The sequence below is a fragment of the Coregonus lavaretus genome (genome assembly GCF_964263955.1).
Source record: "Coregonus lavaretus genome assembly, contig: HAP1_SCAFFOLD_316, whole genome shotgun sequence".
Lineage (NCBI taxonomy): Eukaryota > Metazoa > Chordata > Actinopteri > Salmoniformes > Salmonidae > Coregonus > Coregonus lavaretus.
The window spans coordinates 76,978-149,066 of NW_028156444.1; the positions used below are offsets into that span (position 1 = coordinate 76,978).

The 72,089-nt window shown below is 43.2% G+C and overlaps 1 pseudogene across 1 annotated transcript; it reads left to right on the plus strand.

Annotated features, from left to right (window-relative positions):
- The first annotated feature begins 10,424 nt into the window (after positions 1 to 10,424).
- On the plus strand, positions 10,425 to 27,172 carry LOC311126333 (ferritin, lower subunit-like; annotated as a pseudogene). Its single transcript has 5 exons — positions 10,425 to 10,509; positions 15,867 to 15,970; positions 21,239 to 21,385; positions 25,808 to 25,933; positions 26,224 to 27,172. The product of its transcript is annotated as a ferritin, lower subunit-like (transcript).
- The last annotated feature ends 44,917 nt before the right edge of the window (positions 27,173 to 72,089 follow it).

A 72,089-nucleotide genomic window follows, 5' to 3' on the forward strand; every position in this document is an offset into this window, starting at 1 on the left:
GGAGGGGACTGAGCACGCACCCCTGAGGGGCCCCCGTGTTGAGGATCAGTGTGGCAGATGTGTTGTTACCTACCCTTACCACCTGGGGGCGGCCCGTCAGGAAGTCCAGGATCCAGTTGCAGAGGGAGGTGTTTAGTCCCAGGATCCTTAGCTTAGTGATGAGCTTTGAGGGCACTATGGTGTTGAATGCTGAGCTGTAGTCAATGAATAGCATTCTCACGTAGGTGTTCCTCTTGTCCAGGTGGGAAAGGGCAGTGTGGAGTGCGATAGAGATTGCATCATCTGTGGATCTGTTGGGGCGGTATGCAAATTGGAGTGGGTCTAGGGTTTCTGGGATTATGCTGTTGATGTGAGCCATGACCAGTCTTTCAAAGCACTTCATGGCTACAGACGTCAGTGCCACGGGTCGGTAGTCATTTAGGCAGGTTATCTTAGAGTTCTTGGGCACGGGGACTATGGTGGTCTGCTTGAAACATGTTGGTATTACAGACTCAGTCAGGGACATGTTGAAAATGTCAGTGAAGACACTTGCCAGTTGGTCAGCACATGCTCGGAGTACACGTCCTGGTAATCCGTCTGGCCCTGCGGCCTTGTGAATGTTGACCTGCTTAAAAGTCTTACTCACATCGGCTACGGAGAGCGTGATCACATAGTCGTCCGGAACAGCTGGTGCTCTCATGCATGCTTCAGTGTTGCTTGCCTCGAAGCGAGCATAGAAGTGGTTTAGCTCGTCTGGTAGGCTTGTGTCACTGGGCAGCTCGCGGCTGTGCTTCCCTTTGTAGTCTGTAATAGTTTTCAAGCCCTGCCACATCCGACGAGCGTCAGAGCCAGTGTAGTATGATTCAATCTTAGACCTGTATTGACTCTTTGCCTGTTTGATGGTTCGTCGGAGGTCATAGCGGGATTTCTTATAAGCGTCCGGGTTAGAGTCCCGTTCCTTGAAAGCGGCAGCTCTACCCTTTAGCTCAGTGCGGATGTTTCCTGTAATCCATGGCTTCTGGTTGGGGTATGTACGTACGGTCACTGTGGGGACGACATCATCGATGCACTTATTGATGAAGCCAGTGACTGATGTGGTGTACTCCTCAATGCTGTCTGAAGAATCCCTGAACATGTTCCAGTCTGTGCTAGCAAAACAGTCCTGTAGCTTAGCATCTGCGTCATCTGACCACTTTTTTATTAGCCGAGTCACTGGTGCTTCCTGCTTCAGTTTTTGCTTATAAGCAGGAATCAGGAGGATAGAGTTATGGTCAGATTTGCCAAATGGAGGGCGAGGGAGAGCTTTGTATGCGTCTCTGTGTGTGGAGTAAAGGTGGTCTCTCGTTTTAATATGGTGAAACTATTCCTTTTTAAAATATATTTTCAAAATGAACATTGAACATATAATAGTCAAACCATAGTGTAAAAGCAGGTGAGCTGGTTCAACTCTTTTTGGCAATGTTCTGGTGTTTTGTGGTGGATTTTTTGCCCCTCAATCAGACCCCTACAAACCAGAGGAGATGGAAGTGAAAGATGGCAGCTCTCTATTAACTCAGGCATTTCCTGCCATGCCCCCTTGGCCACATCTTTATCACCCATATAGTGACTTCCTGTTTCACAGACTGGGACAACACAACAACTTTCATGACTACGGGTTTCATTATGTCAATGGTTCCACACTGGTTCTAATTGTCTTTTTACACAATGTCATTGAAAATGTGCCTGTTTCTGCAGTAGGCCTATTGTTGTTTCCAGAGAACCGAATGTCTTGAGATCAATAATAGATTGCAAAAGTAGACCAAAATGTTTAAGCTTGTTGAAAATTGGTCTTCTTGTTCTATCTCTAGGCTATATTTTGGTCATCATCCTTTCTATATCACTGTTGACATAGGCCTGTGAGCCCCATGCACCTTGATGGCAACGCCACCTGTTGCTAAGCGAGCTCCGACGACCTCTTTCTTTCGCTCCCCTCCTCTGACAAAAAATCCACTTTCTGGCATTTAACAGTGGCCACATCCCGTCTGACTGCGCACTGCTCTCCATTGCGAAGTAGAGGTCTGTCACTTTCCTGGCTAGGGTGTACGCACGAAAATCACCTCCTGGTTTAACCTGTTGTAATAGGCTATCTATATTTTTACAGTGGAATTGTGCACTGCAATAGGCTAGTTTACGAAAAATATATAATTGTACTGCAACTTCTTCTGTAAGGTATTTTTTTAGGCTATCAGGTAAACCTTAGAAACAGAACTATAAAAAAAAAAAAGCGCATTGAGAAAAATAGGCTATTTTCGTGATCCCGATCATGTCTGGCGAAGAGGCACCGGTACAACAGCAGCAAGAACCCACAGAGGAGAAGACAGAGAACCCACCTACTGAGGAACCTCCATCGGAGGCAGCCCAAGAGGGTGAGCCATCCCCCGCGGAAGAGCCAGTAGACGAGCCTGCGGCGGCGACCCTGGACAAAGCGCCTGTGGCTCCCGAGGAGGAAGTTTTCACCTATCGTGCTTTGTTCCTAACGGGCTATGGAGGCTATGACAAAGTGAAGCTCCAGATGAAAAAGGGAAAGCCTGAAGAGCGCAGAGGTGCTGGTGCGGGTCAAGGCGTGTGGTCTGAACTTCGCCGAGTTGTTGGGGAGACAGGGGTTGTATGAGCTGCTGCCGTCGCCGCCCCCGTCACGCCCGGGATGGAATGCTCGGGCGTGATTGAAGCCTTAGGGGAAGAGGTGACGGATAGAAAAGTGAGTCTAAAAACATAACATCTTGTTTCTTTCAAGAAAAAAATTCTCAATTTTTCCGTAATAGTTGACGTGTACCTATGATGAAAATTACAGGCCTCTCTCATCTTTTTAAGTGGGAGAACTTGCACAATTGGTGGCTGACTAAATACTTTTTTTCCCCACTGTACATCCTGTTTGCAACAAGGCACTAAAGTAATACTGCAAAAAATGTGGCAAAGCAATTCACTTTTTGTCCTGAATACAAAGCGTTATATTTGGGGGAAATCCAATACAACAAATTACTGAGTACCACTCTTCATATTTTCAAGCATAGTGGTGGCTGCATCATGTTATGTGTATGCTTGTAATCGTTAAGGACTGGGGAGTTTTGCAGGATAAAAAAGAAAGGGAATGGAGCTAAGCACAGGCAAGATCCTAGACAAAAACCTGGTTCAGTCTGCTTTCCACCAGACACTGGGAGATTAATTCACCTTTCAGCAGGACAATAACCTACAACACAAAGCCAAATCTACACTGGAGTTTCTTACCAAGAAGACAGTGAATGTTCCTGAGTGGCCGAGTTACAGTTTTGACTTGAATCTGCTTGAAAACCTATGGCAAGGAACAGTGTTTCCTCCGACACATTGGTGCGGCTGGCTTCCGGGTTAAGTGGGCGGGTGTTAGGAGCGCGGTTTGGTGGGTCACGTTTCGGAGGACACATTACTCAACCGTCGCCTCTCCCGACCCCGTTGGGGAGTTGCAGCAATGAGACAAGATTGTAATTGGATCGCAATTGGATATCACGAAATTGGGGAGAAAAAGGGGTTAATTTTTTTTACAAATAAAATAAGAAATATGGCAAGACTTAAATGGTTGTCTAGCAATGATCAACAATCAATTTGACAGAGCTTGAAGATTTTTTAAAATAATAATGCGCAAATTTCGTACAATCGAGGTGTGCAAAGCTCTTAGAGCAGGGGTGTCAAACTCGTTTTAGCTCAGGGGCCACATGGAGGAAAATCTATTCCCGAGTGGGCCGGACCGGAAAAATCATGGTATATATAACTTAAAAACAACAACTTCAGATTGTTTTCTTTGTTTTAATACGATCAACATACAACATAAAGCTGGAGCCTGAGGACAGTGTGTCCAAAATAGTACAAGCACAACATCACTATTAATCATAAAACACGTCAAGTTTATTTGAAAATTCTAAAGAAAAAGAACACACAAACACACAATGCCTCAGTGATTAACAGAACTGTTTCACAGATCACAGAACTATATCAGGGTGTCATTTCTCAGGCAGAAATGTAGATAAAAATAATGAAATCCTGTTCCCCAAACAAGTGCAAGAACCACAGAGTCAAGAATAGGTTAAATATACAAATAAAATAAAATCAATTAAAAACAATAGCACATCAACATAAAAACATATAAACATAAATCTGAAAGCGTTGCTCAAACTCCCGTAACAGTCCCGTTATTTTATCTTTGAACCGCTTCATGTCTGCCACATGTTGGGTCGCGCACACATTTTTCAGACAGGGGAAGTGAGCTGCATCACCACCGGCAAGTTGCGTCTCCCACAATGACAGCTTCAACTTGAAAGAACGTATGCTGTCATAATACTGCGTGACAACTTTGTTGCGCCCTTGCAGCTGTTTGTTCAAGTTATTCAGGTGCTCTGTAACATCCACCATAAATGCAAGGTCCTGCATCCATTCTGCGGAATGAAATTCTAACACTGGTTTGCCCTTTTCTTCCATGAACTGTTCAATTTCTTCTCGTAAATCAAAGAAACGCCTCAGCACAGCACCTCGGCTTAACCATCTTACCTCAGTGTGGTATGGCAGGCCATAGATGTGGTCTTGATGTGGTCTTTGTCTCTGAGAAGGCTGTCAAACTGACGGTGATTCAGGCTTCTGGATCGGATGAAATTAACAGTTTGGATGACCACCTTCATGACGTTATCCATCTTTAATGACTTGCAACACAAAGCCTCCTGGTGCAAAATACAGTGAAAAGTCAAAAAATCCCGTCCTCCATTTGCAGATTGCACTTTCTCTCTGAACTTTGTCACAACGCCTGCTTTTTTCCCGATCATTGAGGGCGCACCATCTGTAGCCAGGCTGACAGCGCGGGACCAGTCACCTCCAACCCTGTCCAGCGCGCCGACGAGTGCGGTAAAAATATCAGCTGCTGTCGTTGTATCTGTCATCGGCACCAACTCCACGAACTCCTCGGTGACGGTCAATGTGTCATCAACTCCGCGGATGAAAATGGCCAGTTGTGCAACATCTGTAATGTCCTTGCTTTCATCAATTGCAACCGAAAACGCAATAAATGACTTTACTTTTTGCTTCAACTGGCTGTCCAAATCCACTGAAAGATCGGAAATCCTGTCTGAAACTGTGTTTCTTGTCAGGCTGATATTTGCAAAAGCCTGCCGCTTTTCAGGGCACACAATCTCCGCTGCCTTCATCATGCATGTTTTTACAAATTCACCCTCACTAAATGGTTTTGAAGCCACTGCGATTTCATTAGCAATGAGGTAGCTAGCTTTCACTGCAGCATCACTGATGTCTCGGCTGTGAGTAAACACAGACTGCTGTTTCTTCAGACCCGCCAACAGTTCATTCACCTTCTCTCATCTCCGCTGTCCTTGAAAGTTGTCATATTTGTCGGCATGAAGACTCACATAGTGGCGACGAAGGTTATATTCTTTCAGCACTACAACATGCTCTGAACACACCAAACATACAGCTTTCCCATTCAATTCTGTGAATAAATAGGATGACCATTTTTCTTGGAACACTCTGCACTCTGCGTCCACTTTTCTCTTTTTTGACAGAGATATATGGGCAATGAGGGTGCCAAAGCACATAATGTTAAAAGTAGAAGCCGTAATAAATATCGCGGGCAAAACAAAGTAGCTCATTGGCTGCACGTGCTTGACCTACTTGCTCTGCCCCGGTATAAACAGTTTGCTTGCTTAACACAATTGCTATTGCGCCATCCAGTGGACGCAATTGGAACAGCAGTTTATTTTATTGAAAAATTGCAGCGCATTTTTATACTTTACAAAATTATTATTATTATTATAATTATTTTTATTTTTTATCATCTCGCAGGCCGGATTAAACCCGTTTGCGGGCCTGATGCGGCCCGCGGGCCGGACGTTTGACACCCCTGAAATATAGCAATGTGTCATAGGACACATTGTCATACCAAAAATATACAACATAATACAATATGTTTATTCAAAAAGTCAAGAGAGATGCAATTAAATTTGGCCCAAAAAGCATACTTTATTCATAACAAATATCACAATGAAGTTAATTAATCAAATTGATCATCAACAGTTACACAGAAGTTTCAAATTATATGCATGATCAGGGTTCAGGATATCAGCTCATGAAATACACCAAACAATCTCAGAACCATAGTACATGTGCAGGTTACACCAATTAATCACATCATTGCAGATTTATCTTCTTTTGACAATGTACAATGGTGAACACCTTATTTCAAGGTGTTCACCATTATACTCATTGAATCTGATCTACAGTGCCTTCAGAAAGTATTCAAACTGCTTTATTTTTTCCACGTTTTGTTGTGTTACAGCCTACATTTAAAAGTGATTAAATTGAGATTATGTGCCACTGATCTACACACAATACCCCATAATGTCAAAGTGGAATTTTGTTTGTATTTTATTTTATTTTTTATTAATACAAAATGAAAAGCTGAAATGTCTTGAACCAATAACTATTCAACCCCTTTTTTATGGCAAGCCTAAATAATTTGCTTAACAAATTGTATAAAAAGTTGCAATAATAGTGGTTAACATGATTTTTAAATGACTACACCATCTCTGTACCCTACACATATTGGACAGTAGAGAGAAAAACGTGCTACCCGTCTCTGCTAAAGTCCTCAATCGAATATTGAATTTCAAGCACAGATTCAACCACAAAGACCAGGGACGTTTTTCAATGCCTCGCAAAGAAGGGCACTGATTGGTAGATGGGTAAAAAATAAAAAAAGCAGAAACAGAATATACTGCACCTTTGAGCATGGTGAAGTTATTAATTAGGCTTTGGATGGTGTATTAATACACACAGTCACTACAAAGATATAGGTGTCCTTCCATCTCAGATGCAGGAGAGGAAGGAAACTGCTCAGGGATTTCACCATGAGGCCAATGTTGAACAGTTACATAGTTTAATTGTTGTGATATGAGAATACTGAGGATGGATCAACAATAATAATATAATAATAATATGCCATTTAGCAGACGCTTTTATCCAAAGCGACTTACAGTCGTGTGTGCATAAATTTTTGTGTATGGGTGGTCCCGGGGATCGAACCCACTACATTGGCGTTACAAGCGCCGTGCTCTACCAGCTGAGCTACAGAGGACCACAACATTGTAGTTACTCTACAATACTAACCTAAATGACACAGTGAAAAGAAGGAAGCCTGTACAGAATAAAATATTTCAAAACATGCATCCTGTTTGCAACAAGGCACTTAAGTAATTCTGCAAGAAATGTGGCAAAGAAATGAACTTTTGGTCCTGAATACAAAGTCTTATGTTTGGGACAAATCCAACACAACACATCACTGAGTACCACACTTCATATTTTCAAGCATGGTGGTGGCTGCATCATGTTATGGGTATGCTTGTCATCAGCTAGGGATATTTGGGGGGGATAAAAATAAACTGAATACAGCTATAAGCACAGGCAAAATCCTAGAGGAAAACCTGGTTCAGTCTGCTTTCCAACAGACACTGGGAGACAAATTCACCTTTCAGCAAGACAACAACCTAAAACACAAGGCCAAATCTACACTGGAGTTGCATAATGTTCCTGGATGGCCTAGTTACAGTTTTGACCTAAATCGGCTAGAAAATATATGGCAAGATTTGAAAATGTCTGTCTAGCAATATCAACAATCAACTTGACAGAGCTTGAAGAATTCTAAAAATAATATTTGGCAAATATTGTATAATCCAGGTGTTCAAAGCTCTTAGAGACTTACTCAAAAAGACGCCGCCAATGGTGCTTCTACAAGTATTGACTCAGGAGTGTGAATACTTACAGTACCAGTCAAAGGTTTGGACACACCTACTCATTCAAGGGATTTTCTTTATTTTTACTTTGTAGAATAATAGTGAAGACATCAAAACTATGAAATAACACATCATGTAGTAACCAAAGAAGTGTTAAACAAATCAAAATATATTTTATATTTGAGATTCTTCAAATAGTCACCCTTTGCCTTGATGACAGCTTTGCACACTCTTGGCATTCTCTCAACCAGCTTCACCTGGAATGCTTTTCCAACAGTCTTGTAGGAGTTCCCACATATGCTGAGCACTTGTTGGCTGCTTTTCCTTCACTCTGCCGTCCGACTCATCCCAAACCATCTCAATTGGGTTGAGGTCGGGGATTGTGGAGGCCAGGTCATCTGATGCAGCACTCCATCACTCTCCTTCTTGGTCAAATAGCCCTTACACAGCCTGGAGGTGTGTTGGGTCATTGTCCTGTAGAAAAACAAATGATAGTCCCACTAAACCCAAACCAGATGGGATGGTGTAGCTCTGCAGAATGCCGTGGTAGCCATGCTGGTTAAGTGTGCCTTGAATTCTAAATAAATCACAGACAGTGTCACCAGCAAAGCACCCCCACACCATAACGCCTCCTCCTCCATGCTTTACGGTGGGAACTACACATGCGGAGATCATCCGTTCACCCACACCGCATCTCACAAAGACACAGCGGTTTGAACCAAAAATCTCAAATTTGGACTCCAGACCAAAGGACACATTTCCACCGATCTAATGTCCATTGGTCGTGTTCCTTGGCCAAAGCAGGTCTCTTCTTCATATTGGTGTCCTTTAGTAGTGGTTTCTTTGCAGCAATTCGACCATGAAGACCTGATTCACACAGTCCCCTCTGAACAGTTGATGTTGAGATGTGTCTGTTACTTGAACTCTGTGAAGCATTTATTTGGCCTGCAATTTCTGAGGCTGATGACTCTAATGAACTTGTCCTCTGCAGCAGAGGTAACTCTGGGTCTTCCATTCCTGTGGCGGTCCTCATGAGAGCCAGTTTCATCATAGCGCTTGATGGTTTTTGCGACTGCATATTTACTGACCTTCATGTCTTAAAGTAATGATGGACTGTCGTTTCTCTTTGCTTATTTGAGCTGTTCTTGCCATAATATGGACTTGGTCTTTTACCAAATAGGGCTATCTTCTGTATACCCCCCTACCTTGTCACAACACAACTGATTGGCTCAAACGCATTAAGAAGGAAATAAATTCCACAAATTAACTTTTAAGAAGGCACACCTGTTAATTGAAAAGCATTCCAGGTGACTACCTCATGAAGCTGGTTGAGAGAATGCCAAGAGTGTGCAAAGCTGTCATCAAGTCAAAGGGTGGCTATTTGAAGAATCTCAAATATAAAATATATTTTGATTTGTTTAACACGTTTTTGGTTACTACATGATTCCATGTGTGTTATTTAATAGTTTTGATGTTTTTACTATTATTCTACAATGTAAAAAATAGTAAAAATAAAGAAAAACCCTTGAATGAGTAAGTATGTCAAAACTTTTGACTGGTAGATATTTCTGTATTTCATTTTCATGTTTCCATTTTTTCATTATGGGGTATTGTGTGTAGATGGGTGAATTTTTTTATTTATTTAATCCATTTTGAATTCAGGCTGTAACACAACAAAATGTTGAATAAGTCAAGGGGTATGAATACATTCTGAAGGCACTGTAGTGTCCAGGCACCTCACTTTAAGTTGTTTGAACACAGTAAAAGTCCAGCAACACTTCTTATGACCTAGCTTTTTGTTCAAACCCATCTGTTTTGTATTCTAGGGACTCAAGTGAGTAGACTGGACACAGGTTTTATATACACACAATGGATTGTTTTTCCTGTACAGTGCTATATTTGTACCATATAGTGTCCAGGCACCCATTTTTAAGCTGTTTGACCACGCCAGCAACACTCCATATTATTCAGAGCCCCATGAAATGACACAATATATAGATTCTACAGACCTTACCGAGTACACTCCAGCCCACTTTTACATTGGCACAAATAATAGTTTTTTCTCTATAAGCCAATATGTAATGGCAATACAGCAGTGGAGGCTGCTGAGGGTAGGACGGCTCATAATAATGGCTGGAACGGAGTGTTCTTTCCAGACAGAACACTCTGTTCCAGCCTATATTATGAGCAGTCCTCCCGCCAGCAGCCTCCACTGATATACAGTGATTTGCATTGGGGGCATTTATTTGACCTCGGAACATGTTTTAAAACCAAACATTTATGCAAATGTCACCTAAATATGAAAAAATATGAATAATTGTTCATGTTTAGACAATTATTTTTCATACATCATTAATAAATACAGGTTAATTACTTTTATTAGGAAAATGTATGACATAATGTGACCCAGAAGTACATCTTAAGTGTTGTTGACAAGTAACTGATAGCCCAGTAAGGCTGTTGGCATGAAGTAGGAATAAATAGTGGAGTATGGTAGTTATTATTATTATTATAGTTATTTTTTCTTTTTTTTAGTGTAGTGTTAGATGGTATGGTATTTAAAATAAAAAAAATTAAGCAAAGTATAAGGGAGTTATACTCCAGTCTAGTAGTTGGCGGTAATGCAACATTTATTGGATGCCAACCGCCGTAAAACCTAATCGAAGAGGAAAGCGCTGTTTCTCAGGTCAACTAACTAGCTGCTCTGGTAGTGATTAGAAACAAAAGGGAGAAAGTAAGTACAACATTCTGGTACTTCAGTATTTGATACGTCAATGCAATTAGCTGGAGGTTTACAAGCTAACGTTAGCTGTGAGACATTATTTAAGTTGTTTACTGTGGATAGCTAATATTGATTTGGGTAACACCAACAAGCTAGCTAGGTAGCTAACGACTATCTCTAACGTTCCTTATCAGAGAAGTACACCCGTGTTGGTGACCTAGCCAGTTAGAAAGCTAGTTTGTCTTGATCTGCATTCCTCGTTTTTGTCTGTTAGCGAGCTACCGTTACTGTACTGTAGGTCACTACACTCACTGTCGCGCATTACTTAGACTGCTTGGCAAGTCCCAACCTGCCAAACTTTGCAATGTATGGGCATGCCTTTATTTGTTAAGTCCAGGATTCGAGATATGTTAGACCAGGGGTACTTAAGTACTATTTTAGAAGGCCCGGTCACTCTTATCCTAGCTAAGTGGTAGCCCAAAGGCCGGCAGATATCGAGACGTTTAATCTAACCGTCCAAAGGGAATAGATGCAGCCGGCTATACACTCACATCCCCCGTGTACCGGTTTTCGTTCTCCATAGAGACTGCAAATGCGTCGACTTCCTCCTTAACTCGATTTAATGGCAAGAATGCGGGAAATATGCGTATTTTCTTTGCGAAACACGATTTTCCACCACCATGCTAAATCCTGATTTTGCGCCCCACATTCAGCCTGGGGTAAACAGGTTCCTGCAACCTGATTGGCTGAACGCAATAGCAACATCCGGGACTAGCATTCCTAGGCATAACCCATTATCCATGGTGGTGGAATGGTAGGCTTATTTCCCGCTTTTTTTCTGCCTTCTCGCCATTAACGAGGAAATCGTCGGATTTGCAGCCTGAATGGAGAATGCTTTTTCAATACGAACCGGTCCACGTTGATACATGTATAGCTAGCTGCATGCATTCTCTGTGGACGGTAAGATGAAACGACTCAATGTGGCCATCTGCCGGCCTTTGGGTTAGCTAGATGGCAAAGGTCCAGATGGATATTTTAATTTATCAGTGTAGTAAGAAACCCCCACCTCGCAACAATGCGACCCCAAACTGTTCACTATTAACACATCTTGTTGGCTGATTTTATTTTTATGCCGTTTCAAAACTAATTTCCTGCAGTTTCACATTTTGCCATGGGGCTGAGAGAACATTTAGCAACTTTAAAGCACATTTCCTGCCATGTCTTGTGTATTGATATACTTGAGTAACCCCCCCCCCCCCCCCCCAAAAAAAAACAAAAAACAACATCAATAGGCCCCTGGGTATTTGACTTGGCAATGAGAACCACACGATTTAGATAGCTGCTTAGCCTAACTTACCTACCTAGCTAATATTGGTTAGTGGATCAGCTGGACATTTCTGACCGGTTATAATCAGTTCTGTCTGTCAGTGAATGACATAACAAAATAAAAACTGCCCTGCACTACCACATTTGTTCCTTTTTTTTGTCTGGACCCGCGGTCCGTTCTGGGTCAGAATACAGACCGCGATCCACCTATCAGAGTATGTGAGCGAAGCTGGAGCGGAGTGTGCCCAATTTCACTGTAGCATGGAGCGAGATTCCCAAAGGCTGGAACGTCGGTCTTCTCACCCTTTCCAATTTCGCTCCAGTAGCGCTCACTTCATGGCTCAGGGCATGCTCGGCCCAGCATGCATTTGTAGTCTACTTGTGTGCTGCTATAGCCCCTTGCTTTAGCTACTGTCATGGAGTTCGCTAAATGTTTTCATAAAGAAACTGATAAAACACACAGGTGCAACATCAAGGTGACTTACAAAGATGAGGACCAAGAGAGGTAGTGCAGTGATCTAGTGTCCACAACTAAAAAATCATTGTGGAATGTGAAAAGACATGTATCCCAAAAGCATGATGGTGTACTTACTACATGCACATGCTAAAATAAAGGAATGAGGTGGGTAGATAACTAAGTGTGTCATTGTAGCAAATTATTTATAGACAAATCAGAGCTCTTAACGTTTCATTCATTTTTGTTCTATCTATACAATAGGCCATCATTGATTTTGGCCCAATTGGCCTGGCATATTCCCACGTTCAAGGAGCTTTCTGTTTTGATTGGGTTATTTAGCCTAAAAACCTTTTTAGGCTTACCTAAAAATAAAAAAACAACTCTACATCTCTGCCCAGCCTGGCAATAGTGGCCAAAGGGGTGTTTAGCATTCCCAGTGGCTCTGCAAGTGTGGCGAGGATATTCTCCGCTGCTCTCAAGGCACCATTGCATGAGCCTGAAGCCACAGACTGGCCAAACTCGTGTTTCTAAAAATGAATTCATAAGTCATTTTTAGTTTAATTTCTATTTAATTCTTAGTAAGTCACAGCCTATATGCACAATTTATAGACTATAATGATTTAATACAACAAAATGTTTAAATACTGAGCCCTTTATGTCCCTACCAGCCTAGTGTGTCGCACTCGCAAATGTATTTCTTTGTAGGCTATGGCCTTGAAATAATTGAAATAATATAGCCTAAATAATTCCTTCTTTTTTTCTCTGCCTCCCTGTGTGGCTCCTGACCTACTTAGTGTTTATATGCTATTTAATATGACATGTAGCCTATTTGAAATGATGAGCACTTCTTACATTCAACTTTTCATGTTTATTAAAATACTTTTCATTCAAATCATATGGTTTGGTTTCAATACTTAAAAACCAAATGGTAGGTCCAGGTAGTCACAATAATAGTTGGGTGTTGGTTCAATTGTGATTTTATTGAATGGAGCGAATTTTGAGCTTCATTTTTTTAAACCTGTGAGCGCGGAGCGGTTGGAAAGGACGTGGAGCACCCTTGCGCACTGCTCCATGAGCGATGAGCGGCATTTCTAACCTCTCAACTCTGCTCACAAACTCTGCCACCTATTGAGTATGGCTTGCGTTAGACAGCTGTGTCTGCCACCTTAGCTGAATAAAACCTTTTAATTTGATCTCCCCTTACCCCACGACACATGATATGCAGGGTTTCCATTAGCCGGTAATAGCAGTCTTTTGGCCACATTTTTTTGGGGAAAAGCCGATTTAAATAAATCGCCAGCCAATTGTCCGAAAAAAAGAAGAAGAAAAAAACAGTTGATGGAAATACATTTAGCTGGTCTATTGGTCAATTTGCATCATTTAGTGGAATTCAATTGGTGGATGTGTATTTTCATTAATCGTTATGTTTATCACACGAGCACAGCATATAGAGCGGACAGTCTGTCAGACAGCGCAAGAGCTGCTGCTACAACTTCTCAAACAGCTCATTAGTTGCTGCTGGAGTGAAACGTGCTGTTATAAGCCCAATCATTAGGTAACAATTCTAAATGCAATCACGTGTTAACCTCTATGGGATCGGTGTCATGTGTATGGGACAGTTGAGCTAACGTGCGCTAATGTGATTAGCATGACTGTTTTAAGTAACAGCTAACCTTCCAGGACATAGACATGTCTTATATGGGCAGAAAGTTTACATTCTTGTTAATCTAACTGCACTGTCCATTTTACAGTAGCTATTACAGTGAAAAAAGACCATGCTATTGTTTGAGGAGAGTGCACAACAACAAAAACGTATCACGGCAACTGGTTTGATACATTCACCTCTGAAGGTAAATAATGTATTTACATTCAGTAATCTTGCTCTGATTTGTCATCCTAAGGGTCCCAGAGATTATTATTATTATTATATGCCATTTAGCAGACGCTTTTATCCAAAGCGACTTACAGTCATGCGTGCATACATTTTTGTGTATGGGTGGTCCCGGGGATCGAACCCACTACCTTGGCGTTACAAGCGCCGTGCTCTACCAGCTGAGCTACAGAGACCACCATGTATGTCATTCCTGGGAGTGTGTAAACGTACATTTTCTATTACCATATCACTTTTCTATGTTCTCTATAGTTGTGTACATAAATGTATAATTTGACCAATTCGGCACATTTTGGCAGACTTGATACAAAATAGTCCAGTATTGCAATGCTTCACTGAATCAATCTGAAACTTTGCACACACACTGCTGCCATCTAGTGGCCAAAATCTAAATTCCGCCTAAACTGCAATATTATATTGTGGCCTTTCTCTTGCATTTCAAACATGACGGAACAAAAAAATAAATAGAAAACACTTTTTTATCTAATGTGTTATATTCTCCTACATTAGTTTCACATTTCCACAAACTTCAAAGTGTTTCCTTTCAAATGGTATCAAGAATATGGATATCCTTGCTTCAGGTCCTGAGCTACAGGCAGTTAGATTTGGGTATGTCATTTTAGGCAAATTGAAAAAAAACAATTAACAATTAAAAAGGGCTAGGCCTACTATTTATTTCTCAACTGGTAATTGAAGTGTGCTTCCCATTCAAGTGCATGTAATAGTCATATTAGCAACCCACGCTAGTTGTTGCATCTTTAGATCTCCCCTCTTTCAACATTTCTAACGGATATTTTCATCTCTGTCACATGAAACCGCTCGCAGTGCGGTGCGCTTTTGACAATGTGTTGGTGCGCTTTTGCCCGGTGTTTTCCCGCCAATTGTATTATGGAACAAACATTTGCACGTAGCCTACAGCCTGTGCTCATTGCTGCGCTTATAACGTGAAGAAATAAATTGATGAACATTTTAAGCTAATCGTTCTGATCTATTGCATCAGCCTTATTGCTTTTATCGTCCCACAACTGTCCCAGAGTCTGTTTGGAATAGGCCATTTCTTTCTCGCACAAAACGACAAGCTGACCAATAGAATGTCAACTTTTCTACTATAGGGGATATTAGATTGACATAGGCTAGTGATTTTGCTGTTCGTTACTCGTCTTGTTGGCTGAGGAAAAGTAAATGTGGCAGTTATTCTATCGTCAAAGTGCGCATCGGAATTCGGTAAGAAGGACACACACCGTTGCATCCTTGAGTTGCATGTTCTGTTAAGATGAATAACCATAATGTGATTTCTGTCATTCTGAGCACCGTGGGTGCGACCCTAATTGGGTTATGGGTCCAGTAAATTCCTCAAATGCCCATTAAATTAAAATGCTGCCGGAAACCCTGATATGATATATAAATACTAGGGCTGCCTAGTGTAATTGCAACATTTACAATGAGTAGGCTATACATACAGCTGCACGGACTCCGCTTCATGTAGACATGAGTTATATTAGCTATGATTTCATAACTCCAAAGACTACGCTTATTATTTAAAATCGATGCCTTTGTTTCATTGCAGAAAAGAAAGTTGCTAGTTACTAGTAATGGTGTGGGTGAACATATGGTTTATTAAATTAGTCAATATATATTTCATACCAGTGACCTATTTATCTTTTAGTTAATTTCATGTCTATTTTGCCATTTCAGAGATGCAGTCGCAGGTAAATCACAACTTCCACCCAGAGAGTGAGGTGAACATCAACAACCTGGTGAACATCAAGCTGACTGCATCCTACACATACCTCTTCCTGGTATGATCTATATAATATGTATATACAAAATATTAAGAACACCTGCTCTTTCCATGACAGACTGACCAGGTGAATCCAGGTGAAAGCGATTGTTAGAAATTGCGTAATTCAAATCTGGTATTGGAATAAGAATCAAGAGATCTTCAATCCAAGCTTAATTTATTATATGCAAAATGTATGTATGATAAGTATGAAGGTTCGTATACGGGCTCACTGAAAAACCACGCAGGGCCGACAGAGAACTGATCCATTGTTCTAAGCTCTTCTTCAAATACTCTGACAGAAAGCCTCCACCTCTTCTGTTGGCCAACCAGAGCAAAGGACTGAGTGTGGTCCAGACTCCATTTCAGCCAATCCGTTCCATTTGTTGCCAGGCATAGTTGCTATGATAATAACCTGCGTAGTCAGCACCGAAAATACACAAATCCACTGTAGCCATGTTCAAGGACAGTTTCACAGACAACAAAGAGAGAGTGTTCTTATCAGCCTGTTATGTGAAACAATCCATATCAGTACAGTGCTCCTCATTAATGCATTCCTTCCAAGCTATTCATCACATACAGATCCAATTAAAAAATAAAACCCAACAATTCCCCCTTTTGACGCCCTCTAGGGTGTCACTCATTAAAATACAATACAAACAAAAATAAACACTTTTATTAATAGACAATTTGATAATAAAAGTCCTTCCATCGACACCCAACTTCGCAAACGGTTGGCCACAAGTCACCCAGGCACTTCAAACCTTCACATAAGGAAAGACAAACATTCTCAATGGTTAACTTGATTAATAAAGCATAAAACACAGGATTAATAGAACACAAAACATAAGATTATTAAAACATAAAACACCAACAGGGAAGTACATTTTGGCCCCCTTTAGACACCCTCTAGAGTGTCACTCCACCAAGGCTGGTAGGTCATATCCTTCATTCCTTAGGTCGGAGTCCGGGATTGGGCCGTATCTCACCATCTGTTTGTAAACCACCTTCTCCATCTCCTTTTCTCACCAACCCTCAGACACAGGAAATAAGACAACATCCACAAAGAACAAGTATACCCATAGAAGCTATAACTTCACCCAGAATAGTTACAACAATAGTTTTCCATTTACCAAATATGTTATCAAACCAACTGTTTATGGAGCTATCAATACCAGAGTTCTCAGCCAGTTCGTTCGCCAGCATGGTGATGGTCACTCAAGCGCTTTGGTCACGGGCCCGTCCGGTGCTATATTGTTGGAGATGAAAGTACAGCACATATATCCAAACAGAACACAAACCCCGTCACGCTCAGCCAAAAGCATATCTAAAGCTATTCTATTCTGCCATGTCATTAAGCTAGTTGCCGCTGTCTGCTCAGCTAATCCCTTTATTGCATCACGAGTGTGGTTTATAAATCTTTTGCTGGTTATATTAAATATAATTTATCCAATCTACATTTTTATTAATTGTTGACCACCAGAAAATACTTGATTCAAACCCAGCTGCGATCTGATTGTGGATCCCATCAATATATATCCTTTCATCAAAGGATCCCGGGAGGAGGTCCTACTTTCTACGTGACAACTCACCAGTCTCTGACACGTTTGATTGTTTACATATGTAGTTGAGTTCACAATCAGTTATCACCACACATCCATCAGATGTCAGCACGGGTCTGGTTTTGGGTCCTAAAATCCTCTGGCTGCAACAAAGAGGAGAGATTAGTCATGGTCTCTTTTAGTTGTGACATTCTCTGTGTGGGAGCAGGAGCTAAGAGGCCCTACCCTGTATCCTGTCTTACTAGTCCTAGAAAAATAATTAGAATCCCCTGTGACTTCAAACTGAGGCAACCCAGGTCGGGATGACTTTGTTTATCGGGGGAAACAGATAGTGCAAGTTACCATAAGACTCGTTCACCACATTCCCAGGTGGCTTGCATGGAGGATAAACCTGACAGAGAGTCAAAGCCTGTCAATGGGAACGGAGTAGTTGTTAACCCTGGTTTGGCTGTCCTACAGGCATAACAGTCCTCTTTAGACCGTATACTGAATCCATTCCAACCACAGGTTAAAATCTATTTACTCCGTCTCCATCTGTACTACTTCCTTCAGGTCTATAGTTTGCACTGTCTCACTACCTCCCTCAGAGAGGTTTACTCTATAGGGTGCCCCAGCTGAAGAAGATATCTCACTTGTCAGGTCTGTAATCTGTTTTAGCATAATTCAGACTTTCAGACAGTACCTACCCTCATATGGGTCGCACTGCCATTTCTGATAATTCCCTACTTTCACAATACTCCACCTGTCCCTAAACTGTGTATGGAGATTGGTGATGTCCTTCCCTAAAGTCCCTAGTATTTCCCCTTTCCCTACGTCTAGCTGTCTCCTATGCCTTTTCAACTTGTGTTAGGTTAACTACCACTTCTGGCTGAAACAGGAGGGTCCGTGTGTGTTAGGAATATGGCCCCCACAATCAGACAGCTACCTACCGTCGGGAGACCTGTGAATCCCCACCCTCGCCCTGAGAACATGTCAGATGCCAGAGGCCAACCCATTGCTTTACCTTCTATCGAACTCACACAGGGATGGTCAGACAGGGTAAGGGAATCTTCGTTAAGGAGCCAACCCCCGAGCCCTTGTGGTGATCGGATCTTTCTCCTAACTCTGTGTTTGTTCGTCAGGTGTAGCTGGGTTTACCTTTTTGCAGTGAGTGACATGCACCCAAATGGATCTCTCAGCTATTCTGCTGGCAAAGGCAGTACTTGGTAGGGCCCTTCCCGCCAGGCCTGCTTCAGTCTCCTGGTTAGATAGAGTGGGTCACCTTCTCCTTTAGTTCACCTGTGGGGCACAAAACCTCTGACATACAGGTGTGGTTAATAAACTATCATACATGTTTGTTTTTTTAAAGTATTTTGTCCTCTCCTTCGTATATATTTAATATCTAATCCAACCATCCCCCTTTTTGACACATGATTTGGCCATGTGTCAATATTACCACCTACCTAAACAATCACTTTAGTTAATATTGGTAATTCATTATCCAATTCCCATTCCTCCACTCTCTCTTCTGTTATTTTATGGTTCAAATCAAATATATTATTACCAAATTATAATCTTCTTCACAATTTGCACAGTATTACAAATTACCCTCAACTTAGCTCTGGACAAGAGCGTCTGCCAAATCACCAAAAATGCAAATGTAAATATTCTCTACTTTCTCACCCATCTCATCCCTCGTCAGAAACCCACATGCACCTCTCAAATAATCACCCCGTGGTGTTCCCAGCCAACTCCAGTCTTTCCTCGCTCCAAAAGCCACAGTTTCGCTCTCTCCAGCCCCTCCCCTCGCAACTCTCTCTCCAGTGCTCGGGTGGGAGCAGGCTTCTTCGAGGAGCTGTTTTAGTGTTTCCAATATTCTGTGGTTATTTAAAGTATTTTAGTCTATTTATTTAAATCAAATCACTCCCACCTAATTAGTCAAAGCTGGTGCATGTTTATATTGAAACGATAAACCAAAATATTTCAGTCTAATTGTTTAACCAGTATTTTGCAGGGTCAAACGCCACAGTTCAATCATATCAGCTCACACGTTTCAGTTCAGTCACACTAGTCATTCATTACTTTAGCTTTATGTTCCTAATTGTTATTAACGGGTTATATGGTTTAAGCAACCACAAACCCAACAGTTATCCCCAAATTATACAGTTTGGACAGGCACAGACGTCTTTGATTCCCAATTAGTTTTCTATCAAGGTATACTGGTTTATCATTCACACTCTCATTCACACGACCACACTCTCACTGTCTAACCTTTTATCATGCTTCCTATGATTTTTAAGTCATAAACCGTACTGTCACACCACTTGTGTAGAATATCTTCTATGGGAGTCAGACCCCTCTAACCATAGTTCACTACTTATTTAAAACACCTCCTATGGGAGTCACACCCTCTAACCATAGGTCACACCATTTATTTAAAATACATCCTATGGGAGTCACACCCTCTAACCATAGGTCACACCATTTATTTAAAATACATCCTATGGGAGTCACACCCTCTAACCATAGGTCACACTGTTTATTTAAAATACATCCTATGGGAGTCACACCCTCTAACCATAGGTCACACTGTTAATTTAAAATACATCCTATGGGAGTCACACCCTCTAACCATAGGTCACACTGTTAATTTAAAATACATCCTATGGGAGTCACACCCTCTAACCATAGGTCACACTGTTAATTTAAAATACATCCTATGGGAGTCACACCCTCTAACCATAGGTCACACTTTATTCGCTTTAAAGTGCCACCTATGAACCTCTAGTCATAGTTTGTACTCCCATGGGTTTAACCATCACAATTATCAAACATTTGCATAGTATATTATGAAATCGAAGTAGTATACTGTAATTGTTATTTATAGTACAATAGGGTTCACTTACATCAAACAGGTGCTTCACAAAATTTATTTGGATAAAGCCAATGTGCAAAACTTCAGTTATATTACAATAGGTGTTTTGCTTACCTTTTATAGAAGCCCGGGCAATTTGTGAAACACAGTTCGATGACAGTGATGTCCAATAGGCTGGGTGAATTCCAGCGAAGTGAAGTTCCGCTACCAGATCACAGTCGGAGGTCACCAATTGTTAGAAATTGCGTAATTCAAATCTGGTATTGGAATAAGAATCAAGAGATCTTCAATCCAAGCTTAATTTATTATATGCAAAATGTATGTATGATAAGTATGAAGGTTCGTATACGGGCTCACTGAAAAACCACGCAGGGCCGACAGAGAACTGATCCATTGTTCTAAGCTCTTCTTCAAATACTCTGACAGAAAGCCTCCACCTCTTCTGTTGGCCAACCAGAGCAAAGGACTGAGTGTGGTCCAGACTCCATTTCAGCCAATCCGTTCCATTTGTTGCCAGGCATAGTTGCTATGATAATAACCTGCGGAGTCAGCACCGAAAATACACAAATCCACTGTAGCCATGTTCAAGGACAGTTTCACAGACAACAAAGAGAGAGTGTTCTTATCAGCCTGTTATGTGAAACAATCCATATCAGTACAGTGCTCCTCATTAATGCATTCCTTCCAAGCTATTCATCACATACAGATCCAATTAAAAAATTAAAACCCAACACGATGATCCCTTATTGATGTCACTGGCTATTTTCTCCTCTGTGCTCCTGCATGTTATAAAAACATGTGATCTGTTGATGTTACTGACCTGTTTTTATCCAATGTGTATTTCATGTTTTATTTCTCTGTTCTCTCCTAGGGGATGTATTTCGACAGGGACGACGTGGCTTTGCCCAGCTTCTCTAGTTTTTTCCTGGAGTGCTCCGTGAAGGAGAGGGTGCAAGCAGAGAAATTGCTGGAATAACAGAATATGAGAGGTGGTCACGTTCTCCTTCAGACCATCGCTGTAAGTCACTATTTCTCCCCGGTTAACTACAAAACATGCTCACTCCTATTTTGCTTTTAAGGCCTTTGTACCTGAGACTGGCAGCTGAATTTACTGTCCTGGAATTGCCCTCTCCCTCACTATCATAATTTACCCATGTATAGGGCCCTATAAAATCAGTTAAATGTTTGGCCTGATTAAGTTTTTTCCCAAATTCCGCTTTTCTCCATTTTTGTTTTCCCAGGACCATTTTTTCAATTTATGTTTTCAGGTTTGATCTCAAAATCTCAATTTTTTTTATAGAACATCCAGTTTTGTTGTTTTTCTAAGTCTACAACAATGCTTAAATCACACCAGGAGACCACTTTTGAGATCTGAGAAAAATGTAAGAAATGTAGTTACCCAGGTAGGCATTGGCCTTGCTCTGGCACCCCAATGGTGGAACAAGCTCCCTCACGACGCTAGGACAGCGGAGTCACTCACCACCTTCCGGAGACACTTGAAACCCCACCTCTTTAAGGAATACCTGGGATAGGATAAAGTAATCCTTCTACCCCCACCCCCCAAAAAAAATATCAAAAAAAATAAACATTTTGTAAAGTGGTTATCCCACTGGCTATAAGGTGAATGCACCAATTTGTAAGTCGCTCTGGATAAGAGCGTCTGCTAAATGACGTAAATGCAATGCCCACCAGCCAGAGACCATTGTTTGGTTACCAGTGTTTCTGTAGTGCTCATGTGATTGCAGGGTTTGCAGAACAAATGGCCACGGGATTAATGAAAATAATCATGATATCCTTCTGCCAGGTAGGCATTGGCAACTTTGTAGTTAACATTTAATTGATAAGGTTTTTGGGAAAGCCTTTCCATCCACCAGCAGACAATTAGCGTTATCGCTAATGGCTATGAAAAGCGTAGACTAGGCATATGCTCGCACCGCACACAACACACAGAATCACATGCTTTCTGTTCATGTCTTATTAACCAAATGAGTCCCACCGTGACGCTGGCACGATTTTGACTTCTAACCCCTTTTAAACATCTTCTGCATCCATTGGTACCAACCATTAGTTCGTGTAAATAACGGGGGCTGAGCTAGAGCGGTGTTTGTAAAACAAGGGTGGATCCCGAAGGGGCCCAGGGCCAGGTATTTTTACAAAAACGTCTACAGAGTCCGAATGGTTTATTCTTTTAGTAGTTTGTAGCTATCTATGAAAAACTGAGACTGTCACAAACACGCACATGTAACATGTTTTGCTCTGACGTTCACAAGCTACACAAGAAACGTTAGAAGATCATAGGAAATCCAAGGACATAGTGTCTATAATACTGTAATAAGCTCACTTAGTTGCTGTCACAAACTCCACACAGTTGTCACTGACTAGTTGGATATTAATTTTCCAGTGAGCAAACAATTTCAATACATACAGCACTCATATAAATTCATTTTTTTCGTGTTTTTGCTTTGGCGGACCTTGTTTTTTTAAATTGACATTTGTCAATTAAAACTCATGAATGCAAATGTTTGTCATTGTTTTGTGTTCTACTTGTAGCCCAGGTTGTCCTGAAAATAAATGTTAAAACACTTCATTGTGAGGCTCCCGAGTGGCGCAGTGGTCTAAGGCACTGCATCTCGGTGCTTGAGGCGTCACTACAGACCCCCTGGTTCGATTCCAGGCTGTATCACAACCGGCCGTGATTGGGAGTCCCATAGGGCGGCGCACAATTGGCCCAGCGTCGTCCGGGTTTGGCCGGTGTAGGCCGTCATTGTAAATAATACTTTTTTCTTAACTGACTTGCCTAGTTAAATAAAGGTAAAATAAAAAATATATAAGGGCTGGACATGCAAATAAATGAAAGTCAGATAAATCAAAAGCCAATTTTGCTGGGGTCTAGGGACTGATAGGGTTAACTTGGGCAAATTTAATGATTTATTATATATACATTTAGTTGATTTCCTACTAAGTTCAATACATTTTTGAATATTGTCGAATTCCCTCAATGCAAATTTCACGCTCTAATGTTCCAAGCCCTCTTCTTATCAGGGGAGCCATTTCCAGTGCGTTGTCAGGCATTGCCAACAGGGAGATCTCGTTAAATATGGATAGAATTCGTTAAAATTACTAAATGGCATTCACAGAATTTAAACGCTACAGCAATGCTCTTGTGAAAATTTTGAAATGTGAAAACTAGTGTTTCAGCATATATTATAACCACTACAAAGATGATGCTAGATAGCTAGCTTCTTCAAAAGACTTGACTGGTTAGCTAGCTAGAAGCAGAGCCTTCTGGCTAATATCATAGACTTTGTCTAACATTGTTTTACAAAGAAATAGGTCTATGTACTTGTCATGTTAGTTGAAGCTAACATTAGTTTACAAAATGATTGTTTGCTAAGGTGTATATTCGGTTGGCTTTGCTATCTAGCAAGCTGAGATCTTATTGCTCAAGTTGGTAATCCCGTTGTTTTGAAAACCGCTTGCTAGCCCTCGTCCAGTACATAACATGCAAATATCTAATGTTATCCTAGCTAGCTTAGTGTTACTTCTCTGTAGGGCTTTCCCTGACCCAAAAATATATTGGTTGTACGAAAGTAGTCTGTTCTTTCGACCAATCGATTGGTCTACATTTTAAAACGTGTATTTTTCCATATACAGTGCATTCGGAAAGTATTCAGACCCCTTCCCTTTTTCCACATTTTGTTACGTTAAAGCCTTATTCTAAAATGGATTCAATCAAAATGTCCTCAATCTACACACAATACCCCATAATGACAAAGCCAAAACCGTTTTTTAGAAATGTGTGCAAATGTATAAAAATAAATAAATACCTTATTAACATAATTATTCAGACCCTTTGCTATGAGACTCGAAATTTAGTTCAGGTGCATCCTGTTTCCAATTATCATCCTTGAGATGTTTCTACAACTTGAAGTCCACCTGTGGTAAATTAAATTGATTGGACATGATTTGGAAAGGAACACACCTGTCTATATAAGGTCCCACAGTTGACAGTACATGTCAGAACAAAAACCAAACCATGAGGTCGAAGGAATTGTCCGTAGAGCTCCGAGACAGGATTGTGTGGAGGCACAGATCTGGGGAAGGGTTTCAAAACATTTCTGCAGCATTGAAGGTCCCCAAGAACACAGTGGCCTCCATCATTCTTAAATTGAAGAAGTTTGAACCACCAAGACACTTCCTATAGCTGTCTGCCCGGCCAAACTGAGCAATCGGGGGAGAAGGGCCTTGGTCAGGGAGGTGACCAAGAACCCGATGGTCACTGACAGAGCTCCAGGGTTCCTCTGTGGCGATGGGAGAATCTTTCAAAAGGACAACCATCTTTGCAGCATTTTACCAATCAGGCCTTTATGGTAGATTGGCCAGACGGAAGCCACTCCTCAGTAAAAGGCACATGACAGCCCACTTGGAGTTTGCCAAAAGGCAGCTAAAGGACTCTCAGACCATGAGAAACAAGATTCTTTGGTCTGATGAAACAAAAGATTGAACTCTTTGGCCTGAATGCAAAGCGTCACATCTGGAGGAAACCTGGCACCATCCCTACGGTGAAGCATGGTGGTGGCAGAATCATGTTGTGGGGATGTTTTTCAGCAGCAGGGACTGGGAGACTAGTCAGGATCTAGGGAAAGATGAACGGAGCAAAGTATAGAGAGATCCTTGATGAAAACCTGCTCAAGAGCGCTCAGGACCTCAGACTGGGGCAAAGGTTCACCTTCTAACAGGACAATGACCCTAAGCACACAGCCAAGACAACACAGGAGTGGCTTCGGGACAAGTCTCTGAATGTCCTTGAGTGGCCCAGCCAGAGCCCGGACTTGAACCTGATCGAACACCTCTGGAGAGACCTGAAAATAGCTGTGCAGCGACTGGATTTCTGCATGTATGTCAATACCACAGGAGTCCTCTTACATTTTGGGAACTTTAGTCCTGTTGATCAGTGCATCCCGAATGGAGGCAGCAAACAAGGTACCAGGCCAGCTGGGATTTACAACCTGATAGCAATATTTTTGGGACTATCAAGAAATGTATTGAGCTGCATCCATCTATTCTGCCAACAATGCCTTAATGTATGTAATGGAATGTTGAGTCAAATATAACCTATTTTTAAAACCTCTTATAAAGTGGAATGGAATGTGGAAGGTGCTAGAATGCATTGACTGTATTCCGTTTTAATGTTTGGATTCCGTTATTCCGTCAGCGTGTTCCTCAACGCGGATTTGTCAGGGCCCTACATGCAATTGTGATACCCAAGTCACTGTGCCTGTTTGACTACATTGCAGGAGAACTGTGAAGAATCACTAATATACAAATAACTTTGCTTGATGCATCCCAAATAACTACTCTGTGATCTAGATTAGCGGTTCTGGGCCTTGCCTTGCTCAAACTGATTCCTTGAAATGCGCTGTCTGTCTCTCTGTTTCAGAAACCCAGCAGGGAGGACTGGCGAAGTGGCCTGGAGGCCATCACCTTCTCCCTGGAGTTTCAGAAAACCCTCAACACGTCCCTCCTCGAGGTGCACCGTGGTGCCAATACTCACACTGACCCCCATGTAAGTCCATGATAATTATCCCATTGTGATTAACTGCTGTGCATATTTTAATGGATGTTTACAGTGTTATTAGATCAGATGTATATGATAGCTATGTATAACTGAAGCTCATAGCAGCTATGTTGGTCTGTTAGTGATTTGAACAGATCAAATATGGAGAAGGAGGAACAGATCGAATGTTGAAGGAATACCTGCAGGATGCATCTACCAGTATGATATCAATGCTGTGCTGTGTCTGTTGCAACCGGGCATTACAATACAATCTTACTTCTAATTTACTTCCTCATTAGCTGTCTGACTTCCTAGAGCAGCACTTCCTGTCCGACAGCCACGACACCATCAAGAAGCTGGGCGACCATCTGGGCAGCCTGACCCGCCTCACTTCCTCTGAGACCCATGGCTCCATGGGAGAATACCTGTTTGACAAACACACCCTGTAAGACCCACAGCAAGAAGAGAGCACAGCTTTCAAACAGGGACTGGAGTCTGGAGAGTTGTGCTGGGCAGAACGTCCTAACTGTGCATGCATTTCCGTTACAAGTAGCACTAAAGTGTGATTTAGCAACAGAACCACATACCTCTTTTACAGTACGTACAGAGAACAATGCAAGATAATGGAACAGTTGAATACCTCAATAACACCCATTTACCACTTCTGATGTGAACAGTGGTTACCACTGACAAAAGGTGTAATGGGTTCGCACTCAAATATTTTTCACATAAAGCTTACTATTTGATGTTCTAAATTATTTTCACTGCATCAGGGATAGCGTACACAGACGTTTCGGCTTTACATCCTTCAGTGTGTAGGTACAGTTTTATTTTAATTCAAAACAGCATTTTTAAAGAACAAACGATGAGCAGCAGGTGCTTCTAATCAGGGTTGCCACTCATCTGCCAATCAGGGATGTGGCTTTTCTGGCCTACTTGTATACAAATGAGTCACAAAGAAATACAGAATTATAGGGTATGGGAGCGGGCATGAAGGGCAACTCACAAATCAACCGCCCCAGGTGTCTGTTCACCTAAACAACCCTGGTGCTATAAGTCAACTTGGTTTCTGCCGTAGTTGATCAAGCATTCCAGCAATATATATGCTTCATTGTGTTGTGCATTCCTACATATTTATGAATCAATGCTGTGTTACACCTAGTTTCATTTTTAAAAAGCAGCATATCATTAAATATGTTCTGAAGGATTTAATCTAGTTGAATTTGAATAAAAGTAACACTACTGGTATAGATGGCATTGTCTTATTTTGGGGGGGGTCCTGGTATTCCTGGGTCACTGTCGAGCGAAGGTTTGTTTTACTTGCGACTGCCATACAGCCTGTGGTAGATTGTTATAAAAAAATGTTTAAGTATAACCGCAAAGAAAATATACACTACCAGTCAAAAGTTTGGACACACTTACTCATTCAAGGGTTTTTCTTTATTTTTAAAATTTTTGACATTATAGAATAATAGTGAAGACATCAAAACTATGAAATAACACATGGAATCATGTAGTAACCAAAAACGTGTTAAACAAATCAAAATATATTTGAGATTCTTCAAATAGCCACCCTTTGCCTTGATGACAGCTTTGCACACTCTTGGCATTCTCTCAACCAGCTTCATGAGGTAGTCACCTGGAATGCATTTCAATTAACAGGTGTGTCTTCTTAAAAGTTAATTTGTGGAATTTCTTTCCTTAATGCGTTTGAGCCAATCAGTTGTGTTGTGACAAGGTAGGGGTGGTATACAGAAGATAGCCCTATTTGGTAAAAGACCAAGTCCATATTAGGGCAAGAACAGCTCAAATAAGCAAAGAGAAACGTCCATCATTACTTTAAGACATGAAGGGCAGTCAATATGGAACATTTCAATTTCAGTCACAAAAACCATCAAGCGCTATGATGAAACTGGCTGTCATGAGGACCGCCACAGGAATGGAAGACCGAGAGTTACCTCTGCTGCAGAGGATAAGTTCATTAGAGTTACCAGCCTCCGAAATCGCAGCCCAAATAAATGCTTCACAGATTTCAAGTAACAGACACATCTCAACATCAACTGTTCAGAGGAGACTGTGTGAATCAGGCCTTCATGGTCGAGTTGCTGCAAAGAAACCACTACTAAAGGACACCAATAATAGGAAAAGACTTGCTTGGGCCAAGAAACACGAGCAATGGACATTAGACCGGTGGAGAGATTTTTGGTTCCAACCGCTGTGTCTTTGTGAGACGTGGTGTGGGTGAACGGATGATCTCTGCATGTGTATTTCCTATCGTGAAGCATGGAGGAGGTGGTGTTATGGTGTGGGGGTGCTTTGCTGGTGACACTGTGATTCATTTAGAATTCAAGGCACACTTAACCAGCATGGCTACCACAGCATTCTGCAGTGATACGCCATCCCATCTGGTTTGGTCTTAGTGGGACTATCATTTGTTTTTCAACAGGACATTGACCCAACACACCTCCAGGCTGTGTAAGGGCTATTTTACCAAGAAGGAGAGTGATGGAGTGCTGCATCAGATGACCTGGCCTGCACAATCCCCCGACCTCTATCCCAATTGAGATGGTTTGGGATGAGTCGGAACGCAGAGTGAAGGAAAAGCAGCCAACAAGTGCTAATATATGTGGGAACTCCTTCAAGACTGTTGGAAAAGCATTCCAAGTGAAGCTGGTTGATAGAATGGCAAGAGTGCCAACACCTTTTTGGTTACGACATGATTCCATATGTGTTATTTCATAGTTTTGATGTCTTCACTATTATTCTACAATGTAGAAAATAGTAAAAATAAAGAAAAACCCTGGAATGAATAGGTTTGTCTAAACATTTGACTGGTACTGTAGGTCTGGAAAATTGTGAGTCAAAACCTATTCAGCACAATTTTTGACAAGAAGATCACCTTAAGTTCCACCTATGCACTAATCTCGTTCCCAGCTAATTCTGCCCAAATGCCCGAAAGGTCTGGTGGACCAACGTGTCAAACTTGGCCTTCGTTAGCCAATAAAAAGATTGTGAGGATCTACCCGACGCATAGGCAGTGAGGGGATTCTATTAATGCCCCCGGTGAACAGAGTTAGCGTTGATTGTATTCTATTTCGAACCGGGCTGCCTCCCGGGCGTGAGTCAGGTGCCTGTTCTGGCTGACAGCAGTCGTCCCAAAACAAAAGTGACGTAGGAATCTGTGTTTTCACATGCAAAAGTGATGGCTTTCTGCCTCCCTAATGAAAACTATTTTGAAAATTCAAACATGTTTTATGAAAAGAGATGTTTCTGAATGATGCACCATGCTGCATTGTTGACGATGGTCTTGTCCCATGCATCAACCAATGGTTGCGTGCCACATAATCCACATTGCTATAACATGTTGTTAGCTGATACGTAAAATACAAATACAAACGTTGTAACATCTGGCATGCGTCAGCAACGTCTGAGCAGGGGAACACAACCAATATGAACGAGCGGCGCTCATTACAGTTCGATTTGAGCAGGGCGCGCCTCCCTCATTGGCTTCGCCTGGACACGTGACAGGCCATAGCCCGGTTCAACCCAGGGCAGCTTAATAGAACTCCCTCATTGGCTTAATCTACCAACCAATCATCTCCCACAACACCTTCCCCAAAAAACCCAAATTACACGGGGAGGAGACATCAGTGTGAAATGTGCGTATGAGCGTTAATTTACATACACTGCATTTCGTATGCCAGTTTAATACGCCATGCAAGTGACTCGGCAAGTAGCCTTGTAGTTTAACTTTTGTAGGCTTTTAATGGCAAAAACTTTAAAAAAGGCATCTGGCAGAAGTAAATTCAAACACAAACATAATTGTGTATATCTTATGAGGGCATTTTCATGAATTTGAAATAATCTTGAAGCCCATTCAAAAGACCAGGGACATAAACACTGAAATATGACGTAGGAGCGTGTAACTTGCATGGCGTATTGTCATGAAAAGCCATATGTTTTTTTGCGTAGAGCTTCCTATTGGTCATTTCTGATATTTTCCAAGTGGGGAACTGAGCTCATTTTCCTACAACGAGTTTTCAAGTCGGAAATGACCCTCCCCCGTACATGTCTTGTGCACCTCTGTTTACGTTCCTCCTGTATGCCCGTTGTGAGGGAGCTGTCTGTCGTATTTTCGGCACAGTATTGGCTCTCTCCCGAAATAAACTCCCAAGTCTCGCCACTACTTTTGTAGTGCCTTGTTAAAAGTGTGCAACACTTTTCACAGACTGATTTAGCGAGATCATCCACCTCAGCGATGGGACCAGTTATCTCCTTTAGTGCCCTATAGTATAATCGTATCAGGCCGACGTCTTGGCAACAATAAAGAGATGGCGTTTGTACTTCTTATGGGCTAGTTTTCACCAAAAGGGCGACACACATCGACCACAGATTTTACAGGTGTATCAGGCTTTTTTCTTCTCGGGAAGCCATTAGCTAGCTATGTCTTTTTCTAATTAGCTAGCTGGAAGGTATTGTTTTTTTCTCCCTTTGAGGTCAGGAGGAATGTTTTTGCTAGCACACAACAAGTTCTTGCCCGGGTCCTGCCGCCATTTGGAGCCACGCCTCGCATTCGTGTGATTTGCTCAAATTAAATGATGGCCAATAGGGCTCCGACGGGCCGCGCCCATCTTCCCACGGTTAGGGTTCCGTAACTGACACCCCACTCAGTTTTAGCATACACATTTCCGCAACATGCTGGTAGGGTCGATTTTTCTAGGAGGTATTTGTCTGTCTGAAAAACAGCACAGCTAACCAGACAGTCTGGCTGTTGACAAGGTCGTAACTTCAGGTTCAGGCTAGCTTGCGCGGTCGAGGAAGGTTGTGTTTGGAGAAGGTTACAAGAGTAGGTGGGATAAATCGTTGAAAAACAAACAAACTTTACTCTGTGGCGGTGGTTCGGCACGGCTGTGCTGTGAATGGGTCAGAGATGGTAGGATATAGTGATGGAGAAGAAAGTGAAGCAAGTATGGAACATAGCGGTACAAATAAAGGAGGGAGTAAGAAAGAGAAAAAGAAAGCGGGAGAGAACGGGAGTAGGGGTATGAAGGGGAGCGAGAGGTCTATGGAGGCAGAAAAGGAAGTTTGAGGAGCGCAACTTAGCTTCCAACGCTAGCGGAAGTTCGGAGGTAGAATGTGCAGAGGAAGGGCAAGATAAGATGCAAGGGGAGCATGGAGGTGAGGAGGAGCATAAAGTGATTCTGAAGTTTAGGGAGGAAGGTGGAGTTGGGGCGATGAGTCCGATTAGGTTGACGGCTGTGATAAAATAGTTGATTGGGGAAGTTGTCAATGCTAAAGTGTTAAGAGATGGGAGCTTGTTGGTGTTCTGTAAGGACATGGCGCAGAGGGAAAAAGCTCTGAGTGAAGCAAATAGGGAAGTGTAAGGTCGAGCAGCTGGACTGATCAAGCAGGGAATCAGTGGATTAAAGGCGTGATAACAGGATGGTCTGTGAGTGTTAGCACTAAAGAGGTAAGGGACAATTTGAGAGGAGGCGTTCTAGTGAATGTACAAAGATTGCAAGCAACAAGGGGTGGAGTTAGGGTAGATAGCACGTCTATTCTGTTACATTTCAAGGACCGGGTACTGCCAAATAAAGTAACAATAGGATATATTAGTTATTATGTGAGGGCTTATGTACAGAAGCCTTTAAGATGTTATAAATGCCAGAGGTTTGGGCATGTGGCACCAGTCTGTAAAGAGAAAAAGAGGTGTGCCAGGTGTGGAGGGGAGCATGAGTATGGGAAGTGTGGAGATGGTGTACAACCAAAGTGCTTCAACTGTGGGGGTGCTCATAGTGTTGCATATAGTGTGTGTGAGGCTATGAAGCAGGCAGTGGAGGTGCAACAAGTGAGAGTGGAGAGAAGGGTGTCATATGCTGAGGCAGTGAGGGTGGTCCAGGTCCAGGGAGATACAGGTTCAAGGGAGAGATGGGTAGGAGCATCTAGACCGGGGATTACGGGGCAGGTGGGCAGCGATATGGTATAGAAAGAAAAGAGAAAGCTGGTGACGTTCAAAGCAGGAACTATCAGTAGCACTGATAAAGTAGTCTAAAACAGAGGATTAAGCTAATAGTGAAAGCTGCTGGGAGACATTTGAGTATGACAGGGTTGACATGGGAAGAGGTTCGTGATGACCTCAATCAGCCGATGGTGGAGTCATGTACAGTTGAAGTCGGAAGTTTACATACACCTTATACATTTAAACTAAGTTTTTCACAATTCCTGACATTTAATCCTAGTGAAAATACCCTGTTTTAGGTCAGTTAGGATCACCACTTTATTTTAAGAATGTGAAATGTCAGAATAATACTAGAGAGTGATTTATTTAAGCTTTTATTTATTTCATCACATTTCCAGTGGGTCAGAAGTTTACATACACTCAATTAGTATTTGGTAGCATTGCCTTTAAATTGTTTAACTTGGGTCAAACGTTTCGGGTAGCCTTCCACAAGCTTCCCACAATAAGTTGGGTGAATTTTGGCACATTCCTCCTGGCAGAGCTGGTGTAACTGAGTAAGGTTTGAAGGCCTCCTTGATCGCACACGCTTTTTCAGTTCTGCCCACAAATTTGCTATAGGTTTGAGGTCATGGCTTTATGATGGCCACTCCAATACCTTGACATTGTTGTCCTTAAGCCATTTTGCCACAACATTGGAAGTATGCTTGGGGTCATTGTCCATTTGGAAGACCCATTTGCGACCAAGCTTTAACTTCCTGACTGATGTCTTGAGATGTTGCTTCATATATCCACATAATTTTCCTTCCTCATGATGCCATCTATTCTGTGAAGTGCACCAGTCCCTCCTGCAGCAAAGCACCCCCACAGCATGATGCTGCCACCCCCGTGTTTCACGGTTGGGATGGTGTTCTTCTGCTTGCAAGCAACCCCCTTTTTCCTCCAAACATAACGATGGTCATTATGGCAAACAGTTATATTTTTGTTTCATCCGACCAGAGGACATTTCTCCAAAAAGTACGATCTTTGTCCCAATGTGCAGTTGCAAACCGTAGTCTGGCTTTTTTATGGCGGTTTTAAGGCAGTGGCTTCTTCCTTGCTGAGCGGCCTTTCAGGTTATGTCGATATAGGACTTGTTTTACTGTGGATATAGATACTTTAGTACCTGTTTCCTCCAGCATCTTCACAAGGTCCTTTGCTGTTGTTCTGAGATTGATTTGCACTTTTCGCACCAAAGTACGTTCATCTCTAGGAGACTGAACACGTCTCCTTCCTGAGCGTATGACGGCTGCATGGTCCCATGGTGTTTATACTTGCATACTATTGTTTGTACAGATGAACGTGGTACCTTCAGGCATTTGGAAATTGCTCCCAAGGATGAACCAGACTTGTGGAGGTCGACGGATAGTTCTTCTTACTATGGCCTGGGCCTGCTTATACTGAATCAGATGTTGGAAGTTATGCGTCCTTTTCAGTACTCTAAATGCCCTGTTCCTACTCCTCACCATTGCCCCACATTCCTCCATCCACCATGGGACTGCTTTCCTCCTCCTCCCTGAACTCTTAGGTATAGCCTCAGTAGCTGCCCCCACTAACGCTGTTCTCACCCAGTTATTCATACTATCCACATCCCCTCTTATATCCACCCAAGCCATCACCTGCTCACTCAGCTCCTGAAACTGATCCCACTTTGCCCTTCCAAACACCCACCTGCCTACGCCATCCACTGACACCTCCTCCTCCCTCCAGCATACTGTGCATACTATGGGGTAATGATCACTCCCTACTTTCGACTCCTCTCATACCTCCCACTCACATTTCCTGCCATCGCACTAGATACCAAAGTGAGGTCCAGGGCAGACTCTTTCCCTGTGGCTACATCAATCCTGGTCCCTCTGCCATCATTCAGGCACACCAGATCTTTATTTTCTATCAAATTTTTCATCACTTGGCCATTTCCATCCACCCATTTCCACCCCCAAAGCGTGTTGTGGGTGTTAAAATACCCACACCACATTACCTTACTTCTTTCCTGGCCCTCCACCCTCTCCAGCACTTCCATGTCCAATATCTGACACGGATTATAGTAGTTCACAACCACTAGCACCCCTCCTCTCAGCCACACCTCCACCATCACATATTCCTGTTCAATACCTTTGCCTATCATCTTGTAGGGAATTCCATGCTTTATGAAGGTGGCACACCCCCCTACCCCTATATCTCGGTCCCTACAAACCACTACATATCCCTGTATGATAAACTCCACAGTCGGTTTGAGCCATGTTTCCTGCACACAAATCACATCAGGCTTAGCTAGCATATCAACAATGAACTGCTTGAACTCCTGCCCATTAGCCAACATGCTTCAAGCATTCCATTGTAGAACTACCACCATAACTAAGATCCAGTAATACAGTTGAAGTCGGAAGTTTACATACACTTAGGTTGGAGTCATTAAAACACACCTTTCAACCACTCCACAAATGTCTTGTGGACAAACTATAGTTTTGGCAAGTCGGTTAAGACATCTACTTTGTACATGACACAAGTAATTTTTCCAACAATTGTTTACAGACAGATTATTTCACTTATAATTCACTGTATCACAATTCCAGTGGGTCAGAAGTTTACATACACTAAGTTGACTGTGCCTTTAAACAGCTTGGAAACTTCCAGAAAATGATGTAATGGCTTTAGAAGCTTCTGATAGGCTAATTGACATCATTTGAGTCAATTGGAGGTGTACCTGTGGATGTATTTCAAGGCCTACCTTCAAACTCAGTGCCTCTTTGCTTGACATCATTGGAAAATCAAAAGAAATCAGCCAAGACCTCAGGAAAAAAATTGTAGACCTCCACATGTCTGGTTCATCCTTCGGAGCAATTTCCAAACGCCTGAAGGTACCACGTTCATCTGTACAAACAATAGTACGCAAGTATAAACACCATGGGGCCACGCAGCCGTCATACCGCTCAGGAAGGAGACGCGTTCTGCCTCCTAGAGATGAGAGGAGAAATGTCCTCTGGTCTGATGAAACAAAAATATAACTGTTTGGCCATAATGACCATCGTTATGTTTGGAGGAAAAAGGTGGTGCTTGCAAGCCGAAGAACACCATCCCAACCGTGAAGCACAGGGGTGGCAGCATCATTCTGTGGGGGTGCTTTGCTGTAGGAGGGACTGGTGCACTTCACAGAATAGATGGCCTCATGAGGAATGAAAATTATGTGGATATATTGAAGCAACATCTCAAGACATCAGTCAGGAAGTTAAAGCTTGGTCGCAAATGGCTCTTCCAAATGGACAATGACCCCAAGCATACGTCCAATGTTGTGGCAAAATGGCTTAAGGACAACAAAGTCAAGGTATTGGAGTGGCCATCACAAAGCCTTGACCTCAATCCTATAGAACATTTGATGGGCAGAACTGAAAAAGTATGTGCGAGCAAGGAGGCCTACAAACCTGACTCAGTTACACCAGCTCTGTCAGGAGGAATGTGCCAAAATTCACCCAACTTATTGTGGGAAGCTTGTGGAAGGCTACCCGAAACGTTTGACCCAAGTTAAACAATTTAAAGGCAATGCTACCAAAGACTAATTGAGTGTATGTAAACGTCTGACCCACTGGGAATGTGATGAAAGAAATAAAAGCTTAAATAAATCATTCTCTCTACTATTATTCTGACATTTCACATTCTTAAAATAAAGTGGTGATCCTAACTGACCTAAGACAGGGAATTTGTACTAGGATTAAATGTCAGGAAATGTGAAAAACTGAGTTTAAATGTATTTGGCTAAGGTGTATGTAAACTTCTGACTTCAACTGTATGTAAGATTATGGAACGTATGATTACGGAAAGGCTAATTTACTTCCTGGAGAGCAGAGGGCTAGTATCGTCACATCAGAGTGAGTTCAGGAAGGGTAGGGTAGGGGAACTATGGATCCAGTAATCTGCTTAGAAGCAGAGGTCAGGAAGGCTCAGGTGAACAAGGAGACTGTTGTAGCTGTCTTTTTTTATGTGGAGAAGGCGTATGATAGGATGTGGAAGGAGGGGTTGTTAATCAAGCTTGATAATATGGGGGTAGGAGGAAGAACGTACAACTTCCTGTTTGGAAGGTCTATCCAGGTGAGGGTGGGGAAGTCTTTATCAGGCAGCTACTTGGTGGATAACGATACACCACAGGGGAGCGTGATTAGTCCTTTGTTGTTCTCAATCATGATCAATGATGTTTACTCTCATGTACTGCCGGATATAGGGAGGTCGTTATTTGCAGATGATGGGGCCTTATGGAAGAGGGGAAGAAATGTGCCATACATAGTCAGGAAGGTACAGGAAGCAATTGATGAGGTAGAGCAGTGGCCATTAATGTGGGGATTCAGGTTCTCTGTAGAGAAAACTCAAACAGTGTTCTTTACCAGGAGGAAGGTGGGAGATTAGGTATGCTTGAGGTTATATGGGAGAAACTTGGAGAGGGTGTGGGCCTTCAGGTTCCTTGGGGTATGCTTTGACACTAGACTGACCTGGGCAGAACACATTGAGAGTGGTGGGAAAGTGTAAGAAGGTGGTAAATGTGATGCGCTGTCTGACTTGGAAGGAGTGGGGGGCTGGGCGTTCCTCATTGAAGACCATGTATGTTGCATTGATCTCATCTGTAATAGACTATGGCAGTATAGCATATTGTTCGGCAGCCCGGACCTCACTGGAAAGGCTAGATGTCATACAGGGGCAAGGACTCGGAATATGTAGTGGGGCGTTTCGGACATCCCCAGTGGCTGCATTACAGGTGGAGATGGGGGATATGCCATTGCAGATTAGGAGACAGCAGCTGGCAATGAATTATTGGGTCAACCTACAAGGACATGGGGTGTCTCATCCTGCGAAAGGGATTCTACAGGCATGCTGGGAACATGAGCAAACCCAAGCTTTGGGTGGGTGGGTAATACCCAGGCGAAGGAGATGGGACTGTATGGAAGGGAGTTTAGTCCAACGGTAGTTATTCCTGTAAATCCACCATGGCTACTCCCGCCTCCAGAAGTGTTGGAGAGACTACAGAAAGATAGGGAGGGTGTTGATCCAGCTGATTTCTTTAAGAGACATCTGGAAACTGTGTATCAGGATTTTGTGGCCATTTACACAGATGGTTCAAAGATCCAAGGACAGGACGTACTGGGTCAGCATTTGAAGTGCAGTAATGTGGAGTGGAAGTCAGGAAACGTATTACAGATCATCTGGCTGTATATACGGCAGAGCTGATGGCCATACTGTTGGCATTGCAGTGGGTGGAGGAAGTCAAACAAGACAGGGTAGTTATTTCCTCTGATTCATGTGCAGAGTTAATGAGTCTCCAGTCCTTTAGCTCACGTAGCAGACAATACCTGCTTTATGATGAGCTACAAACCCATGGCAGGATTAAACAGATGGGTATTCAGATAAGATTTACTTGGGTCCCAGCCCATGTGGGGGTGGAGGGGAACGAGGCAGTAGATGAACAGGCTAAACGAGCACTTAGTAGTGGGGATGTTGAAGTTTCAATGAGCAAGGCAGAGGCAAAAATATAGATATATACAGTGATGGCAGGAGCAGTGGAATAGAGATAATAAGGGAAGGCATTTATTTCAAGTACAGAGGAAAGTCAGGGAGGACGGCAGGAAGGGACAGAAGATCCAAAATCCAAGATGGCATAGCAGTGCGTCGTGTATTATGTTGTGTCCTCGTGTAAATAGCCAGTTTTTTTGTTGTCTTTTTTCATATATATTTCTCTCTCACTTTCCATCCTTAACTAAATATACTTTCCTGCAACCCGCCTCACCCAATGTGGAACAGATTCTATTATTTCTTCATACCTTTTATCAAGAACCCACGGCTGAAACTAGCCAGCTAACTAGCTACTTGCTATTAGCTATTGCTATTAGCCACCGTTAGCGGTATTCACCACTGTCCGTGGCCTGCACTACCTACCAGCCAGCTTTAGCCTGAACAATTATCGGCCAGTCTGCACAGCGTGCTATCGACCCAGAGCATTTAGGATTTTCTGCCGGAATCACTGAATCTAGAATCTCCAGTTGAAAATAGCTAGCCAGCTAACTAGATAACTAGCTACTTGCTATTAGCCACTGTTGGCGGTTTTCACCCAGAACATCGAATTTTCTGCCGGAATGTGCAGAGCTGGTGGCTGGGGTAGTGGTAGCACGTTAACATCAGAAGCCTCCTTCCTAAGTTTTAGTTATTCACTGCGTTAGCACACTCCGCCAACCCTGATGTTCTAGCAGTGTATGAATCCTGGCTTAGGAAGGCCACCAAAAATTCAGAAATGTCCATACCCAACTACAACTTTTTCCGTCTAGATAGAACTGCCAAAGGGGGTGGAGTTGCAATCTACTGTAGAGAGCCTGCAGAGCTCTATCATACTATCCAGGTCTGTGCCCAAACAGTTTGAGCTCCTACTTCTAAAAATCCACCTTTCCAGAAATAAGTCTCTCACTGTTGCCGCTTGCTACAGCCCCCCCTCAGCCCCCAGCTGTGCCCTGGACACCATATGTGAATTGATTGCTCCCCATCTATCCTCAGATTTCGTACTGCTTGGTGACCTAAACTGGGATATGCTTAACACCCCGGCCATCCACAATCCAAACTAGATGCCCTCAATCTCACACAAATTATCAAGGAACCTACCAGGTACAACCCTAAATCCGTAAACATGGGCACCCTCATAGATATCATCCTGACTAACTTACCCTCTAAATACACCTCCGCTGTCTTCAACTAGGATCTCAGCGATCACTGCCTTATTGCCTGTGTCCGTAACGGGTCCGAGGTCAAACGACCACCCCTCATCACTGTCAAACGCTCCCTAAAACACTTTAGAGAGCAGGCCTTCCTAATTGACCTGGCCCAGGTATCCTGGATGGATATCGATCTCATTCCGTCAGTAGAGGATGCCTGGTTGTTCTATAAAAGTGCTTTCCTCTCAATCTTAAATAAGCATGCCCCATTCAAAAAATGCAGAACTAAGAACAGATATAGCCCCTGGTTCTCCTCAGACTTGACTGCCCTTGACCAGCACAAAAACATCCTGTGGCGTACTGCATTAGCATCGAATAGCCCCCGCGATATGCAACTTTTCAGGGAAGTTAGGAACCAATTTACACAAGCAGTTAGGAAAGCAAAGGCTAGCTTTTTCAAACAGAAATGTGCATCCTGTAGCACTAACTCCAAAAAGTTTTGGGACACTGTAAAGTCCATGGAGAATAAGAGCACCTCCTCCCAGCTGCCCACTGCAATGAGGCTGGGAAACACTATCACCACCGATAAATCTACAATAATCAAGAATTTCAACAAGCATTTTGCTACGGCTGGCCATGCTTTCCACCTGGCTACCACTACCCCAGCCACCAGCTCTGCACATTCCGCTGCAACTTGCCCATGCCCCCCCCCCCCGCTTCTCCTTCACACAAATTCAGACAGCTGATGTTCTGAAAGAGCTGCAAAATCTGGACCCCTACAAATCATCTGGGCTAGACAATCTGGACCCTTTCTTTCTAAAAATAGCTGCCGAAATTGTCGCAACCCCTATTACTAGCCTGTTCAACATCTCTTTCGGAACGTCTGAGATCCCCAGAGATTGGAAAGCTGCCGCGGTCATCCCCCTCTTCAAAGGGGGTGACACTCTAGATCCAAACTGTTACAGACCTATATCCATCCTGCCCTGCCTTTCGAAAGTATTTGAAAGCCAAGTTAACCAACAGATCACTGACCATTTTGAATAACACCGTACCTTCTCCGCTATGCAATCCGGTTTCCGAGCTGGTCATGCGTGCACCTCAGCCACGCTCAAGGTCCTAAACGATATTATAACCGCGATCGATAATAGACAGGACTGTGCAGCCGTCTTCATCGACCTGGCCAAGGCATTCGACTCTGTCAACCACCGCATTTTTATTGGCAGACTAAATAGCCTTGCTTTCTCAAATGACTGCCTCGCCTGGTTCACCAACTACTTCTCAGATAGAGTTCAATGTGTCAAATCGGAGGGCCTGTTGTCTGGACCTATGACAGTCTATGGGGGTGCCACAGGGTTCAATTCTTGGGCCAACTCTTTTCTCCGTGTATATCAATGATGTCGCTCTTGCTGCTGGTGACTTTCAGATCCACCTCTACGCAGACGACACCATTTTGTATACATCTGGCCCTTCATTGGACACTGTGTTAACAAACCTCCAAACGAGCTTCAATGCCATACAACACTCCTTCCGTAGCCTCCAACTGCTCTTAAACACTAGTAAAACTAAATGCATGCTCTTCAATCGAACGCTGCTGGCACCCGCCCACCCGACTAGAATCACTACTCTCCACGGGTCTGACCTAGAGTATGTGGACAACTACAAATACCTAGGTGTCTGGTTAGACTGTAAACTCTCCTTCCAGACTCACATTAAGCATCTCCAATCCAAAGTTAAATCTAGAATCTGCTTCCTATTTCGCAACAAAGCCTCCTTCACTCATGCTGCCAAACATGCCCTCGTAAAACTGACTATCTTACCGATCCTTGACTTCGGCGATGTCATTTACAAAATAGCCTCTACTCAGCAAATTGGATGTAGTCTATCACAGTGCCATCCGTTTTGTCACCAAAGCCCCATATACTACCCACCACTGTGACCTGTACGCTCTTGTTGGCTGGTCCTCACTACATATTCGTCGCCAAACCCACTGGCTCCAGGCCATCTATAAATCACTGCTAGGCAAATCCCCGCCTTATCTTAGCTCATTGGTCACCATAGCAACACCCACCCGTAGTATGCGCTCCAGCAGGTATATCTCACTGGTCATCCCCAAAGCCAACACCACCTTTGGCCGCCATTCCTTCCAGTTCTCTGCTGCCAATGACTGGAACGAACTGCAAAAATCTCTGAAGCTGGAGACTCTTATCTCCCTCACTAACTTTAAGTGTCAGTTGTCAGAGCACCTTACTGATCACTGCACCTGTACACAGCCCATCTGAAATTAGCCCACCCAACTACCTCATCCCCATATTGTTATTTGCTCATTTGCACCCCAGTATCTCTATTTGCACATCATCTCTTGCACATCTATCATTCCAGTGTTAATACTAATTGTAATTATTTTTCACTATGGCCTATTTATTGCCTTACCTCCATAACTTGCTACATTTGCACACACTGTATATTTATTTTCTGTTGTATTTTTGACTTTGTTTTGTTTTACCCCATATGTAACTCTGTGTTGTTTTTATCGCACTGCTTTGCTTTATCTTGGCCAGGTCGTAGTTGTAAATGAGAACTTGTTCTCAACTGGCTTACCTGGTTAAATAAAGGTGAAATAAAAAATAAATAAAAAGAAGAGAGGAGGCTATTTTTACAAGATTAAGGGTGGGACACAGCCAGTTGAATAAAACATTAAATGTGATAGGAAAGCATCCAACAGGAAAGTGTGATTATTGTCAGGAAACAGAGACCGTGGAGCATGTATCGCTACAGTGTGGGCAGTGTCAGAGGGAAAGAGAGAGGATGAGATCTAGTATGAGGGAGAAGGGGATACAGGCAATTAGTTTAAAGAGTATATTGAGTAAAACGTCATTAGATATAGTCTCAAATATTTTGTTATTTTTTAAGAGAAACGGGGCTGGCAGGTAGGATTTAGTTTCTCCCTGTCTCTGGCCCACACTCCAGTACAGTAGGTGGCGGTAATGCACCATAACGTTGGATGCCAACCGCCGATAAACCTCACCGAAGACAAAGAAGAACACGCTGGTAATCGGAGGCTGCATCCCAATATGGCGACCGGGGTGTGTCGTAAGGAAAGTAGTAGGCGTGTGGAAAGGAGTGGGTGTGTCGAAAGCGCTCTGCTGTAGGTTAGGCAGTTTTTATTGAGTGGTGTTGTTTTTCTTCAATTTCTTACCTGGCAACTACCGTACATTGAGCTACCATACCGCGAGAGTTTGTACTTCTGTTTTTAAGCGAGAGGATGAATCTTGAGTCAAATTTCACTGTTAGTTTTACACAAATAATTGTACATTTTCTGTTATAAAACTGACGATTGTTTGTTTTGATTAAAAGTATTTATGATGGGTGTACTGTTGCTTCATGCGTTGTATGCGTATGCTTACTGTGACTGTCACCCTGATATTGGCTACTAGGTAGCTATTTCCCACGCCGTTGCCGGACAGTAGTGCTTGTCAAGCGTGAGCGAAGGGCACAGTGTCCTGGTGTTGTTGCCTTTCATGCCCTCCCCATTGAGTAGTAGACTGTATGGATCAAGGTGACTATCACCTTGGTTACCAATATTAGTTATTTATTGTGTAGGCTGCTATCCTACTTGAAATAAAATCATGTGAGAGAAAAATAAATGGCCACGTTAGCTACCGCCAGCGACACGACCCTGATACCCAGTAAGAAGCACTTCAAGTCGGCAGGCACGTCTATACAACACCAGTGCACTGGTCACCGGCTTATTTCGTCGTGCAGCCCAATCAGCCACGCCAAACTGTCTTGAGTGGCAACAAACCTGCCCAATTGTCTGATTCGCTTTCCATACACCCACTCCTTTCGACACACCCACTCGCCCATACTCCAGTTGCCATATTGGGCTGCAGCTACCCACTTGGAGAATCGTGGTTCCAAACATTGAATAGGTACAAAGATCTCCGGGGTGAACCATTCATTCAAAAGATTAGAAATGGATTTTAAAAAACTGTGAAAGATTTAAAAAGAGTCAAGGGTACAAGACTGTGGGCAAAAAAACTACTCATCCCATACAGCAGGGTTCTTCAATTCCGGTCCTGGAGGGCCGAAACACCTCTGTTTTTCATCCTCTCATTCTAATCAGGGGCTAATTCAGACCTGGGACACCAGGTGAGTGCAATTAACTACCAGGTAGAAATAAAAAACAGAAGTGTTTCGGCCCTCCAGGACCAGAATTGAAGAACCCTGCCGTACAGCATTGCAGTCTGTATTGTCCAATCACAGAGCAGATACAAGTCACGTAACCACTGGACTAGTTCCTTTGAAATTTTGAGAAACATGGTGGTTGGTGGTTAGGCGAGGTGTTGCATTTCCAATTTCTGTCAGCTAGCTAATTAAGTAATAATGCCTGAGAAGCCGGTGTTTGAAGGATATATTGCCACGGGTGTTGTTAGGCCCGAGACGAACAACACAGCCATGGTCCAGTATTTTGTCCCAGACTGTAACCACAGACATGTCACAGGGGCTATAAAGCTGAAGCATCCGTTTAGAACGTTTTCTCACCACAGAATATGGTAGTCGAGGGTAGTGGGAGAGGATGGAACTAGGTGAAACTGTGCCGACATTCTGCTAATTTTCTCAACAATGAAACATCTGATCTCAATATATGTTTCTGTTCCCAAAACTAGAATCTGTTACGAACACAGTGCATTACGTTTTATAGACTTGCTGCCTTGCCAAAGTAAAATAAAATACAAGAAAAACATTGTTTAGAAGGAGTGCAAGGTCGAATTGCGTTTCAGAGAGGAGGCGTTCCCTAACAGAAATATGCTACAACGTGCCAATAGGATCTTGCTAGCTCATGCTTGGCTTTGCCCACCTCCATGCTTGTTAAGCCCACTATGCTTAATTTGCTCCCACTGTAAACGACACTGATTAACTATCTTGGGTTAGTTATAAATATCTTTGCTGTAACCATCGCTCCGGAGTCCATGACTGCACTGCATTTTACAGTTTTTACACGTTTAGTGTAGCCAATATCAGGGTGACACAGTAAGCACACGCATACAAGCAACAGTTCACCCAACATTATTAGTACTTAATTCCAAACTCTTGCGGTAGTTCCGTGTCATGGTAACTTGTCGCTTAGAACCGAACTAGAGAGGAAGAGGCAAAGCGAGAGGTTTTAGTCCACCCAAAATCTGTCCACGCCCAGCAAAAAATGTAATTGATAATTTGCTACGTGAGGCTTATTTGATCGAATAGAAGTTTTGTAATAGTTAGGTTGTTACAAATGAAGAAGAAGAAAATTGACTTCTTTAAAATGGAGATAGCCTCAATGGCGCTGCCTATGCGGTCACATACTCTTTAATGGAACAGATACAAAGATGAGTCCTCTATCTATGTCTATGGCCTGTTGTTCACAGACTTATCTGCCCTCTCATTGGCTAGAATGGTCCCACCTGATCTCGCCTCCTCCCGCCTGCCTTCCATCTTTGAGGACATGTATTTCCATTGTTAGAGCGGCCACTCGAATATCTTGTCAATATAATAGACAATCTTTGACCGAACAGACCATAGACTGTAAAAATGGTCTGTTTCTGTGGCGGCAGAAACGCTAAAGCTCATGGATAGTGTAGTTTTTGGTGCTCCTTGAAACCAGGAACGTATGGTAAAAACAAGCAGTGGCGATTTTATCATGTAAATCTTGGTGGGGCAAACTCAAATCAGGTTCATGCTCTAGAGGCTTACCTAGAAAGACTCACACCTGTAATTGCTGCCAAAGGTGATTATAACATGTATTGACTCAGGGGTGTGAATACTTATGCAAATTAGATATTTCTGTATGTTGTGTAGATGGGTGATAAAAAATCTATTTAATCCATTTTGAATTCAGGCTGTAACACAACAAAATGTGGATTAAGTCAAGGGGTATGAATACATTCTGAAGGCACTGTATCTGCACATATGTGACGTAGTACGCAATTCTCGGGGAACACTTTTGGCTCGTGAGTGCTACTTTCAGAACTACTGGCAAAAAAGTATACAAAAGTACAGAAGAATCTCTTTAATGTTTAACTATTTTTTTTCTCTGAAAAATATATTATTTTATCAATTAAATAATGTTGCCTATTGCATTTACAACACAACAGTACAACAACAAATCAAAATACCCCAAAAATAACTTGAAACATATGTTTTAAATGCAATATATTTTTATTACTATTCTAAAGAAATTAAATTAAAAACAGAAAATGGAAGTCTTCAAAGGTGGCAGTCTCCATGTGATCTCATTTGGAGATGTAATATCTGCAGCTTTTATTCAATATCACTTGGTTTAAGAAGTAGTCCTCAGTCTTAATTGACGCAAACCTCAGTGAGCCCAGACTGTGTGTAGCAGGGCTTCTCGGTTGCCTCGTAGTTGGATGCCTCAGCATTGTCAGATACAACTTTGGCTAGCTTGGTGTCGAATGGGTTCAATGCCACCTGGATGGCAGGCTCAGAGTCAGGCACAAGGAAGTTATCTGGGATGCTAGGCAGAGGCGGCTTACACTCTCTCAGGCTGACAGCACTCTTTCCAGGTCTCTTTTCCGACTCAGATTTGTCCTTAGTGGAGATGAACTCCTTTGACTTCTGCAACTCTTTTGCAGAATCGTCAGAAATGGGGGCACACTGTGGTGTGGATGATGCTTGTTTCAAACCAAACCGTGAAGAGATGCTCTCCCGAACTCTGGATGCCAGTGTCTGTGGTTCAGCGATGGCTGGTTCCCTTTTCTTCAACCTGGCAGTGGCAATAGCATCAGATCGCCTTCTAGCCTCCTTGGAGATTCTCACAGCATCATAGAGAACCACTATTACGATGAAGCCATAGAAAACGAGCCCCAAAATCAGGTTCACCTTCACAAGTGGCTCGGAGTAAGAAGGGTCAGTCAATATGTTGACTCTGGGTTTGATCTTTCTTCAGGGTGCTCTTCTGAGCTTTTGGAGCTGGAGCCTGAAGATTTTCTTTGAAGACGTTGTTGTCACCTTGCAATGATTTTTGCTTGTAAGCCTGTAGATAAGGAATACGTTTCTCCACAATCATCTGTGGGACTTTAGCTTTACCTGGGAAAGTATCATCTTTCATCCTCTGAAGTTGTTCCAGCATCAGGTCCACTTGCACCATTTTGGTCCATTTTGCAACATTGGGGATGTCCTGAACAGGGTGGTCCTTCACTGGCATCAAAGGCTTGTGCTCTGGAACAGAAATCAGGGGCTCTACAAGCTCCGAGGGCTCTTTAGAATTTTTTGAGGAATACCCTTTTGTCAACTGGCCCACGTTACCTGGAGAAGAATCGTCTTTCACCCGTAAACTCTCAAGTTGTTCCAGCAATGACTTAAAATTGGTCTCTTTTGTAGCATCAGGGTTGTTCTGAACAGAGTGGTCCTTCACTGGCATCAACGGCTTGTGCTCTGGAACATAAATCAGGGGCAGGGACTCTACAAAGTCCGGGGGGTCTTTGACATTTTTTGAGGAATATCCTTTTGTCAACTGGCCCACGTTACCTGGAGAAGAATCGTCTTTCACCCGTAAACTATCAACTTGTTCTTTTGTAGCATCAGGGTTGTTCAGAATAGGGTGGTCCTTCACTGGCATCAAAGTCTTGTGCTCTGAAGACACCAACACATTTGCAGCAACAGGCGAAAGGAGACAGAAAATAACAGCCAACAATAACATCTTCATGTTGTACAGCCCACCCTTCTGGGAGAGCTGTGCCATTTTGATTAAAGAAATCGTCTTTCAAAAGTAGGCAGTACAAATTACAAGTCAAACTACTAGTTGGCTAGCTGTGCTTTGTAAAAGTGAATTGGGTTTACTGTTCACTGTCAAACATACACAAGATATGGACCCAACATGATGTAATAGAAGAATCTGATTATAACATCACGAGTTCCAGAATGTTGTAACCTGCTCCTCATTGTATTCATTAATTCAGATAATTCATTAATTCATCTCTTTGGATACATTTGGCAATTAGTTTGACGTGCAGTCCCTGTCCCTAAACTGCTTTCTCCTACGACTTTGGCAAATGCCCCTGTGACCTACAGCTCCTCATATACTACCAGGTCATGGTAGTATCTACACTGGTGCTGGCGCTTGCGATGACCCAGCTAATTATGAGCTTTCTGACCCAGGGAGTGAGACACTTTTTGGCCTTCCTCATGGCCCGCACTGCCCCCCTGGAAACCAAATGTTTAAAGACATGGCACTTTGGTGGCTAAGAAAGTATTTTTTAAACCTCTCACTTTGGCCTGGATGCTTCAATGTGTAGTTCATACATGCATAATCTGGGGGAAGAATTACTGTTCAGAGAGAGAGAGAGAGAGAGAGAGAGAGAGAGAGAGAGAGAGAGAGAGAGAGAGAGAGAGAGAGAGAGAGAGAGAGAGAGAGAGAGAGAGAGAGAGAGAGAGAGAGAGAGAGAGAGAGAGAGAGAGAGAGAGAGAGAGAGAGAGAGAGAGAGAGAGAGAGAGAGAGAGAGAGAGAGAGAGAGAGAGAGAGAGAGAGATGACTTGTTGCACATACAGTGCCTTCAGAAAGTATTCACACCCCTGACTTTTGCCACATTTTGTTGTGTTACAGCCTGAATTTAAAATGTATTAAATTGAGATTTTGTGTCACTGGCCTACACACAATACCTCATAATGTCAAAGTGGAATTATGTTTTTCAAATTTTTTACAAATTAATAACAAATGAAAAGTTGAAATGTCTTGAGTGACTAAGTATTCAACCCCTTTGTTATGGCAAGCCTAAATAAGTTCAGGAGTAAACGTTTGCTTAACAAGCCACATAATAAGTTGCATGGACTCTGTGTGCAATAATAGTGTTTAACATGATTTTTGAATTACTACCTCATCTCTGTACCCAACACATACAATTATCAGTAAGGTACCTCAGTCGAGCAGTGAATTTCAAACACAGATTCAACCACAAAGACCAGGGAGGTTTTCCAATGCCTCGCAAAGAAGGGCACCTATTGGTAGATGGGTAAAAATTGAAAAAGCAGACATTGAATATCCTTTTGAGCGTGGTGAAGTTATCAATGACACTTTGGATGGTGTATCAATACACCCAGTCACTACAAAGATACAGGCGTCCTTCCTAACTCAATTGCTGGAGAGGAAGGAAACCGCTCAGGGATTTCACCATGAGGCCAATGGTGACTTAAAAACAGTTACAGAGTTCAATGGCTGTGATGGAGGATGGATCAACAACATTGTAGTTACTCCACAATACTAACCTAATTGACAGATTGAAAAGAAGGAAGCCTATACAGAATAAAAAATATTCCAAAACACACATCCTGTTTGCAACAAGGCACTAAAGTAATACTGCAAAAAATGTGGCAAAGCAATTCACTTTTTGTCCTGAATACAAAGCGTTATATTTGGGGGAAATCCAATACAACAAATTACTGAGTACCACTCTTCATATTTTCAAGCATAGTGAAGCGTTATATTTGGGGGAAATCCAATACAACAAATTACTGAGTACCACTCTTCATATTTTCAAGCATAGTGGTGGCTGCATCATGTTATGTGTATGCTTGTAATCGTTAAGGACTGGGGAGTTTTGCAGGATAAAAAAGAAAGGGAATGGAGCTAAGCACAGGCAAGATCCTAGACAAAAACCTGGTTCAGTCTGCTTTCCACCAGACACTGGGAGATTAATTCACCTTTCAGCAGGACAATAACCTACAACACAAAGACAAATCTACACTGGAGTTTCTTACCAAGAAGACAGTGAATGTTCCTGAGTGGCCGAGTTACAGTTTTGACTTAAATCTGCTTGAAAACCTATGGCAAGGAAAGGTGTTTCCTCCGACACATTGGTGCGGCTGGCTTCCGGGTTAAGTCGGCGGGTGTTAAGGAGCGCGGTTTTGTGGGTCACGTTTCGGAGGACACCATTTTTTTATTTTTTTTATTTAACCTTTATTTAACCAGGTAAGCCAGTTGAGAACAGGTTCTCATTTACAACTGCGACCTGGCCAAGATAAAGCAAAGCAGTGCAATAAAAACAACACAGAGTTACATATGGGGTAAAAAACATAAAGTCAAAAATACAACAGAAAAATATATATACAGTGTGTGCAAATGTAGCAAGTTATGGAGGTAAGGCAATAAATAGGCTATAGTGCAAAATAATTACAATAGTATTAACACTGGAATGCTAGATGTGCAAGAGATTATGTGCAAATAGAGATACTGGGGTGCAAAAGAGCAAAATAAATAACAATATAGGGATGAGGTAGTTGGGTGGGCTAATTTCAGATGGGCTGTGTACAGGTGCAGTGATCGGTAAGGTGCTCTGACAACTGATGCTTAAAGTTATTGAGGGAGATAAGAGTCTCCAGCTTCAGAGATTTTTGCAATTCGTTCCAGTCATTGGCAGCAGAGAACTGGAAGGAATTGCGGCCAAAGGAGGTGTTGGCTTTGGGAATGACCAGTGAGAAATACCTGCTGGAGCGCAGACTACGGGTGGGTGCTGCTATGGTGACCAATGAGCTAAGATAAGGCGGGGATTTGCCTAGCAGTGATTTATAGATGGCCTGGAGCCAGTGGGTTTGACGACGAACATGTAGTGAGGACCAGCCAACAAGAGCGTACAGGTCACAGTGGTGGGTAGTGTATGGGGCTTTGGAGACAAAACGGATGGCACTGTGATAGACTACATCCAATTTGCTGAGTAGAGTGTTGGAGGCTATTTTGTAAATGACATCGCCGAAGTCAAGGATCGGTAGGATAGTCAGTTTTACGAGGGCATGTTTGGCAGCATGAGTGAAGGAGGCTTTGTTGCGAAATAGGAAGCCGATTCTAGATTTAACTTTGGATTGGAGATTCTTTATGTGAGTCTGGAAGTTGAGTTTACAGTCTAACCAGACACCTAGGTATTTGTAGTTGTCCACATACTCTAGGTCAGACCCGTCGAGAGTGGTGATTCTAGTCGGGTGGGCGGGTGCCAGCAGCGTTCGATTGAAAAGCATGCATTTAGTTTTACTAGTGTTTAAGAGCAGTTGGAGGCTACTGAAGGATTGTTGTATGGCATTGAAGCTCGTTTGGAGGTTTGTTAACACAGTGTCCAATGAAGGGCCAGATGTATACAAAATGGTGTCGTCTGCGTAGAGGTGGATCTGAGAGTCACCAGCAGCAAGAGCGACATCATTGATATACACGGAGAAAAGTGTCGGCCCAAGAATTGAACCCTGTGGCACCCCCATAGAGACTGCCATAGGCCAGACAACAGGCCCTCCGATTTGACACACTGAACTCTATCTGAGAAGTAGTTGGTGAACCAGGCGAGGCAGTCATTTGAGAAACCAAGGCTATTTAGTCTGCTATATTTAGGCTACATTACTCGACCGTCGCCTCTCCCGAGCCCATTGGGGAGTTGCAGCAATGAGACAAGATTGTAATTGGATCGCAATTGGATATCACGAAATTGGGGAGAAAAAGGGGGTAATGTTTTTAAACAAATAAAATAAGAAATATGGCAAGACTTAAATGGTTGTCTAGCAATGATCAACAATCAATTTGACAGAGCTTGAAGATTTTTTTAAATAATAATGTGCAAATATCGTACAATCGAGGTGTGCAAAGCTCTTAGAGGCTTACCTAGAAAGACTCACACCTGTAATTGCTGCCAAATGTGATTATAACATGTATTGACTCAGGGGTGTGAATACTTATGCAAATTAGATATTTATGTATGTTGTGTAGATAGTGAGAAAAAATCTATTTAATCCATTTTGAATTCAGGCTGTAACACAACAAAATGTGGATTAAGTCAAGGGGTATGAATACATTCTGAAGGCACTGTATCTGCACATATGTGACGTAGTACGCAATTCTCGGGGAACACTTTTGGCTCGTGAGTGCTACTTTCAGAACTACTGGCAAAAAAGTATACAAAAGTACAGAAGAATCTCTTTAATGTTTAATTATTTTATCAATTAAATAATGTTGCATATTGCATTTACAACACAACAGTACAACAACAAATCAAAATACCCCAAAAATAACTTGAAACATATGTTTTAAATGCAATGTATTTTTATTACTATTCTAAAGACATTAAATTATAAACAAACAATGGAAGTCTTCAAAGGTGGCAGTCTCCATGTGATCTCATTTGGAGATTTAATATCTGCAGCTTTTATTCAATATCACTTGGTTTAAGAAGTAGTCCTCAGTCTTAATTGACGCAAACCTCAGTGAGCCAAGCAGTGGCAATAGCATCAGATCGCCTTCTAGCCTCCTTGGAGATTCTCACAGCCTCGTAGAGAACCACTATTACGATGAAGCTATAGAAAACGGGCCCCAAAATCAGGTTCACCTTCACAAGTGGCTCGGAGTAAGAAGGGTCAGTCAATATGTTGACTCTGGGTTTGATCTTCAGGGTGCTCTTCACCAATTACTTAAAATTGGTCTCTTTTGTAGCATCAGGGTTGTTCTGAACAGAGTGGTCCTTCACTGGCATCAATGGCTTGTGCTCTGGAACATAATTCAGGGGCAGGGACTCATCAAAGTCCGGGTGGTCTATGACATTTTTTGAGGAATATCCTTTTGTCAACTGGCCCACGTTACCTGGAGAAGAATCGTCTTTCACCCGTAAACTCGCAAGTTGTTCCAGCAATGACTTAAAATTGGTCTCTTTTGTATTATCAGGGTTGTTCTGAACAGAGTGGTCCTTCACTGGCATCAATGGCTTGTGCTCTGGAACATAATTCAGGGGCAGGGACTCATCAAAGTCCGGGTGGTCTATGACATTTTTTGAGGAATATCCTTTTGTCAACTGGCCCACGTTACCTGGAGAAGAATCGTCTTTCACCCGTAAACTCACAAGTTGTTCCAGCAATGACTTAAAATTGGTCTCTTTTGTAGCATCAGGGTTGTTCTGAACAGAGTGGTCCTTCACTGGCATCAACGGCTTGTGCTCTGGAACATAATTCAGGGGCAGGGACTCATCAAAGTCCGGGTGGTCTATGACATTTTTTGAGGAATATCCTTTTGTCAACTGGCCCACGTTACCTGGAGAAGAATCGTCTTTCACCCGTAAACTCACAAGTCGTTCCAGCAATGACTTAAAATTGGTCTCTTTTGTAGCATCAGGGTTGTTCAGAATAGGGTGGTCCTTCACTGGCATCAAAGTCTTGTGCTCTGAAGACACCAACACATTTGCAGCAACAAACGATAGGAGACAGAAAATAACAGCCAACAATAACATCTTCATGTTGCACAGCCCACCCTTCTGGGAGAGCTGTGCCATTTTGATTAAAGAAATCGTCTTTCAAAAGTAGGCAGTACAAATTACAAGTCAACCTACTACTTGGCTAGCTGTGCTTTGTAAAAGTGAATTGGGTTTACTGTTCACTGTCAAACATACACAAGATATGGACCCAACATGATGTAATAGAAGAATCGATTATGACATCACAACTACCAGAATGTTTATAGTGGGACTGTCATGAAACATAATATTATATGGACCCAGTATGTTACAAGAGTTCTAGAATGTTGACAGTGGACAATCAACAACTCTGTAACCTGCTCTTCATTGTATTCATTAATTCATTATAATTAATTAATTCATTTATTTCTATGGATACATTTGGCAATATGTTTGATGCGCAGTCCCTGTCCCTTAACTGGGGCGGGTCTCACGTCCGACATGCTTTTTCAGACAACTTTGGCAAACGCCCCCGTGACCTACAGCTCCTCATATACTACCAGGTCATGGTAGTATCTACACTGGTGCTGGTGCTTGCGATGACCTAGCTCATTATGAGCTTTCTGACCCGGGGAGTGAGACACTTTTGGGCCTTGCTAGTGGCCCGCACCGCCCCCCTCAGGGAGAGGTTCTGCAGGCTTCTCTACCGCCTCACCGGCCGAAAGAGGAGAGGGAAAATGATGTGGGCTCCACAACTGTTTAGAAAAAAAATAAAATAATAATAATTGAGTTAATAAAGCCGCATACAAACATGGTCTCTTTTTTGCTTTCTTGAGTAAGGCAGCTCCAAAATGCAGGTGTTTCAGCCTAGCTCAGTGCTTTCTGTGGTGGTGGGGCAGCCAACGGAAAATATGGAGCGTAGGGGTTGGTAATGTTTTCTAGTTGCGCCTTGATTGGCTCAGTGTTCTGTCACTCATGGGGACACTACGTCACCGCAAACTCTACGGAGAGAGCTCGAAAATTCAAGCCCCTTGGGTGCTGCCATAGAGTTACATTAGAAGTGCCCATCCAGGCCTCCCGAGTAGCGCAGTGGTCTAAGGCACTGCATCGCAGTGCTAGCTGTGCCACTAGAGATCCTGGTTTGAGTCCAGGCTCTGTCGCAGCCGGCCGCGACCGGGAGACCCATGGGGCGGCGCACAATTGGCCCAGCTTAGGGGTATCGTCCAGGTTAGGGGAGGGTTTGGCCGGCAGGGGTATTCTTGTCCCATCGCACACTAGCGACTCCTGTGGCGGGCCGGGCGCAGTGCATACTGACACGGTCGCCAGGTGTACGGTGTTCCCTCCGACACATTGGTGCGACTGGCTTCCAGCTTCCTGAGGACGCACGGCTGTCGAACTTCGCCTCTCCCGAGTGCGTACGGGAGAGGCGAAGGGACAATTGGATACCACAAAAAAGGGGTAAAATAATAAAATAAAATAAAAAGAAGATAAATTGGACAGATAAAATCACGTTATATCTACCGTAGCTTTGATTGGACTGATCATGTCAACATCATACTTTCAAAATCTTAGCTAGCAGTCATCATCATGAATCTACTGGCAAATCCTTTTCGATCCTTGTAATATGAAGATCAATTATGAACAGAAATGATAGACAAAACATTATTGGACATAAACAGTACACAACAAGTTGGAAATCACAGTTATAGTCCAATGAATGTATTGTTTAGAGTTGTGTTGTGTAGTGGTTTTGCTGGCATGCAACAAATATTTTCTATTTATTTTTTCCCACCAAGATTTACATGCTAAAATCGCCACTGCATAAATAACCATACCGGTTTACATTCACATTAGCCAGGAGAAATCACAGATGCTTCCAATGCTTCACCAGGCCAATGCTTCACCAGGCCAGAGATCATTCAGGAGATGGACATGGACAGTCGACCCGCCTGAAGAACACCCTGATGCTGTTGCTGCTGTGAATACCACTCAGGCCAAAGTGAACAGCACCAAAGGCCAGTAAATAGAGAGCCGGCACCGCAAGTACAGGCACTGCTGAGGCCTGATAGTCAGTCAGGGGTGTGGATTGCTCTAAATGAGGACACATCGTTGAGCAACATGACATTATATATTATTGGGTAATCACAATTATGATTTTGCACTTGAGCAATACAAAATGTTTTACCTGTCATTGCAGTTTCCGTCGTTCTATTGAATTGAACGTTTAAAAATATCCAGATGATACAGTTTACAGCTGATAAGACGTCATGTTACAAGGCCCTACTCTGGGAAGTACTGGTAAATATAAAGGTAAATGGTGAACGACGATCAAGATACGGTGGCGCTCCACATAAGTGCTACTTACAGTACTACTACTACTAGCGTAGTAGGTGCATAAACGCTATTTGCAACACTGAGAGTACACAGTGCTTGTAAAAGCACTGTTTGTAAAATATAATGTGTTCTCAATGATTCACCTTTAAATAAATACCCTCCACTACATCCCTAGTCCTACAGTCATACAGTATAGAGGTAATTCACACTGAACACAGGAAAGAGGAACTTTGAAACAGGGACACTTCATTTCCAGTTGGACAACATCATGGAAGACATGGGGTCGCTCCCCACTCAATAATGGCTGGCTATTGTGAGGATAGACTTGTGCGGTCATAGCAAATATCTTGAATTATAAATGAGGGATAGAATTGGCTTAGGGGGTAGATTAATGGAGCCTTGCATGACCCTCTTTGGCGTGGTGTGTGCGTGTGTGTGTGTGTGTGTGTGTGTTCTAGCATTCTAGGAATGGGTTACTGAACAGTCTGAGGTCTATCAGTGAAAGTGAGTGAGTATGGAGGAGATGGATGCGTTTCCCATGGGGATGAGGCGGAGAAGCATCTAGGCCATTGATTTTCAATGTTCCCTGTGTTTTTAATGGGCACCACGACCAGGAGTAGATCAAGCCAACCAGACACACACACACACACCGACTACATAGCGCTTTTGAGTTTCATTTATCATTCTGTTGCTTTTAACTCTACCTACTCTCACTCACTTTTAGACTTGAGCATGAACCCAAGCTAGGTGTCCTTCTCTCTCATCTCATCTGGGCAGGCTTTCAAAAAGCCAACATCTGATAGAGGTCATAAAATCTCCTCATGAATTAATGAGAGCCTGTTGTGCCAATACCAGAGTGGGACTCCATTTCAATCTGAGAGAAATGCAACAGGGAGCATGGAGGTGGAGATCTACAGTCTATACTGTGTGGTTGTGTGAGAGAGAGAGAGAGAGAGAGAGAGAGAGAGAGAGAGAGAGAGAGAGAGAGAGAGAGAGAGAGAGAGAGAGAGAGAGAGAGAGAGAGAGAGAGAGAGAGAGAGAGAGAGAGAGAGAGAGAGAGAGAGAGAGAGAGAGAGAGAGAGAGAGAGAGAGAGAGAGAGAGAGAGAGAGAGAGAGAGAGAGAGAGAGTGAAAGAGACAGGGGGCAAGTGTTTGGTCATTGAGCGAGCGTGGGGATAAGTGTATGGTTAATTACTGCCACTGTTTCTGTCAGCAAGCAGGCGACTAGCTCGGGCTCCAGTGGAGTGGCTGGCCACTCTAGCCTCCCCTCCTTGTGTCTGTCTCCTTCACTTCCCAACCCCTAGTCTCTCTGCTTGACTTCTCCTCTCCTCTCATCTCTGTCTTTACTTAGTCTCCCTCCTCCTCTCCACTCCTCCACTCTTCTCCTCTCTACTTCTCTGCTACTCCTCCACTCTGAATTCTCTTCCGCGATTCCTCCTCCTTTCCTCGGTCTTCACGTCACTACTCCTCCTCTTCCTCCTCTACTCTATTCCTCAACTCCACTAGTCCCCGCCCTATCAGCTACACCCAGCCCACAGCTGCCTCTCTGGCTAATGAGCTATGAGAGGGATAGGGGGGGAGAGAGTGAAAGAGACAACGAGAGAGAGCGAGAGCAGGACAGGGGAGCTATCCTCATTAATTAATTTTCGACCTCACTCATTGTTAACACTCACTGCTTTTGTTCATCTGCTCACCTGCTGCCATGCAAAGCTAACACATTAGCGTGACAGGCTAGCACATCTATCCACTTCCATTCACATTTGCCTGGCTGGCTGTCTCTCACACATGCCTGTGTGTGAGCACACACACACAAAACAAAGAATATATTGCTAACAAACAGTGCAGGGATAGAATTAAACACTCCTGGGTATTGCAGGTAGGATGTCTATACCTCACAGGGTCACACACACAAACATGATCTCACAAATCCTGTTTATCTTTCAAATCCTATTGTTATGATACCTAACAATACACACACAAAGAGGCAAAGCGCTTCCTAGCAGAAAATAGCAGAAACAATGCTCCACACACACACACACATGCACACACACACATGCACACACACACACACACACACACACACACACTGCCCTGTCTACATGCGCCGAGTCGCTAACCCTCATTTAGCCAGTTAGCAACAAAAGACAGGTGCCAGGGGACTGATGCTATTGTAGTGTGAGTGGGAGCAAATACACCTGTCCAATGAGATATACCCAGATTAGAACCTGCCTCTTCCGAACAACAAACAATTTATACAACTAATTGGAGGCTAGGTAGGGTCAGAGGTGGGTCATATAGTACCTTCCTTCTGTATAGGTGGGAGAAATCCACTTAGCCACATCTGCTTTCACTTTCACTAAGTCGGCCTCTCATCTGTTTCCCATTGATTTGTTTTGTATAGGCGGCTCCCTAGGGCCCCCAAAGAAATGTCTGGAGTTGCCAGGGCCATCTTCTGAAGTTGTGATTTAAACCAATTGAGGCCATTTTCTTTTAGGCTTGGGGCAAGTATAGTTCAGTATAGGATCACTGGTAGGAGAAAACATTGAGACAGTTGTCTGAGATAACTTGTTATCCACAACAGTGTTTTAAAAGCCAGCCGAATAGCACCTGGGTGGTTGAAATGGTTGTTGTTGAAATGCAGTTAGACATTTCAGCAACACCCATTTCAGTGAGCTCTCTAACTGCATTTTAACAACAACCATTACCACCAAGCAGTATCTAAACAAGCACACAAGCTTCTTGCTCTTAAGGCTTTAGCTGGTCTGTCTGTCTTCATTGTCAACGTCTTGTCACTCTAGTGAGTGTGAAAACATGTTTAGAGGCGTTGTTGTTACATAAGAGGAAAAAGATGGGACAGTCACAGGGACTAGTGCCACGTTCAGGTGCTAGTCGGAACTTCCTATTTCACAGTTGTGATGTTGGAAATACAACTTCCCTTCATTCATGTGCTTTTTGGTCGGAACAATTCTTCAACCAATAAGATTTTAGCTAGCTTGATAAAGCTTGCTAACATTGCTAATAATAAAGTTAGATAGCTTGCTTAACATTGACAATATGGTCAGACTAGCTACATTATCCATATTGATAAGGTTGTAATTGTCAAAAACAGATTTGTTGTCATCTTTTGGTTGAAAAGGTCAGTGGTGAAACTTCACAATGTGGGTAACAAAATGTTATCTGATCTGACTTGGAGGGTCATCCCAGCTAACTATTCTATGGAGAGAGAACGTTTTTGTAATGTTACCCGTCTTTCAATGAGAAACTCATTTTAATGAAATCAGACAAGTGTGTAACTGTTGCCAAATAATGACATTAACACATATTGCTAAGAATGGGACAGTAGGGTAACTGCTCTAGCGGGTCTCGAACCCAGGCCACTAGCACCAATGACAAACAACCTAACCACTGTCCCAATAAGGGATATCTCTACAGTATGTGCTTATTGGACCAGTATAGTTAGGCCCTGTCCAGAAGAAACCCTAACCCCTCCTCCCTAGGCACTTGTGTAGATCTGAAACAACTTGATAGGTGTAAGCAATAGAGTGAATGCACTTTGAAGTAAATCTCAGCTCTGTTAAAAGTACTCTCAAGAAAATTCACTGAACAAAAATATAAATGCAACATATAAAGTGATGGTTCCATGTTTCATGAGCTGGAGAAAAAATAAACAGAAATGTTCCATACGCACAAAAAGCTTATTTCTCTCAAATGTTGTGCACTCATTTGTTTACATCCCTGTTAGTGAGCATTTCTCCTTTGCCAAGATAATCCATCCACCTGACAGGTGTGACAAATCAAGAAGCTGATTAAACAGCATGATCATTACACAGGTGCACCTTGCGCTGTGGACAATAAAAGGCCACTTTAAAATGTGCAGTTGTTTCACACAACACAATGCCACAGATGTCTCAAGTTGTGAGGGGGCGTGCAATTGGCATGCTGACTGCAAGAATGTCCATCAGAGCTGTTGCCAGAGAATTTAATGTTCATTTCTCTATCATAAGCGTAGTTTTAGAGAATTTGGCAGTACGTCCAACCGGCCTCACAACCGCAGACCACGTGTAACCACGCCAGCCCAGGACCTCCACATCCGGCTTCTTCACCTGCAGGATCGTCTGAGGAGGGGTGAGGGTGCTGATTAGTATTTATGTCTGTAATAAAGCTATTTTGTGGGGGGAAACTAATTCTGATTCGCTGGGTCTGGCTCCCCAGTGGGTGGGCCTATGCCCAACCATGGCTGCACCCCTGCCCAGTCATGTGAAATCCATTGATTAGGGCCTAATGAATTTCTTTCAATTGACTGATTTCCTTATATGAACTGTAACTCAGTAAAATCTTTGAAATTGTTGCATGTTGCGTTTATATTTTTGCTCTGTATATTTTATTGATCATAGTGATTCAGGACTATCATTAAAACAGGTTAATTTGCCCCACCAACATTGGACAACTATACAGAAAGCCATTAAATTGCTGAAATAAGTAAATAAAATCAATGAGAGAATAGTCAGATTAATTACTGATACCTTACACAGACATGTTGGCGTAACATGAATATCAGAATATCATGAACCGAGAGGTTGTGAGTCCAAATCCCAGGTGAGGTCATGTTGAATAATAATTACTGATTAATTGAACAAGCACAATGTAATCATGTATGTCAAAGTGTGTCAAATATGTAAATTGAAAAAACACTGTGTCTTAAAAGCACTGTGTGTGTGAGTATCCCTAACCTTGCCAACAGACAAAGAGCTGTGAATGGATCAGTGGTTCACCTATCAGGGCCTTGATTGGCTTGGCAACAGTAACATGATGTGTAATGATTTTTTTGGGGGGGACACAAACGTTTTGGACACATTCCCATGAAACATATATTATGTTCTGAGAACATGGCAACTATATTCTGTGTAGGTTTGGTGGGACATTGATGGAATATTATTTTAACCCTCCCAAAACTGGACAAATTAATTTTCTTGAAACGCTCCCATAAAACATGTCTATGACATTAATATCTTATATTCTGAGAACATGGCAACCATGTTCTGTGTATGTTTGGTAGGACGTTAATGGAATATTCTCCTAACCCACAGAAAACTGGACACATTGATGTTCTTGCAACGTTCGCATGAAACGTGTCTAGAACATTAATACCTTCAGTTCTGAGAACATGGTTACCCGTTCTGGGTAAGTTCTATTTTACATTAAGGGAATGGTCTCTTGGAAAAATTCCTTGCACATCAAGGGAACATTCCTATGAAAACGTTAGTTAATGACCTAATGAGACTCTTAAGGGAACGTTCTCTAAATTTGTGGGAACGTTTGTTGTTAGCTGGGATTCAAGTGAAATTTCCCACTGGGAACTAGGCTTTCTGATAACTCCGATTGCACGTGAAAGCGGCAATCCCTCAAAAAGACAAATTGGTGCAATAAAATACCAGGTCAACTGTGCAGGAGGCCTAAAGGCTAGACATTCAATATGTACTCAACTGTCAAAGGAAGTAACAAAAAATGTCCAAGAAAGGTAGCCTCCCTCGAAAATATGTAATTTGTGTGCGTAGTTTTGTGGGCAAAAACCACAAATTGCTGTGCGTAATTTGTTGGGAAAATCCAGAATTATAATCCGAATAAATATAATTAATTTGAACGTGCCTGGATTTTGCTGAATGCTCAAAACTGTCCCATCTTTGCCAATTTCTTCACCTTGAACGGAGCCTCCCAGACTAAAAGAGACTTGGCTCACTGCCCACATTACTTGTGCAAGTTGTGACATCTTCGAGTCCAAGTGTCAACATTTATTTATTAAATTAGTCCCGCTTGAAGCCACAGTCCTTACCTGATGTGTCCCACATGTTCAGCTCAATCCTCTGTTTCTCGATCTCGAAACTGGCCGTGTAGTTCTCGAAGACAGTAGGGACATAATTCTGAAAAGAAACATTTCAAATGGCACAATGAAAACCTATATCTGCCCAATGATTCAAAATGATACCATGTTCCATTCCTACTCATCTCGGCGGATAAAGTCTGGTCTAGACCTATTCCTCTATCACATATCACATGTAGGCTATGTGCATATGGCATGCACCAGATGAATTCTGAGCCAATTCTAAAACACACATGACCAGCTAGAATGTATAGGGCTAAGGCAAAATTTGTGTCATTAATTAAAAAGATGTGCCATAGATTGAGGCTATTGATCCTAGGCTATAGACAGGATCTCAAGCCTAAAAACTTTAGAATCCTTTAATTGTTATAACATAATTTATGGAGAAGGCTGACAAATATTTTTAAAAATTAAAATAATGACTTATTTATTACAATCGGTCAAACTTCGTAATACAACCGCCATAACTTACCTCTGGGTACGAGTCTTTGGCGAAGACATGAAGTAATGCCGTTTTATTATATGAGGAACTGCTCGCAATCCACTCAATGGCCTTTGGACACTGTGAATGATGACCCACTGACGGGAGAGGTTGTGTTTTCTCTAGCAGGAGGTAAGCTTGGCTTCTTATATGGTGTTGAGTAAAGCTTAAACCATGTATTTACATTGTAGGTAGGTATTGTAGTTAGGTATTATAGGTAGTTTACTCAGGTAGTTATTGTAGGTAATTATTGTAGGTAAGGACTGTATTCGGCGGACCCCGGCGAAGCACGAGGCTAGCTTACCCACTACTTGGACCAACAAAGCTAGCTAGCTAGCGGGTAGCTACCGGTAACTTTTAGCAACTTTTAGCAACTGTGGTTAGCTGTTTCCAATGTTATTTCACGCTTAAGAGTGCCTGTAATTGAGCCAGCTAGCTGCCACCTTCAGCTGTTTTTCTAACCTCATTATCATTAACGTTAGGTGGTTGGTAGCTGCTGTACTTAATTTCGGCTACTGATTGCAGTCTGCCAGTTTGGCTTTATACATAGCTTGGGCTTTGTCGAGTAAGGCTTAAACTATGTATTTAGATTGTAGTTAGGTACTATAGGTAGGCATCGTGGGCTGTATATTATTAAGTAGTATAGGTAGGCATCGTGGGCTGTTGTGGATAGCTGTTGTGTAGTTATTGTAGGTTACTTTTGTATTCGGCGGTGCCGGGTGTAGCACGAAGCTAGCTAGCTAACTCACCTCCTGGATTAGCTGGCGAGTTGCTATTAGCAACGGTTGCAACTAAAAACAATATCCTTTTAAACAGCTACATTCGTTCGCAGCGACGCCGTTTTTCAAACAAAGTCAACACAGTAGCCATTGCTAGCCAGCCAACACTACCAGCTGGCTGTACTGTGGTAGCTAAATACAATATCTTTGTGCTAGCTACCCAACGTTTAATCATTGCTGCGTTATGAAAGGTAAGCTTGGCTTCTTATATGGTGTTGAGTTAAGCTTAAACCATGTATTTAGATTGTAGGTAGGTATTGTAGTTTGGTATTATAGGTAGCTTACTCAGGTAGTTATTGAAGGTTATTGTAGGTAATTATTGTAGGTAAGGACTGTATTCGGTGGACCCCGGCGAAGCACGAGGCTAGCTTACCCACTACTTGGACCAACAAAGCTAGCTAGCTAGCGGGTAGCTACTGGTAACTTTTTGCAACTGTGGTTAATCGTTTCCAATGTTATTTCATGCTTAAGAGTACCTGTGATTGAGCCAGCTAGCTGCTACCATTCAGCTGTTTTTCTAACCTCATCCGAGGCATTAACGTTAGGTGGTTGGTAGCTGCTGTACTTAATTACAGCTACTGATAACAGTCTGCTGTAGTTTACAACAATTCTAATTTCTAAAGTGGAAGTTGGGAGAGTTTTACTCGGGTGGTTCAGTGAAACAATTATAGTTTCTGAGGTGGAAGTTGGGAGAGTTATATATATATTTTTTTTTTGGTGAGGGAGGCCTGCTCTCTCCTTTCCCTGATGTTTAGTTCATTTCATTCCGATCTCCTCTGCATTATTGTAGCCATCTGCTGCAGCCTGTCAACTATGCCTCTGCCTATCCCTGTTCTCTCCTCTCCGCACAGGCTACACAAACGCCTCACACCGCGTGGCTGCTGCCTCTCTAACCTGGTGGTCCCTGCACGCACCACACACCTGGAGTTCCAGGTCTCAGGCAGCCTCTGGAACTGCCGTTCTGCCGCCAACAAGGCTGACTTCATCCCAGCCTATGCTACCCTCCAGTCCCTCGACTTCCTGGCGCTGACGGAAACATGGATTACCACTGAAAACACTGCTACTCCTACTGCTCTCCTCGTCTGACCATGTGTTCTCGCATACCCCGAGAGCATCTGGTCAGAGGGGTGGTGGCACAGGAATCCTCATCTCTCCCAAGTGGTCATTCTCAATTTTTCCCCTAACCCATCTGTCTATCTCCTCATTTGAATTCCACGCTGTCACAGTCAGTAGCCCATTTAAGCTTAATATCCTTGTCATCTATCGCCCTCCAGGTTCCCTTGGAGAGTTCATCAATGAGCTTGACGCCTTGATAAGTTCCTTTCCTGAGGATGGCTCACCCTTCACAGTTTTGGGGGATTTCAACCTCCCACGTCTACATTTGACTCATTTCTCTCTGCCTCCTTCTTTCCACTCCTCTCCTCTTTTGACCTCACCCTCTCACCATCCCCCCCCCACTCACAAGGCAGGCAATACGCTTGACTTCATCTTTACTAGATGTTGCTCTTCTACTAATCTCACTGCAACTCCCCTCCATGTCTCCGACCACTACTTTGTATCCTTTTCTCTCTCGCTCTCCTCCAACACTACTCACTCTGCCCCTACACAGATGGTAACACGCCGCCGCAACCTTCGCTCTCTCTCTCCCACTACTCTCTCCTCTTCCATCCTATCATCTCTTCCCTCTGCTCAATCCTTCTCCCTCCAATCTCCTGATTCTGCCTCCTCAATCCTCCTCTCCTCCCTTTCTGCATCCTTTGACTCCCTGTGTCCCCTATCCTCCCGGCCGGCTCGGTCCTCCCCTCCAGCTCTGTGGCTTGATGACTCATTGCGAGCTCACAGAACAGAGCTCCGGGCAGCTGAGCGGAAATGGAAGAAAACTAAACTCCCTGCCGACCTGGCATCTTTTCACTCTCTCCTCTCTACATTTTCTTCATCTGTTTCTGCTGCTAAGGCCACTTTCTACCACTCTAAATTCCAAGCATCTGCCTCTAACCCTAGGAAGCTCTTTGCCACATTCTCCTCACTGCTGAATCCTCCCCTCCCCCCCCCCCCTCCTCCCTCTCTGTGGATGACTTTGTCAACCACTTTGAAAAGAAGGTTGACGACATCCGATCCTCGTTTGTTAAGTCTAATGACACTGCTGGTCCTGCTCACACTGCCCTACCCTATGCTTTGACTTCTTTCTCCCCTCTCTCTCCAGATAAAATCTTGCGACTAGTGACTGCAGGCCGCCCAACAACCTGCCCGCTTGACCCCATCCCCTCCTCTCTTCTCCAGACCATCTCCGGTGACCTTCTCCCCTACCTCACCTCGCTGATCAACTCATCCTTGACCGCTGGCCATGTCCCTTCCGTCTTCAAGAGAGCGAGAGTTGCACCCCTTCTCAAAAAACCAACACTCGATCCCACTGATGTCAACAACTACAGACCAGTATCCCTTCTTTCTTTTCTTTCCAAAACTATTGAGCGTGCCGTCTTTAGCCAACTCTCTTGCTATCTCTCTCAGAATGACCTTCTTGATCCAAACCAGTCAGGTTTCAGGACTGGTCATTCAACTGAGACTGCTCTTCTCTGTGTCACGGAGGCTCTCCGCACTGCTAAAGCTAACTCTCTCTCCTCTGCTCTTGTCCTTCTAGACCTGTCTGCTGCCTTTGATACAGTGAACCATCAGATCCTCCTCTCCACCCTCTCCGAGCTGGGCATCTCCGGCGCGGCTCACTCCTGGATTGCGTCCTACCTGACCGGTCGCTCCTACCAAGTGGCGTGGCGAGAAGCTGTCTCCGCACCACGTGCTCTCACCACTGGTGTCCCCCAGGGCTCAGTTCTAGGCCCTCTCCTTTTCTCCCTATACACCAAGTCACTTGGCTCTGTCATATCCTCACATGGCCTCTCCTATCATTGCTACGCTGACGATACACAACTAATCTTCTCCTTTCCCCCTTCTGATAACCAGGTGGCGAATCGCATCTCTGCATGTCTGGCCGACATATCAGTATGGATGACGGATCACCACCTCAAGCTGAACCCTGGCAAGACGGAGCTGCTCTTCCTCCCGGGGAAGGACTGCCCGTTCCATGATCTCGCCATCACAGTTGACAACTCCGTTGTGTCCTCCTCCCAGAGTGCGAAGAGCCTTGGCGTGACCCTGGACAACACCCTGTCGTTCTCCGCTAACATCAAGGCGGTGACCCGATCCTGCAGGTTCATGCTCTACAACATTCGGAGAGTACGACCCTGCCTTACACAGGAAGCGGCACAGGTCCTAATCCAGGCACTTGTCATCTCCCGTCTGGATTACTGCAACTCGCTGTTGGCTGGGCTCCCTGCCTGTGCCATTAAACCCCTACAACTCATCCAGAATGCCGCAGCCCGTCTGGTGTTCAACCTTCCCAAGTTCTCTCACGTCACCCCCCTCCTCCGCACACTCCACTGGCTTCCAGTTGAAGCTCGCATCCGTTACAAGACCATGGTGCTTGCCTATGGAGCAGTGAGGGGAACGGCACCTCCGTACCTTCAGGCTCTGATCAGTCCCTACACCCAGGCGAGGGCATTGCGTTCATCCACCTCTGGCCTGCTGGCTCCCCTTCCTCTGCGGAAGCATAGTTCCCGCTCAGCCCAATCAAAGCTGTTCGCTGCTCTGGCACCCCAATGGTGGAACAAGCTCCCTCACGACGCCAGGACAGCGGAGTCACTCACCACCTTCCGGAGACATTTGAAACCCCACCTCTTTAAGGAACACCTGGGATAGGATAAAGTAATCCTTCTACCCCCCCCCCCCCCCCCCCAAAAAAAAAGTATAATTGTAAAGTGGTTATCCCACTGGCTATAGGGTGAATGCACCAATTTGTAGTCGCTCTGGATAAGAGCGTCTGCTAAATGACGTAAATGTGCCCTTGAGCAAGGCACTTAACCCTAATTGCTCCTGTAAGTCGCTCTGGATAAGAGCGTCTGCTAAATGACTAAAATGTAATGTAAAATGTTTTGCCACATCGCGTGTCGCCGACCACCACGATTTTACAGCGGCTGCCCTTGCTCTCCATAGTGCGGTCTATTTGGTTATGATACGCCGCCTCCTTTTCATTTAGCTACACTCCAGAATAGTCCCAAAGTCAAAGTGTAGAAAGCAGATACCGGTGAGGTGAGATTTTCCTCCCTGTTTTCAGTTGTATTCCTCCGTGTGTATGCCTTCCGGAAGCTTTGACTGTCAGACTCAGAATTTGAATAACTCTTTAGCGCGGCTGCATAGCCTACTCCACAATGTGCCTGCTTGCCACGGCTGGATGCTGACAGAGTTTGAGTTTGTGTTTTCACTTTCCTCTTTAGATCCGCCCATCAGCCACTAACACCCAATGAGAAGGACTGAGGAGCTAATGTTTATTTGCATGCCAACTGTTTGGGATTATGTCATAATCATCCATCAACAACACCTTCGATCAAATCTGTAGAATAGTTTTTTCCCCCCTGTTTGTGAAATAAATCCCCCCTTTACAAGAACACATACCCCAATGCTATCTCTCGCTCTCTCTCTCAGACACACACACTCTCTTTCTCAGACACACACATTTATCTCTCTCACCTCTCTCTCTCATACTGTAATCTCCTGGCGATTTCTCTTTTTAAGAGTTGACTAAACCTTACCATACTTGGCAGTAGTGGTTGGTGCTCGTTGTGGTTAACACAAATGCCATGCCGTGAAAAAGGAGTGGCATACTGAATCCAGTAGAGGTTTAGTATTCTGTGATTATAAAATTAATATCTACACAATTATCTTAATCAGTGCTCCCTTCATGACACCTCTGGTCTACAGGGCAATCTCTCCAAACATCTGCAGAGATTTAGTTCCGTGTTCTGAGATCACGGTCAGATGCAACACATCTGCACTGGTCTTGCATTGATACAATGACCAGGTTTCTATCGCCATCTTCTGGTGAGAGAGGGCATACAAGAATATTGAGCGTCCAACTCAAATCCTACTTTGTATTATATTATATATGCCATTTAGCAGACGGTTTCATCCAAAGCGATTTACAGTAGTACGTGCATACATTTTCATATGGGCCTATTACAGAACAGGACTGGACTGTCAGACTTGGACTGTCAGACTTGGGTCCCACATTGTAGCTTACACCATAGAGGCCAGGACATACATGAGTTAATTGTGTTTTGAGAAAAGGGATAAGAATACTTTCCATCTCGTGTAGACAGACATTGTAATATCACACTCGAGGAGAGGCGATAAGCTACATGGAGCTATTTTCTTCCAAAGGCCATTCTTTCCATTGACTTGTTGGTGCGCATCCTGCACAAAGAGAATGCCATGACATCCATTCAGCTGCAGGTGGCAGCACAAGACAATGCACAAAGCAATGTACACAATATTCACTACATGTATTCATCACTCCAGAGAACTCATTTCCAATGGCGGCGAGCTTTACAGCACTCCAGCCAACGCTTGGCATGGTGATCTTAGGCTTGTGTGCGGCTGCTCGGCCATGGAAACCCATTTCATGAAGCTCCAGAGGAACAGTTCTTGTTCTGATGTTGCTTCCAGAGGCAGTTTGGAACTCGGTAGTGAGTGTTGCAACCGAGGACAATTTCTGCGCTTCAGCACTCAGCGGTCGTGTTCTGTGAGCTTGTGTGGCCTACCACTTCACTGCTGAGCCTTTGTTGCCCCTAGACATTTCCACTTCACAATAACAGCACTTACAGTTGAACGGGGCAGCTCTAGCAGGGCAGAAATTTGCCGAACTGACTTGTTGGTAAGGTGGCATCCTATGACGGTGCCACGTTGAAAGTCGCTGAGCTGTTCAGTAAGGCCATTCTACTGTCAATGTTTGTCTATGGAGATTGCATGGCTGTGTGCTCGATTTTATACACCTGTCAGCAACGTGTGTGGCTGAAATAGCCGAAGCCACGACTTTGAAGGGGTGTCCACATACTTCTGTATATATAGTGTATGTTGTCGTCAATAAATACATTCAATAAATCCGATTTTATTTGCTAAAGTGCCAAACATCTGCATTCTGACATGTCACTCGTCATATTTTTCCGACTTCTAGGAATATTTTTACCCACAGGCGGTGGACACGGAGCTACAGCAGCACGCGGTGATTAACCTCTCCAAGTGACTTCCTGTTTCACAGACTGGGACAACACAACAACTTTCATGACCACGGGTTTCATTATGTCAATGGTTCCACACTGGTTCTAATTGTCTTTTTACACAATGTCATTGAAAATGTGCCTGTTTCTGCAGTAGGCCTATTGTTGTTTCCAGAGAACCGAATGTCTTGAGATCAATAATAGATTGCAAAAGTAGACCAAAATGTTTAAGCTTGTTGAAAATTGGTCTTCTTGTTCTATCTCTAGGCTATATTTTGGTCATCATCCTTTCTATATCACTGTTGACATAGGCCTGTGAGCCCCATGCACCTTGATGGCAACGCCACCTGTTGCTAAGCGAGCTCCGACGACCTCTTTCTTTCGCTCCCCTCCTCTGACAAAAAATCCACTTTCCGGCATTTAACAGTGGCCACATCCCGTCTGACTGCGCACTGCTCTCCATTGCGAAGTAGAGGTCTGTCACTTTCCTGGCTAGGGTGTACGCACGAAAATCACCTCCTGGTTTAACCTGTTGTAATAGGCTATCTATATTTTTACAGTGGAATTGTGCACTGCAATAGGCTAGTTTACGAAAAATATATAATTGTACTGCAACTTCTTCGGTAAGGTATTTTTTTAGGCTATCAGGTAAACCTTAGAAACAGAACTATAATAAAAGAAAAGCGCATTGAGAAAAATAGGCTATTTTCGTGATCCCGATCATGTCTGGCGAAGAGGCACCGGTACAACAGCAGCAAGAACCCACAGAGGAGAAGACAGAGAACCCACCTACTGAGGAACCTCCATCGGAGGCAGCCCAAGAGGGTGAGCCATCCCCCGCGGAAGAGCCAGTAGACGAGCCTGCGGCGGCGACCCCGGACAAAGCGCCTGTGGCTCCCGAGGAGGAAGTTTTCACCTATCGTGCTTTGTTCCTAACGGGCTATGGAGGCTATGACAAAGTGAAGCTCCAGATGAAAAAGGGAAAGCCTGAAGAGCGCAGAGGTGCTGGTGCGGGTCAAGGCGTGTGGTCTGAACTTCGCCGAGTTGTTGGGGAGACAGGGGTTGTATGAGCTGCTGCCGTCGCCGCCCGTCACGCCCGGGATGGAATGCTCGGGCGTGATTGAAGCCTTAGGGGAAGAGGTGACGGATAGAAACGTGAGTCTAAAAACATAACATCTTGTTTCTTTCAAGAAAAAATTTCTCAATTTGTCCGTCATAGTTGACGTGTACCTATGATGAAAATTACAGGCCTCTCTCATCTTTTTAAGTGGGAGAACTTGCACAATTGGTGGCTGACTAAATACTTTTTTTCCCCACTGTACATCCTGTGGCAAAGCAATTCACTTTTTGTCCTGAATACAAAGCGTTATATTTGGGGGAAATCCAATACAACAAATTACTGAGTACCACTCTTCATATTTTCAAGCATAGTGAAGCGTTATATTTGGGGGAAATCCAATACAACAAATTACTGAGTACCACTCTTCATATTTTCAAGCATAGTGGTGGCTGCATCATGTTATGTGTATGCTTGTAATCGTTAAGGACTGGGGAGTTTTGCAGGATAAAAAAGAAAGGGAATGGAGCTAAGCACAGGCAAGATCCTAGACAAAAACCTGGTTCAGTCTGCTTTCCACCAGACACTGGGAGATTAATTCACCTTTCAGCAGGACAATAACCTACAACACAAAGCCAAATCTACACTGGAGTTTCTTACCAAGAAGACAGTGAATGTTCCTGAGTGGCCGAGTTACAGTTTTGACTTGAATCTGCTTGAAAACCTATGGCAAGGAACGGTGTTTCCTCCGACACATTGGTGCGGCTGGCTTCCGGGTTAAGTGGGCGGGTGTTAGGAGCGCGGTTTGGTGGGTCACGTTTCGGAGGACACATTACTCAACCGTCGCCTCTCCCGACCCCGTTGGGGAGTTGCAGCAATGAGACAAGATTGTAATTGGATCGCAATTGGATATCACGAAATTGGGGAGAAAAAGGGGTTAATTTTTTTTACAAATAAAATAAGAAATATGGCAAGACTTAAATGGTTGTCTAGCAATGATCAACAATCAATTTGACAGAGCTTGAAGATTTTTAAAAATAATAATGCGCAAATTTCGTACAATCGAGGTGTGCAAAGCTCTTAGAGTAGGGGTGTCAAACTCGTTTTAGCTCAGGGGCCACATGGAGGAAAATCTATTCCCGAGTGGGCCGGACCGGAAAAATCATGGTATATATAACTTAAAAACAACAACTTCAGATTGTTTTCTTTGTTTTAATACGATCAACATACAACATAAAGCTGGAGCCTGAGGACAGTGTGTCCAAAATAGTACAAGCACAACATCACTATTAATCATAAAACACGTCAAGTTTATTTGAAAATTCTAAAGAAAAAGAACACACAAACACACAATGCCTCAGTGATTAACAGAACTGTTTCACAGATCACAGAACTATATCAGGGTGTCATTTCTCAGGCAGAAATGTAGATAAAAATAATGAAATCCTGTTCCCCAAACAAGTGCAAGAACCACAGAGTCAAGAATAGGTTAAATATACAAATAAAATCAAATCAATTAAAAACAATAGCACATCAACATAAAAACATATAAACATAAATCTGAAAGCGTTGCTCAAACTCCCGTAACAGTCCCGTTATTTTATCTTTGAACCGCTTCATGTCTGCCACATGTTGGGTCGCGCACACATTTTTCAGACAGGGGAAGTGAGCTGCATCACCACCGGCAAGTTGCGTCTCCCACAATGACAGCTTCAACTTGAAAGAACGTATGCTGTCATAATACTGCGTGACAACTTTGTTGCGCCCTTGCAGCTGTTTGTTCAAGTTATTCAGGTGCTCTGTAACATCCACCATAAATGCAAGGTCCTGCATCCATTCTGCGGAATGAAATTCTATCACTGGTTTGCCCTTTTCTTCCATGAACTGTTCAATTTCTTCTCGTAAATCAAAGAAACGCCTCAGCACAGCACCTCGGCTTAACCATCTTACCTCAGTGTGGTATGGCAGGCCATAGATGTGGTCTTGATGTGGTCTTTCTCTCTGAGAAGGCTGTCAAACTGACGGTGATTCAGGCTTCTGGATCGGATGAAATTAACAGTTTGGATGACCACCTTCATGACGTTATCCATCTTTAATGACTTGCAACACAAAGCCTCCTGGTGCAAAATACAGTGAAAAGTAAAAAAATCCCGTCCTCCATTTGCAGATTGCACTTTCTCTCTGAACTTTGTCACAACGCCTGCTTTTTTCCCGATCATTGAGGGCGCACCATCTGTAGCCAGGCTGACAGCGCGGGACCAGTCCCCTCCGACCCTGTCCAGCGCGCCGACGAGTGCGGTAAAAATATCAGCTGCTGTCGTTGTATCTGTCATCGGCACCAACTCCACGAACTCCTCGGTGACGGTCAATGTGTCATCAACTCCGCGGATGAAAATGGCCAGTTGTGCAACATCTGTAATGTCCGTGCTTTCATCAATTGCAACCGAAAACGCAATAAATGACTTTACTTTTTGCTTCAACTGGCTGTCCAAATCCACTGAAAGATCGGAAATCCTGTCTGCAACTGTGTTTCTTGTCAGGCTGATATTTGCAAAAGCCTGCCGCTTTTCAGGGCACACAATCTCCGCTGCCTTCATCATGCATGTTTTTACAAATTCACCCTCACTAAATGGTTTTGAAGCCACTGCGATTTCATTAGCAATGAGGTAGCTAGCTTTCACTGCAGCATCACTGATGTCTCGGCTGTGAGTAAACACAGACTGCTGTTTCTTCAGACCCGCCAACAGTTCATTCACCTTCTCTCATCTCCGCTGTCCTTGAAAGTTGTCATATTTGTCGGCATGAAGACTCACATAGTGGCGACGAAGGTTATATTCTTTCAGCACTGCAACATGCTCTGAACACACCAAACATACAGCTTTCCCATTCAATTCTGTGAATAAATAGGATGACCATTTTTCTTGGAACACTCTGCACTCTGCGTCCACTTTTCTCTTTTTTGACAGAGATATATGGGCAATGAGGGTGCCAAAGCACATAATGTTAAAAGTAGAAGCCGTAATAAATATCGCGGGCAAAACAAAGTAGCTCATTGGCTGCACGTGCTTGACCTACTTGCTCTGCCCCGGTATAAACAGTTTGCTTGCTTAACACAATTGCTATTGCGCCATCCAGTGGACGCAATTGGAACAGCAGTTTATTTTATTGAAAAATTGCAGCGCATTTTTATACTTTACAAAATTATTATTATTATTATTATTATTTTTTATTTTTTTTTATCATCTCGCGGGCCGGATTAAACCCGTTTGCGGGCCTGATGCGGCCCGCGGGCCGGACGTTTGACACCCCTGAAATATAGCAATGTGTCATAGGACACATTGTCATACCAAAAATATACAACATAGTACAATATGTTTATTCAAAAAGTCAAGAGAGATGCAATTAAATTTGGCCCAAAAAGCATACTTTATTCATAACAAATATCACAATGAAGTTAATTAATCAAATTGATCATCAACAGTTACACAGAAGTTTCAAATTATATGCATGATCAGGGTTCAGGATATCAGCTCATGAAATACACCAAACAATCTCAGAACCATAGTACATGTGCAGGTTACACCAATTAATCACATCATTGCAGATTTATCTTCTTTTGACAATGTACAATGGTGAACACCTTATTTCAAGGTGTTCACCATTATACTCAT